Raw genomic sequence first — 72089 nt, forward strand, 5'->3', positions numbered from 1 at the left:
AAGGGTTTACCTTTTCATTTAATAATGAAGTTGGTTCTATTGATGCTTTCTTTAATAATGTTCTTTATTTTAAAGCATTACCTTGTGATGGTGTGTATGAAGCTGTATCTGTTGTTGATAACTTAGGAAATAATGTTTTGTGTATTGATTCTACTAATAATAACTTGGATAAAGCATCTTTATGGCATTGTCGTCTTGGACATATAAGTAAGAAGCGCATAGGCCAACTCCAAAAGGATGGAGTCTTGGAGTCGTTTGACCTAAAGTCAGATGATAGTTGCGAATCATGCTTACTTGGAAAAATGACAAAGTCACCCTTCACAGGTTCGTGTGAGAGGGGTGAAGGTTTGTTGGACCTTATACACACGGATGTGTGTGGACCATTCAAACATGCCACAAGGGATGCTAATCGTTATTATTTGACTTTTACTGATGATTATAGTAGATATGGATATGTCTACTTGATCAAGCATAAGTCAGAGACTTTCGAGAAGTTTAAGGAATTTAAACAGGAAGTCGAGAATCAATTGGGCAGGAACATTAAGATGCTTCGATCCGATCGTGGTGGTGAGTATCTTAGTTCAGAGTTCCTCGACTATCTAAGGGAATGTGGGATAGTCTCACAATTGACACCTCCCAGGACACCACAGTTGAATGGTGTGGCTGAGAGGCATAATCGAACCTTGCTAGATATGGTTCGTTCCATGATGAGTCGAGCTACGCTACCAATCTCATTCTGGGGGTATGCCTTAGAGACTGCCGCCCATATTCTTAATCTAGTCCCTACAAAGAAAGTTGCCAAAACTCCTCACGAGATGTGGACTGGTAAAGTACCTAAACTAGACCACATCAAGATTTGGGGTTGCGAGGCTTTCGTGAGACGCGAGACTCATGATAAGCTCGAACCTCGAAGCGAGAGGTGTATATTCATCGGTTACCCACAACGATCCTTTGGTTACCTCTTCTACAGACCTAGTGACAATGTGGTCTTTGTAGCAAGAAGAGGTGTCTTTCGAGAAAGAGAGTTTATAAGCCAAGGAGACAGTGGGAGGCAAATTGATCTTGAAGAAATTCAAGAATCAAGCGGTGAAGGAACTTCAAACTCTAGCCCTCAACTTGAGGAGGAAACTCCTGTTGAGCCAATTGACAAATCTGTACCTCTGAGACGTTCCACGAGAGTTAGGAGTGCACCTGAGCATTACTATGGATTCCATATTACTGCAGAAGGTGAGACACTTATTAGTGATGAGACACTAGTAAGTCAAGATGACCCTAACAGCTACGAGGAAGCCATGGCAGGCCCCGAGTCTGCCAAATGGAAAGAGGCTATGGATAGCGAGATACAATCCATGTATGACAATCAAGTTTGGAACTTGGTTGAAAATGTACCAGGTCGTAAGATAATAGGGTGCAAATGGGTCTTCAAGAAGAAGACCGACATGGATGGTAAAGTACACACTTATAAGGCTAGACTGGTTGCAAAGGGCTTCTCTCAAATTCCTGGAGTGGATTATGATGAGACCTTTTCTCCGGTAGCCAAGATTAAGTCTATTCGGGTTCTGTTAGCCATAGCTGCATTTCATGACTATGAAATATGGCAGATGGATGTCAAAACCGCTTTCCTTAATGGAAAGTTGGCTGAAGATGTTTACATGAGTCAGCCAAAGGGTTTTGTCAGCAACGAGTACCCTAATAGAGTGTGTAAGCTTGAGAAATCCATTTATGGATTGAAGCAAGCACCTCGCAGATGGAATCTTTGCTTTGATGAAAAGGTCAAGGAATTTGGCTTTTCTAGGAGTGAAGATGAATCTTGTGTGTATGTCAAGGCTAGTGGGAGTATAGTTAGCTTTTTGGTATTGTATGTGGATGACATACTACTCATAGGAAACGACATTCCAACCCTGCAGGAAGTAAAGTCCTGGCTTGGGAAGTGTTTCGCTATGAAGGACCTTGGTGAAGCTGCCTATATTCTAGGGATAAGAATCTTGAGAGATCGGAGTAAAAGACTAATTGGACTTAGTCAGAGTACCTACTTGGATAAGGTGCTGAAGAGATTCAGCATGCAGGATTCCAAGAAAGGAGAGTTACCCATCCAGAGTAACACCAGATTGAGTAAGACACAAAGCCCTAGCACTGAGGCTGAGATATCAGAAATGAGTCGAACACCTTACGCTTCGGCTGTAGGATCGATCATGTATGCTATGACGTGTACTCGACCCGATGTAGCTGTTGCCTTGAGCATGGTTAGCAGGTATAAGGCGAACCCTGGCAAGGCACACTGGACTGCGGTAAAGAATATCCTCAAGTACCTACGAAGGACTAAGGACTGGGTCCTTACCCTCGGTGGGAGTGATGACTTGAGAGTTGTTGGGTATAGTGATGCTAGCTTCCAGACTGATAGGGATAATTTCCGCTCTCAGTCGGGCTGGGTCTTTACCCTAAACGGAGGAGCAATTTCTTGGAAGAGTTCCAAGCAAGAGACAGTGGCAGATTCTACTTGTGAATCAGAGTATATTGCAGCTAGTGAAGCAGCAAAGGAGGCGATATGGCTGAAGAACTTCATTGGAGACCTTGGAGTTGTAGCAGCTATTAAAGAGCCAATGGAAATTTTCTGTGATAGTGAAAGTGCTGTTGCCTTAGCCAAGGAACCAAGGGATCACGGGAGATCCAGACACATCGACAGAAAATACCATTTCATCAGACATCGGATCGAAGAAGGACTCCTCGTGGCAAAGAGGGTATCATCGGATGAGAACCCAGCAGATCCCCTCACGAAGGGACTGAGTAGGGTTAAGCATCTTCAGCATGCTCGGAGCATAGGGATGAAGGATGATATAAGTTTTAGTAGTTAGATAACCCGGAAATTTGTAAAGTGTAATTGACATTTGATGATGAATAAAAGGTGTTTTATTTATGAGTAAAGTGTTGCTATCTCTTGTCAATCGGTTACTATATTTCTTTTGCATGTTTTGACTTCCAGAATAATTTTGTTTGGTATAACATATTATTCAAATCTCCACAGTCGGTCATATGTTGGAAGTAGATATGAATCAAGACTGTCATGTTTGGTTGTCGAGGTCTTGGACAAGGCTACAACAATCATGAGTGCTCATAAGTTCTGAGCATTGGACACAACCCACGCTCACTGGAATCACTTCATGGAATTTTATCTCGAGTGATCGTGAGACGGTAATATCATATAAGTCTTCAAACCTAGAGATATGATTTGTTACTTACAAGTTGGTTATGCATTGACTGTACGAAACCGCATTGGTAACTCGATGTTATAAAACGTACTTTTGTGTGTAATTCAATAAGTGGTAGAACAAACATATGAGTCGAAGTTTATATGTTCCTTCTTAGATTAGAAGCTGGTATCTGGGCCCCTCGATGATTTTGTTTTGACCCATGTACCGGGCCCGGTCAGAACTAAGTTGATGTGTTCAATTAAGTTCTATGTCAAACAAATCGATAATCGGGAAACAAATGTTGGACAATAAGCAAGACATGTTCCATGTATTTGTCCGGCTGATATCTAGAACAGAGGATTATATGATCACTTATCTTAAATGGCGTATCATCATCTTCTCAGTTCCGAGAGACCTTGAAAGAGCTACGATTGCCGGTCGGTTCCTGAAGTACTAGAGATATAGTTATTAGACTTATCCAAGTGGGAGACTGTTGGATAAGGTGTCTAAGTCCATAACTATTTTGGGCTTGTACTTGACCCGACCCGGCATGGTCCATTTGGGTTGCATGGCACCATGCAATTGGATAGACTAAATGAGAGAAATAACACTTGGAGATTATTAATATATTATAAGTTCTAATATATTAATAATATTATTTAATTAGTTGATCAAAGAATTAATTTGGAATTAATTAAGTGATCAAAGGATAACTAATTAAATATATGGGTTGATTATGTAAATCATTCATATCTTGTATAGTGGGCTAAGAGGCTCCATGGATTATCAAGTTGGGTTCTACCCATAGGATGCTCCATGGATGCTCCATGGGAGTTACAAACCCATGGGTCATGGAAATGAAGAGTCATGACACATTAGGGTTTACATGGTGTAACCCTAGATGTGTCAACACTATATAAGGATCCCATTCTCCACCAAAATTTGCTAGGACAAAGAAACTAGAGGGCTTGGCCGATTTTGAGAAGTGTGTGTTATCTTAAGAGTCTTTCCAAGAGCATTTGGTGTTGTGTGAAGCATTTGAGGCATCACACTTGGGGTGCTAGGCTCACAAGGTTTCAAGGAACACAAGCAACAACAAGGTAAGTTATTCTATCTATGATTCAAGTTAAAATTGTTCCCCATGTATGCTAGATAGGAATATAACCTTGGAATTCAACTTTGCATGATAATTAGACAAACATAGATCCAAGGTTATTAGGGTTGCATGTACACTTAGGAAGTGTTAGAATGCTCAAAACCCATCAATAACATCCCAATACTTGATGATTCTTGTATGGATGCTATTCAGATCTTCCACACCACCAACATAATCTTGATTGACACCTCCAAATTTTCATTCTTCGGATCCATCCCTGAGGCGATGCTTTGCAATAAACCGGCAGCCAGTGAAGTTATGCGAACCTATAGCAGTCTCCCAGTCTCCGGTCTTCGCCCAATGACCAATGAAGTACAAAAGATCCTTGAAGAGGCAGACAAACCGAAAAAGGGCGAAAAGAAAAAAAGGTGTGAAAGCTGGTCTATCTAACCAAGCCCAAACGCCGAAAAAGAAATTTAAGTGAGTGGCGCGCAAACCACAAGCTCCTACACCAAGTGCCACAACGATTCACAATCCAATATGGTTTCGGAGACTCCTATTCAAGAAGACGTTCACAATGAACATGATGATATTGTTGCAACTTCGCAATCCCAACTCTCGCAGCTAGTCACTTCTTTTCCTAAGGTAACTTTTCAAATACCTACATCCACTCCGATCATAGAGGAATTTTTCCATGAGTTCTCTGTTCCTTCACCCACCTCTACTGTCTCTACTCGGATTACTATTCCTCTTTGTCCACCTATATCTATGGGAGTTTCGCAGACCCAAACCTCTCTCGCTCAATCAACCCCACTGTTTACAGATTCGACAACGACAAAAACCACTACCACAAGTGAACCTCGAGTGACTGTCAACGCATTTGATGTGGGGGCAGGTGCTTCAGGTTTCACACTTGGTCATTCCACACCACCCATCTCACCTTTGCGTGAAAACAATCCAGATACCATTTAATGGTGACGATGAAGAGGACTTTGGAGGCTTCACCTACAGTCCATTCAACATCAGGACAGAAAGTGATGACGGAGCTCCAGTCACCAAAGGGTAACTCATGTACATGCTCGTAGTCAAGACTAAAAAAGTGAAGGTTCTAACTGTCAAGCTGGAACAAGCCGAGAAATGGATCAACGAACTTTTATCTGAAAAAGATGTTATGAAGAGTTGCATTGTAGATGTGAACGCCTTACTCTCTGACATAATCGAGACTCATGACTCTTTGATCATTTTCACTGTTAAGAAACATTTGGCTGAGAAACTTAGGCTTATGTTTGCAATGTTGAACAGGCTTGAGGGTGTTTCAGATTCAAGCTCACTTCCGAAACAAGGGGGACAATCTGTGAAGCAATCCAAGAAGGAAAACCCGAAACCAACTGTGAAGCCAACAGTCAAGACAAAGTCAGAAAACGAACCGATGGATAACGTAGCTTCGGATTCGAAAGGCGAAGAGAATCTCACTAATTAAAGAATCATAGATGATAGTGAAGAAGAAGAGCCCGATGAGCATGAGCTAAAAAGAAGGAAGGCTCGTGAAGCTCAAATGGATGAACAAAATCAAATTGTGAGAGAAGAAGAAGAAGAAAGAGCTGAACGCGAAGCTCAAGTCACATTGGAAAGTCGAAAGCTTTAGTTTCCATTGTGGACAAATTATGAGCGAGTATGTAGATATTCCAAGCTAGTATTGACTAGAACTAGTTGTATCTTTCGATTTATAGAACACACAAGATTCGCAACTGGATCTTCCAATCAGTCTAAAAGCCTTTGAGTTTCATAGCTTTGTTAAAGTTGCGAATGTCCCTCTGATAGACAGAGGTGCATACCATTTGCTCTTCACATTCTACTTGAAGAATATAAAGCCTCAGTAAGAAACATGGAGTACTAAGAAGATTACTTTTGTGAAGTTTTCAGGTCCAAACGAAATTTATAGCTTCCCGAATGATCTCTTTAAGGTTTCTAGAGGTTCTACGAGTCAGGTATTCGAATTTACTCTTGCTGATCTACCTCGGCTGAACCCGTATGATTGGATTCTTTTGTTCAACATGCTTCTCAAGGATGAATAGAATTACGAACATGTTGTTTCTCATCTCAAATGAATGTTAATCTCATACATTCAAGAGGTTGGCAAAATGAATGTTGAAATTGAAGTCGTACTACGAAAGAAGTCGATTGTGCTCACAAAACAAGCTCCATAAGACTTTGATAAAATGAAGCCAGGGAAGATACGAAAGGATGGATGATGTATGGCATTTCAAAAGAAAGAGCAAACTAATGCTGACTTTCACAAAGTTAGCTTCTTTCTTGCTGATAAGCGTCTCTACACCACTTCGTGCCTGCAATACATCTTGGACTTTATGGGTAAATGAAGAGGGAACAACAATGGAGATAAGAAGTGCTTCTCAGATATGATCATGTGGTATATCCAAGTTTGCAAGGCATTGCTGAAAATTGTTTCGAAACTCTTTGCAGTTCAGAAGTGAACTCCACAATGAAGGTTTCCTGCCTCAATTGACACAGAGGGGGAGATTGTTGGGTATTAAGTGTTGCGTCTTTGTGGGCTTATAGTTTAGTCCATGTTTTGCATTTGGATTGGGCCTGTCCACCTGTTATTTATTATTATGGCTTAGCTATATAAGGTGCATCCATGCACTGCATCATGTAATCGTCTAATCATCACTTTTGTAAACCCTACACAACCTTTACATTGGCAGTTCTTTATCGAGCTCTTCTAAGGCTTGTGATTTTCTAATCATTCGACATATTTGATATTCATTTTGTGTTCATAATTCTGTTACCTGTTTGAATCTAGCGATCAATCTAGATTTAATCTTAACAATTTGGAAATTTGGGGAGTACGTTGTGTGTACTCCTGAGTACGTGCAGCGTAGTTTGACTGTTCCCTGTAGCATGCTTGATCAGCTGTACGCCCAATGTTAGGAGTAGTATGCCCGGCGTACTAGCTAGGTGTTGACTTTCTGTTGACTTTTTCTGACTTTGACTTTTGGTCAAAGTTTAGTGTTATGGACCTAGGGAGGGGGGAAATGGTCATTTTCGCCCCTTGAAGGACTAACCATGCACCTTGGACTCGTGAGAGGTATGGACCTTAATTTTAATTAAGATTAATTATTTTGTTAATTAGGCAGAGTCTAGATCCGATAGTTTGGGTGCTAGGTTTTCATGGCATTAGTATTAGGTGAGTCTCCTCTCTTACTTTTACCTATATGGTAGGATAGTTGTAATATTATGACCAGCTAGGTCTAGATGTTATGCTATGTGTTGATATGATATTCATTGTGACTAGGGCTGCTGATAGTCAATCGGGGGTTGTTGATAACCTTCCAAGCATGTTGTTAGCTTACCGGAATTGGTGATAGTCCTAGGGTTGCTGTTGTTGTTTGTTTATGTTGTGTTGTATGTGGTATCTTAGGGAACTCACTAGGCTTTATGCTTACATTTGTTCATTGTACAAACATAATGGGAATTTATTAATAGGACATGATCTTTATGTACTTTGATAACTATGACACTTGTGTTTTGAAATTACTTGTAATTGATCTGGATGTGAAACTATGTTTTTCGAAGTTTTAAAAATCGAAAAGAATTTGGTCTGAAATCCGAGGTGTTACAATTTGGTATCAGAGTCTTGGTTTGTAGGATTTAGATGAACCTTTGGGTGATTCAAAACTCAAACTGAGCGTTAGAACATTTTTAAGAGCTTCACAAGGAATAAACACTTTTTACAAGAGGAAAAGCCCAGAGAAGCAGTTTGTACAATCGACTAGCGCTCGAGCAGAAGCTTCCCAAAATACCTTGTTTTTATTTTTGTATTGTAGAGCAGACATGTTATATTAAGAGCAATTAGGATTGCATGCTAGCTAGGTGTAGGCTAAGGAATCTTGTTGAAACAATATAAATGTTGCGTGATTAATGATGCCTTAGCCTAGGAATTCATTCCTTATGATATCGAATTTGCCTTAATTATTTGTTTGGTGTACGCCTTATAGTTGTACGTTAGGATTTTATAGCCTTATAATCCCTAATTTACCCTTTCTTCATGTTCCTTGTTTTGTTGTGGATTTGAAGTAGGATCATTTATTCGAATGTCTATCGAGTCTCGTACAATGTACAGTTGGCATACGCGAGGAAAATAGTGAGGGAAACAGAGATCCCGTGAAGTAGAGCAGTGCTGGGAGTGGTCTAGAACTAGTGTCTAGACGTATGTTGAGATTCTTAGGAACCTGTAAGGCGAGTCCATAACCGTTATGAGGAGGTAGAGTTCTTGGGCTCTTAAGGGTGCGACTCGAGAGATAGTACGGATTGGTGTGGAGGGTAGTGTTGGATTAGTGTCTAAGTACTTAACAAAAATTGATATGTACTTGACCCGATTTGGCATGGTCCATTTGGGTTGCACTTAACCGGAACAATTTATATCGATAGTCTTTTGAAAATAGTATGTTTATGATTTATATTTGTTGGAACCCGAAATATTGCGTCTGTGACTCGCTCCTTAGCCCAGTTTTGTTACCGGTATGGGCCTGTCCAACCGTGTTTATCTTTATTAGGGTTTTAGTATTTATGGTGCATGCATGCATCCTTTGTGTTAATTCCTTACATTTATTATTCCAAGTATTTTACTACAAACCCTAGCTCGCCTATACAGTGGAAGTTCTTGATCGAGCTCTGCTGAGGCGTGACTATTCTTGAATCATTAAGCTATATTTTGATTCTATCTTTAGTTTGTAGTGTTTATTTTTTTGTTTTACTGATTAACCTGTTGAATATCTAATCGATCTAATAGTTTTCAACTCATCAATTGGTATCAGAGCATGAGACTGTGTAATCTATACACATCTCTTCTGTTGAAGAAGATCTTAGGGGTTTCCACTTTGATTGATATTGTTAGAGTCGTCATTTGCTTTTGACATAGTTCTTTAATTGTAGACCTTTAATTGTAGTTCTTAAGCAGGTTTTTGAACAAACATCATCATGTTCATGGAAGATTCTCAAGCAAACCCAATCAATATCTCCAACAGTATAAGATCGACGACAAGGATTCCTATATTATACACTCAAGATTATGAAGTATGGACGCACCACTTCGAAGACTACGTGATAAGTTCAGAAGACAATGGATACTTGATCTGGGATGCGATTACTGTAGGTCCATTCTCTCACTCAAGCACTTCAATGCAACATCAAAGATTTAAGGATGATAAGGTTCGCTTTACAATCGGACACATTTCGTTTGGTAAGCTCATGCGCAACGGCGAAAGAAATATAGGACAAGTTGAAGGAACTGTATTCTACGGATGAAGATCCTGAGCATTCAATCCAAACACTATTGCTCTCAAAGTTTGGTGACTTCAAGCAGATGCTCGAAGAGAAGCTTATCCAAGCCTCCAATCGCTTTAATCATCTTCTTAGTAAGATGATAAAGCATGGGATTGAATGGAAAGTTATTGAATAGAAGGTCACACTTATAAATGGCCTTAGACCCGAATGGATGGTTGTGGTATCTACCGTGAAGGCACACGAACAATTCAAGGCTTATTCTCTGGCATAGTGGTTGGAATATTAAAGTCACATGAAAGTGCAGTGACTAAAGAAACAAATGTTGTTTCTAGCATGGGGTCCTTGGCTCTAATCTCCAAAGGAAAGAATGTTGCTGAAGAAGAAGAAGAATTAGATCTCTCTGAATTTGATCATACGAGTGAAAATTACGCTTTGATGGTCTTAAATCCAAAGAAGTTCATCAGAAGAAGGTTCCCAACTAATAAGAACCGAAACTGGCGGAGAAGCTATAGCGCCGAGAAAGCAAAGGAGGAACCAAAGAGTGTCTCAGATCGAAGAACCAAAGAAGGAAGCAAAACTTGGTGGTGACTCATGTTTTAATTCTCACTACTGTGGAGGCAAAAATCACTTTGCCAAAGATTGTATGTTGAGAAAGACATCATAAAAGAATCACGATGATGACGAGGAAGCGAACCTCATACGACGATTGGAGGAAATCAAGAAGAAGAAAGTTGGATCTAATAACGCTATGAATTCTCTTATTGTGCATGGAAATACAATTGATGATGAGTTCGGAGGTGTTGAAGTTTCGTCTACAGATTCTAAAGATGAAGAAGTGAGGAAGTCCATCCATGGCAGGGCTTTGTTGGTGAAAGAAGAGAACGTTGCAGGAAAGTGTATGATGGTGACCTCTGAGGTGTCAAAAATGAGAGGATATACCCTTGATAGGGGACTAGACGAAGCGAAAGAGCGAGAAGACAGGTGTTTTGTAGGGAAACCTGTCAATGAGCAGATCAACGAATACGATGAGTTGATCAAGAAGGTAAAATCCATTCTTGTCTCTTTACATATCCCCATCAAAAACTATGAAAAAGAACTAAATGGACTAAAATCTAAATTTTCAAGTCTAAGTAGTAGTTTAACTCAAACTCGCGTCACAAACTATAACCTAACTGATCAAATCAGCAGGATATCATCGAAGAGTGAGGAGAGACGTATGTGGATTGAGCAAAAGGAGAAGGAGTTGATTAGGTCTAGGGATGAAACAATTTATTTGCAAAGAGATAATTTAAAGCTTTTAAAACAACATAATGCTTTTTGTTTGATTGCTAAACGATTATACTCCAACATTACTCAATTGCATCTTGATTGTGATATAGGGAAGAAGATACATCGTATGATTTTACCCTTCCTTGAGTTAAAGGAGGATGAAATCGATGTCGATGCATATAACTGTGAAAACATTGTTTCTTCTGATGATATTTCTCCTCCTTATAAAATTGTTCTCAACAAAATAAAGTCCTTCATAAATTCAAAAGACCATAAGGACATGCTCAAAAATTTCTTGGATGAAAATGACAGATTAAAAATCAAAACCGAAACTGTACAAAACTTTTACTCTTTGAATGCCAAGTTGAATTCAGAAAATAAAATTGATAATGAAAACACTACTAAATTCAATGAGGATGATGATATGAGTGTAATATCTGTAGAAGATGCGGTGGACTATTCCAAATTTGTCAAAAGCGAACCCGAAACCAACAAAAATCTAATTTTAGAAAATTATGTTGAGTTCGCTCGTTTATCCAAAAACAAGACTAAAGTCCTCAAGGAAAAAGGCAATTGTATATCAAAAGGTCCAAACAACTACAAATCAAGTTTATACAGTTAAAGGAGTTACTCAGCAACAGACAGCTGAACTAACAGCCTTAGTAGAAAAAGATAATGCTAATGGCTGTGATGAGTTTTTCTGGTCAGCACCGATTGATAACGCCGATGAAACAGAAGGTCTATCTAAGAAAACATCATGGAAAGTAAAAGGTAGGTATGTGGTAGAACCACTTAATGAACCTACACGCTTTGATGTGCCAAGCACAAGTGGTACCAAAACTCCTTCAGGCGAACCGGTCATGGTATCAACTGAAACCTCTTCACTAAAGAGTGAAACTCATGCTCAAAGACCGAAGAAAAAGGCCAACATCCACAAAAATCCAAAACAAGTGTTAGAAAGAAAGCATCAACGGAATTTGAGATACAAGAAGTATATCACTGAAGGAAAACAATTTTGGCGATCTCAAAACCCTAATTACATTCACTATGAAAAGTCCTTTAAGTCAAAGGAATAAGCAAATACAAACTCAGCTTCTCGCGCTCAACATAATGAAAACAATCGAAATAAGAGTTTCGGTCCCTAGAATCAAGACAACTGAAATAGAGTTTCAGTCCACGAAGGCATAGCAACCAAAAGAGAAGTTTCGATACTTAGACGGACAACAACCGAAAAAGAAGTTTTGGTCCTCAAGATGTGAGAAACCGAAAGGATGGTTTCGGTCCAAGATCAACCAATGAGAGGAACCGAAGGGAAAGTAGTTTCGGCTCTCAACCAAGTAAGAGCAATGACCAAAAGCTTAACTCTGCTCTTAAGTCTCACCTTTCTCATTCTCACTCTACCTCACATAATGATCGAAAGGGAAAGGAAAGCTCTTTCCAGAAAACAAAAAGAAGACGTCGTTTGAACCCAAAGTGAAGAACCAAAAGTCTGCTAACGTCAATTCAAAAGCTGAAACTAAAGCGCTCAAATCTAATAAAATCAAAGTTTTCACCATAAAAAGAAAAGATGAAACAACCTTAATAAAAAGAACCTTTTTAGTTGATGTTTCTCTTACAATTCCCTGTTCTATAAAAGGCTCACAAGGACCCAAGAAACTTTGGGTTCCTAAATCTGCTTAATTTTTGCAGGTTATATGTGACAAGCAGTTCGGTCCCTTCAAGATGGTGGAAGTGTCAAGTATCGTAATAATTCTTTTGGCACGATCAAAGGTTATAGTATGATCACCAATGGTGATTTTTCGATACGAAAATTGGCATACGTTGAAGGTTTACAACACAACCTTATCATTGTTTCTCAACTGGTGGTTGGTATCGGGTTAAAAGTTTCGTTCGATGACGATGGCTTTAGAGATTATTGAAAAGAAGATGAACCATATCTTGTTGAAATCGAAGCAAAAAGGAGAGATGTTCCCTCTGAATCTCAATCCCATTCGACGGAAACCATCAATTTGCTTGCTAATGAAGGCTCATTCATACGAAAGCTGGCATTGGCGCCAAAGACTCTCCCGTTTCAATTTCAAAGACATCAACAAGCTAGTGCTTGGGTGTCACACCCCGCTATAGCGGAAACATGAGGCATGGTAGTATAAAGGGTTTCATAGCAAAAGGTAAAAGACAACACCAACCATAGTATTAAAAATCATTACAAATTTACAATGGGTTTGAACAACATTTAAAAAAACTTACAATGAAAATTTGAATACAACACATGCGAATGCTCCTAACAGTTAAGTGTCCCTAAGTGCCACTAACTCGATGATTCCTGAAAAAGCATGTAAAACGAGCATCAACTATAAAAATAGTTGGTGAGTACTCACAGATAAATAAAATAATAATAATAATGGTTTCATGAATCGAAATCAAAGTTTTGATAAAAGTTTCCATAAATAAAAATATATTGCAAAAATGAGTATTAAGTTTGCATAAACAAAGTTCGTTGCTGTAATGAGAAATAAATTTCATTGCTATAATTAACAAACAAGTTTGTTGCCATAATAAATAACAAGTTTGTATGTGTATGAGCAAACAATGAGTTCCCAACCAAGCCTATCATTGATGCCCTATCAAGATCTATGCTTATCGTTCCATAGATTATATGGTATCATGCACTCCAGCAATCGGGCGAGTGAGGAGTTGTCAATTCCTAATAGTGCTATCCATAATGACCATTGGCTCAAAGAGTTAATGGTTGAAGAAAAGTGTAAGGGAAGGTACTTAAGACGATAAGTTCTCATGTTTCGTGTTGCATAGACATACATAGAGAGCTATAGCAAAATATAGCAATCAAGTTTGATACAAATTAATTTAAATACAACGAACAATAAATAGTTTTTCAGACATGCTTTCCCACCCCGAAACATAAAAACCGAAAATAGGGGGAGTGCGTGAATACTCACAATATGCATTAAGATGATGCTAAAGATGCCTTCAACTACGATCCACTTGTACCACTATCGATTCCTACACGATGTTACACACTAATGAGTCTCTAATAGAAAGCTAACACTAGTATATTTGCTACTACAATAGAATTATGCCAATATTGTGTCAAAATTTAATATTGATAAGTTACAAACATTTTTCTGAAATGGTGAAGTTTTATAACTCGTGTGATTAAGGCAATTTCGGATATTGATTTTCCAGATTTTTGTAATATCAATTGAGGGTATTTCAACACATTTAAATGTGTCTTTAAGCTCTCAAAAAGACAAAATATTATCAAAAAGTTTCCAAAAATTCTGAAACTTTGCATTTTGATTCTAAACACATTAGAGGTTTTCCATAAATTTTACTTTGAATTTTTGATATGATTAACTATTTTTCCAAAATTTTAAGCCTTCATAACAATATAAATTTGTGAAAAATAGCATCCAAATGATAAAAATTCCCTAACTTTTTGCGATACTGCCATTAGACACACTTAAGCTGTGAAAAATATAAGAATGGATTTATAAACTGTTTAACCCAATTTTATGATTTTTGTACATTTATTCTAATAAAACTTCAAATAAATAGAAAAAAGTTTTCAAAATTACCCAAACTTTTAGTGTTACTGTTATTAAACATTATTAGGCTGGAAAATATATAAAAATGTATTTCTAAACTGTTTAACCCAATTTTATGATTTTTGTTCATTTATTATAATAAAGAATCAAAGTAAATAGAAAACAATTTCCAAAATTTACCACACTTTTTTTATTACTGTTATTAAACAATTTTAAGTTGGGAAAAATATAAAAATGGATTTCTAAACTGTTTAACCCGATTTCATGATGTTTGTTCATTTATTCTAATAAAAATTGAAATAAATAGAAAAATGTTTCTAAATTTGCCCAAACTTTTTGTACCACTGTTATTATACATTTAGAAGCTGTGAAAAAATAGAAAAAATATTTTGAAATTAGTCTTTCTATTTTTCTTTGTTTTATTCTCTTAAATAATAATTAATCCGAGAATAATTATTAAAAAGTTATAGTAAATTACCAAAATTTTTGTAAACTTTGTTTACAGTGTAATTAATCTGTAAAAAATCTCAATGGTGATTTTTATATAGTGTAATCCAATTTGGTGGATTTAAGTGTATTTAATCTTATAAAATAGAAGAAAAATAGCATACTGAATAGAAAAGTCATCCAAAATTTCACTTAGAGTTAAAACATACTATAAGGTCGTCTGGCAACTTGTCATGAATTTTGGATGAGTATAAATATTTTTCCCATTATTGGTCCTTTATAAATACAAAAAAAAGGGGAAAACTAGTAATGCATTATGCAAAATTCTAAAAATAGTTTTTTGTATACTACACATTAGTTAAGATCTGCGAAAAATCTTATATAGCCTTTTCACATTTCTTAAAGTGGTTTTATGATTTATTTTCATTAAATAAAAAGAAAACTCAAAACCACAAAAAACAGTAACAAAAATCGATGAAACTCACTGAGATGTCATCATTTGCCTTAGGGGTGATCCGCAAATTTACCTAGGATTTATAGACCTCATAAAGTATTTTATATGAATTATTGCCCTAATTTACTGAAATAACAATAATAATTCGTGAAAATGAATTATTTTCTGAAATTTTGTAGGACATCTCATTTTGTTGGTGGAATTCTGGGAAAAATCGAATTTGATCAGAAAAGTTGTTTTAGATATTTATTTGGGAATAAATTATATATGAACATATTTGAAAGCTTTTAACAACAAACTTTGATCATCAACCATCTAAGCTAGAAGATCATCACATACATTTTGTTTTGAAGACCATTAATGAGTTTGAAATGTTCAAAAATCATTTTTGAAAGAAAAATTAGAGTGCATGTGGTGATTTTCCACAAAAACATGTAGAAAAGTGCATTTTCATGATCTTGACTTAAGTTTAGCTCCTTGAATTTCACCATTTACAACATGCATGTTGTTTTTGGATGAAATCCTACCACCATCATTATAAAAATCATGAGTGTGTGTGTGTATGTTTATGTGTTCATGATCTTTCATTAGATTGGAGTAGAAGATGGAGAAAGTGCAAGAAAACACAAAGTTATGAAGGAAAAAGTGAAGGGATAATGAAAGTTTTGTGATTACCTCAAGAACAACACTTGATGATGAAGGTTTTGAGTGTTATGAGATTATATTTTCTGGAAATTTTCGTGGTTGATGGAGAGAGGAAGAGAAAATAGTGGTGGTGGAGTGTGAGAGAGAGGAGAGTGAAAGAGAAATGAAGAGGTGGAGTGAAGAGTGAGTGAAAATGAGTAGTGTGTGCCTTTTGAGTCTGATAGAGAGATATGGGGAGAGAGTGATCCGAATTTTTGAGGTATGAAACCCTCTTTCTCTTTTACTTTTATAAAAATTTCAATTCTTTTATAATAATATTAAACTTTTTTATAAATATACACCCTAACCTATTTTTTGTTCATGAAACCTTGATTTTTGACTTATAAATTAAGGGTGAATGTTAATGACTTCAATTTTATTTTCCTTGATTATATTTCCCTGAATTTAATTATTTTAAGATAATATTATTAGTTTCATAACTATTTTTATAGAATTCTTGATGTTAAAGTTTATAAAATTTAGGTTTTAGGGCTTTTAGGGTTTTGAGATTTAATAAATCTTTGGTTATCAAAATCCATAGAATCTTTGAGACTTCAATTTATCTTATGGCATTGTAACTCTTTTTATAGTTATAAATAACGTTTGTAACTTATTTTATCGGTTTATTGGTATTCTCTGTAGTGATTTCGAGATTCAAGCGAAATTGAGGAATCAAGTATACTAGTCCTAGTTTTCAACTCTGACTCAAGTTCCAACGAGACTAGGACCTAATTTCTACCACTAGGTGAAGTGCATGATGTGTGTATATGATTCATGAAAAGGTGTTCGATTCAAAAAATGACCAAAATATGGATATTCACTACAGTTAAGTAGTTGTAGAATTCACATATCAATGTGAAATCGAAGTATACTATCCATTGATTCTAATTGTTTCCAAGTTTCTAGTAGGTTATAACTTAGTTTCTATTTACTAAGTATAGTATGTTTCGTGCCTACACGTACAACTAAGTTTATCAAATCTAGAACCGAATCGAATTTTGACGGTTGTCACATTGGGGATCATGTTCGAGGTCTTTCTGTTCTGAAGTTTGATAAAGAACACTTGTGTACTACGTGTGAAATGGGAAAACAAAGTCGATAGATTCATCCTTCTCGGGTTAATACAAAAATTATTGAACCACTAGAATTACTTCACATTGATCTATGTGGTACAACTTCAATCTAGAGCATTGGTGGTAACAGTTATATACTTGTAATAGTGGATGACTTCTCTCGGTTTACCTGGGTGTTCTTTTTGAGGCAGAAATCGAAGGCCACTCCCAAGCTTAGACTTTTTATCAAGTAGGTAGAAGTTCAACTACGAACGGTAGTTCGAAATATCAAAAGCGATAATGGGTTGGAGTTTAAGAACAAAGATATTGAAGATTTTCTTGCAGAGAAGGGGACAACTCACAACTTTTTGGCTTCATATACTCCACAACATAATGAAATTGTTGAAAGGAAAAACTGATCTTTATGTGAAGCAGCCCAAACCTTTCTTAGCTTCGCTTCTCTACCTTTATATTTTTGGCTTGATACCATTGCTGCTGCTTGCTACACGTAGAACAGATATTATCTCAACAAACGTTTCTCTATCACTCCTTATGAGATCTTGAACAACCGAAAGCCTAATGTAAAGTTTTTTCATGTGTTCGGTTCAAGATGCTTCATCTTCAATTCAAAAGAACACCAAAACAAGTTTGACGTCAAAGAAGATGAAGGAATCTTTCTGGGTTAATCGTTACACTCCAAAGCATAAAGGGTCATGAACAAGCGTTTAAAGAAAATTGAAGAGACTTATTATGTCACCTTCGATGATAACTATGTCAAGAAACTGAAGACAACCGAAGGTTCTGTGGAGGAAATATTTCCTAAATCTGGTCAAGCTACGGTACCAATCTCAAACCTATTTGAGCAATACATGTTGTTGTTTGATGAACCAGAAAAGGCTATTTACTCTGAATCCAAAGCTGCAGATAACAAGGTAGACAACCTGAATAAGATAATCGATGATGCTGCAAAGAAAATGGCAGATGAACAACCACCAAGATTCAAGCGAACCTCCAAGAGATAGTTCTTATATTTAGGGGGAGGGTTTGTCTTCTCCAAATAACCAAGATTCACCATTCCAGTGGGAGAGTCCATCATCATCAATTCCAAATGAAAGTCAAGTCTAGAGAGAGAATTATGAGCCTCATTCATAACTCGAAGAAGAAGTGAATGCTGAACTAGATCCTTCATATGATCCTAATTACCCTCCTCTCACCAAATGGACCAAAGATAATCCATAAACACAAATTATCGGTGATTCTGTTGGGTTTTGAGAATTCTAACACGCCTAAGTGTACATGCAACCCTAAATACCTTGGATCTATGTTTTCTCTATTATACATGCAAATATGAATATTCCAAGGTATTACCCTATCTAGCATACAATCTTTTGATACTTGGGTAATATAACAAGTTAGAATAGATACCTTGTTGATGTAGCTTGTCTTCATGAAGCTTGAGTGCCTAGTGCCCCAAGTGTGACACCTCAAACGCTTCACACAACACCATGAACACTTGGAATAACCTTGAGAATAAGGATACTTTGGTTCTCTCTAGTGAAATCGGCCTTGCCCTTTTGTGTACACACACTAGTACCAATTTCACCAACCAAGGACATCTTTATATAATGTGGAGACTAGGGTTAAACCCATGACCTTTTCATTTCATATGATCCATGGGTTAAACACTCCATGGACTATCCATGAAAGCTTAGCCCAGCCTAAATGAACTTGGCCCACCACACACACACACACATACATACACATACACACACACACACACACACACACATATATATATATATATATATATATATATATATATATATATATATATATAAGAGTCCATATTTAATTATTTCCTTTTGATCACTTAATATAATTATAAATTAATTCTTGATCAATACAATTTAAATAATATGATGATATATTAATATATTAAAACTTATAATATATTAATATATATCACTAGTATCCTTTTTCCTCGTCTTGTCTATCCAATTGTCCCGATGCCATGCAACCCAAATGGACCATGTCGGGTCAGGTCAAGTCTTACCAATTATAGTTATGGACTTAGACACTAATCCAATAGTCTCCCACTTGGATAAGTCTAAAACTATTATTGTGTATGACTTCAGGAACTGATCAGCAATCGTAGCTCTCAAAAGCTCTTGTCGAACTCTGACGTGTTAACTGAACTCTGATCTTGTCAATGACTTGTCCATTAGATAAGGTATCATATATTCCTCCATTCTAGATACCATATGGACTGAGACATGGATTATAAATCATTCTCTCTATCCATTTGTTGTTTCCTGATTTCCGATTCATGACGGCTGACTGATTAAACAAATCACACCAGTCCTGGCTTGGCCAAGCACTCACATGTGTCATCACTAAATCATCGAGGGGCCCACAGATATCGCGTTTATCCCGAAGGTAAAAGTAATGGATAAACTTCGACTCATATGGCTTGTTCTACTACTTGTTGATTCATACACAAAGGCACGTTTTATAACATCGAGTTACCAATGCGTTTTTGTGCAATCAATGTACAACCAAATCATAGTAACAACTCATATCTCTAGGTTTGAAGAATATAAGATGTTATCGTCTCATGATCACTCGTGATAAAATCCATGAAGTGATTCCAATGAGCGCGGGTTGAATCCATTACTCATAACTTATGAGCACTCATGAGTGTTGTAGCACCACTTTGTCCAACATCTTAGACCTCTACAAGCCAACCCATGATAGTGTTGATTCATATCTACTTCCAACATATGTCCGACTATGGATGGTTTGAATAACTTAGTCATTCGGGAAGAATGACCTAGTTTATTCTGGAAGTCAAAACATGCAAAGTGAAACACAAGAATAGTTGAATCCAATATAATCTCAGAACTTATGAATATAAATAAAACACCTTTTATTTATCACCATATGATTACACATTATTCATTGCATACTGTTTCAGTTATCAACTTTATTGTTGAGTTAAAACAATAGTTGTCCCATGCTCCAAGCATGTACACTATGTTTTCTAAACACTAGTCATGCCATACACCAAGTATGCACATTATGTTTGTCTATGATCTTTACATTGTGAAATAAACCAAATGACCAAACTTTCAATGATTCTAATTTCACACTCCCAAATAGAAATTTGTTAGTTTTTTAAACTTAAATGCATTACCCTCTTGCAATGAATGTGTACAAAGTCACAAAGACTTGTCAACAGCCATTACATGGTATTCAAATGAAGACCTACTCCATGGACAAAAGCCTTATGTCCAAAGTATGCATTGCTTTAAACATGCTTCTTGCACTAAGTTCTTCTAATCTTACACAGATTCTTTCTATCTATGGAGACACCTCCATATTCCCATTTTGACTATCATTTCTAAACAAGAGTTGCCTCTTTTCAGAATATGTCAATATGGTCCTTCCAAAAATTAAAAATATACTTCCAACTATCCCTAAGCAACCAATCTTTGGTAAACCTTAGATTCTCCTCGACAATTGCTTAATCATTTTATTCATATCCAATTCTAGACCTTTTCCCTCTTAATGCCCCAGGCATTTGTAAAATTTAGAAATGATGAATATGCAATCGATCCTATATCCGAAGCATATGGGACACGATTCATGTTGTCTCACATAAAGACATGATTCTAGACCAGTCTTTTGCTACAATATTTCTATTTTCCAAGTTCTCATAATTCAGATTATGAAAAGGGATGCCATAATCATAATCAAATTTTAGAACGCAAATAATAGACCCATATATAGAATTTCCTTATGTTGAGCCATTTCAACACAAAATTCATATATATCCTTGACTAAATATGATTAAAACCTCAATCTAAGCTTTTAGAATTGAAATGAAGTATAATTTCCTCTCCCTTAGTTATAGCAAAACAACTTTTCAACCCCTGCAACTTTACGAATTGAAACTTTTGTTTTCTATAATTAACATTGCTAACTTGCAAACTTTATCATAATTATCATGCTCCCACTAACATGATGATTATTAGCATAACACTTATGCTCCCACTAGCTTTGACATGTATCCAGAAATTAGTTGGACTTCTAGAAGTCAATACTTTATTGACTTTCTTACCAAAGTTCAAATTTCTGATATTAGATTGCTTTGATAAGACTTTATCAAAATCATACACCTCTCTTAGATAGCTGACAGGTGTGTCTAAACAATTTCATAACTATGAAAAGGGATGACATAATCATAGTCTCAATTGTTTAGACCTTTGATATCTGCTTCAAATCTACTTTGTGGAAGTGTTTTCTCACCATCATTTTCAAGAATCGGAGAGAAACCTTATGAGCCTTAGATTTTATGGTGTATGTGTTCTTATCCACATGAATTTGTCAAAACCATAATAAAAAGACAAGGATAATGAAAAATCCAAACTCATATGGACTGAACTCAATCTTAATTTCTTCCCACCTGGCAGCTCAAGGGCCTGTCATTGCTTCCACGATGTTATGAAACCAATTGAGAACCCTAAGAACTCATATGCAAAGTCAACTTTAATTGGAATGGGCACAGAAATAGAAATATGTCGACACGATAGGCTATAAACCTCACGTCGTGTGCTAGTGTTAAACTACAGGTTTTTTATTCTTGATTAGATTCTTTTCAGGATCTTTAACACTCCCATTGTCCTCTTGACATATAAGACTATCTTGCCAAATATTCAAGCGATAGTGCAAATTCTTTAACAAGACAAACACTTCACACAATTGGTCTTAGTTGGTCTTTGTTTTATCCAAAACATCACAAATTACCAATTACAAATGTACAAGTGTAGGATACTTTTACTCTTACATTTGACTAGTGTTAATAAGCCTTCTTTCAGATGTGTCACTCAAGTTACAATCTTGGAGTATGACTCTAAGATTTGTTTTTGAACGAAGTATGAATCATCTTCTTGATTTAACCACTTCAACAATTCATAGATCCTCTTCTTAGCTATCAGAATGCACTTAGAGGATGAATTGTGATAAGGTATCTTAATCATTAAGATGATTATATTACATGATACTAAAGTACTCTCCCTTCTTTTCAGATTTGAGAAACTTTTATCCTTTTGCCTAATTTGATTCTTCTTATTTGTTTTGTTGTACATTGAAACTTTTCCAATGTTTCAGAATTATACTTAAACTTGTAAGTATAACCATCTTTACTAAACTTTAGTAAAACATGACGAATAGTCTTATTGATCTTTTGTGGTGAACTTTGACCGATGCACAGGGATGTGTACTTGATCCCTTAGACCTTCACTTGATTCACTTAAACATGTAAACAAGGAATTAGTCTTAATTTTGCACAGATGAAAATTATCATTCATCATACAACTTGCATGATTCCAAGTTTCTATGCAACTGAAACTTGGGTGATGAGAATCTTTCCTTGTTTAGTAAATTTAGACACTACCACAAATGAAAGAATCAAATCCACTTTCCAATATTGCTATCAATGGAATCATATAAACAACAATTTTTCACAAATGTCATTGTAAGGATACTTAAAATAAAACCAAAATTTTTATTTTAAAACTTTGCAGAAAACTTATCCTTACAATGCAAAATCATATGAAAAACTTGTTGTTATCTATTCCTAAGCAATATTACATAACTCCTAAGTAATAGCTCAAAATTCTGATCAATGAACCATGCGATCGAAATCCATCTTCACGATCAGAATCAGCATATACTTCCTTCTTCACCTTTTCATTGATTCTTAAAACATCTATATGTGACCCAGTCACATCATATAATGAGAATCTCATAATAGAAACATAACAGAGTTTAATAGTGGACTTTACCTGAAGATCTTTCAGGTAAATTTGGCAGCTTCGTAACTAATGCCCTTTCCTTTTGGCAATAGAACCATATGGACCCTTTGGAATGGTACATGGGAAAATCTCAGACTTAGCCTTTCTCTTTACCATTTGGTCAACCGAGTTGACTATGGCTAATCCCTTTCAATTGGGAAGAGACTGCTTTTACTGGGTATCCAATGCAACCATTGTCAATGTCCATTACAGGTTTGGGAAGTTGATCTACTAATAAAATTTTCTTTACCAAAGCTTCAAACCATTGCTGATTCAGCAGAAACAAGCAAATATATAAGATCATTTAGGGTCATGTCATAGTCTATTTCATAGTAGTCCCAAAGGTAACTCACTATGTGATTTAGAAAGTGATTGAGCATCCAACTTTCTTAAGACTTTGACACCCAACTCTCCCGGCTTGTCAATATGTGACTTCATCTCCAAGATGTGAACACACATAGACTTTGCTTGCCAGTAGGTCTTGAGTGACCTTGAACTTGTGGGTTAGGGAGAATAATTGGAGGAGATGGAGGAAGTGAAGTTTCAAGAGATTTGGGACGATCATAGATGTCTGAACTAGGCATCTTTTTGGGAGAAATTCAAGATAGTTTATCTAAAGTCCTTAATATAACACCCAATATGAAATATTAAGGCTAGGACCCAATACAATATTTTATGACTTGGAAGAGGGATGTCGTAATCCAAGCTATAAAATATTTGAAGGTAGGTGAATGACGATTCACCAATTTCCACCATGAAAAACGAAATAATTTATTAGGTCTTTAATTGGATTTGACACTCCTAGATCTTTTGAGATTCATTGAAATGTTCAATGGCATGCTTCAATCTCGAGTGTGCCCTTCAGGTTTTGTGACTGGGATGCCGAGGATCACAAAACAAGGTGTGAAGTAACCATGCAAATTTCTTGGTACCCTTAAGTGTTTAGCCCTCAATCGGCATGCCGGTTAACCACACATGCTACATCGATACTATGATAAACATTAAGTTACCCTTTGCCTACCTTGTTAAATACGAGTTAGTATGCCGGTTAACCACACACGCTCGACTAACCGACTTAAACAAAGTGCAAAGTGAAATTTCATGGATTAGCACCGAATTCACATTTTCCTAAGTAACTAATATTGGATATTACTAAGAGTTTAGTTACTTAGTATTTATCATTAATACTTTTAATGAAGGGAGAATTATAGCCCTTGTCCTATCCGTTCGGCTAACGACCCTCCATCAGTCAAGGAAGCGGTGGGTGAGAGTGGACACCCATTAAACTGTCATTTTATAGGCAGTAAGCTTATACCCCCCTTATAGACCGGCTTCGTGAATGAGGCCTAATAATGGTAAGACGACTTGTTCTTATACATATATATAAATATTATTAACTTATAGTATTATAAAGTAAAAGGGTTGAATTTTAACTTTTAAAATTCTAAGGGCTTAAATTGGAATTAAAGTATTCATGGGAAAACTTTACAACTTCAAAAACTTGAGGGCAAGTTTTGAAACTATTAAAAACTATTTAATTCCAAAACTTATGTGTTTAAAGTAGTTTTAATTAAGAAAACTCTTCAAGTTCCGTAACATGAGGACAAATTATGGAAGACTTTAAACCATTAAAGAATGTGACTCTTCCTTATTCATAACTTATGGATTAAAATAAGGTTAAACATTTTTTTTATTATTTAATGAAGAGACTCTTGAACCTCCATAACTTGAGGACAAGTTATGGAGTCATAAAATGTGACAACCCGAAATTTCCATTCTGTACAAACTATATCACTTCAAAAGAAGTTATAGCAGTCACAGTTAATTTTCAGATTTTTCGCGTAAGTTTGAGAAATTCAGGGTTTACACTTCAGGAAATATCAGGAGAGTGGGTGCACTAGGGTTTTGTGCAACACTGTTATTCCAACACTATATTATATTAGAGATCATTACAGGAATAAAAATATTTTCCGCCAAAAATATCTCAGGACTATAAATAGAATTCTAAACCAAATTCATTCATTATTCACATTTCCAACTAGAGAAAAGCCATTTTCTCTCTCACGGATCTTCAGGTTTTTATCCCAAATCGTGAGTACCTCTTTCTAGTAGTGTTAGAAAGCTTTATATGTGTTAATAACATGATTTAGAAGGCAAAATCACTAGATCTAGGAGTTTACTCCCCAAGGTGTTCTTGGGCGGTAAACTCCCGAAACAAAGCCGAGACCGACCCTTGTGTTATGCAACTGCCTTAGACTCATATGTATGTGTGTTAGGGACAAGAAAACAACCTAGAATCACCTAAGTTTGGGAGTTCACGGCCCATCAGTTTCTTAGGCCGTAAACTCCCTTTTCAAACACAAAATGGTGCTTTTAAGGCACCTAAAGCTTACGACTTTTATCTAGACTTGTTCCCATTTAATCTAAGGCCTTAAGCACATCAAAATCACTTATAAAGTGAGTTTACGGCCAAGACTTTGTTCTTGGGCCGTAAACATGAAAGAAGGGCACCAAAGTGTGCCTAATGTCTTCATATGCTTGGAATAAAAGCCTAGAACTTATACCACCTATGCTTGAGGCTTGAAATCAACAAGAACACCATTCCAAGGGAGTTTATGTGACAACCTGAAATTTCCAATTGTATAAACCTCATCTATTCAATAGAAGCTAGTTCAGTTTCAGTGATTTTCAAGCTTTTCCGAACAAATTTGTGTACATTAGGGTTTATGTTTTAGATGATATCAGGAGAGTGGATACTCTTGGTATTGTGAAACTTGGGCATTTCAAGTTTCATAATGTTACAGTCCAATATCAGGAATAAAAATATTTTCTACCAAAATATTCCAGGACTATAAATAGTTTTCTGAATTAAATTAATTCATTATTCACAATTCCAAATAGAGAAAAGCCATATTCTCTCTGACGGATCTTCGGGTTTTCATCCCATATTGTGAGTTTACTTTTCTAAGTGTGTTTCAATACTTGTTAGATGCTCCTTAACACAAATTACATGTCCAGATATCAAGATCCGGGAGTTTACCGCCCAAGAACGTTCTTGGGGAGTAAACTCCAAAATGGAACATAAATGCTTCCTAGTCTCGATTCCTTGTTAGAAGACTTGTTTAGGAGATAGGGTATGATCTTTATAGGCCAAGAAACATAAGTTCTAGGAGTTTACGGCCAAGGAACTCCCTTGGGCCGTAAACCCCTTTTCAAGGGCTTAAATGCCCTAAAACTTTCCCCAAATGCTTAAGGACTTTAACTACTAGTACTTGTGCTTGTTTAGAACACCAAAAGCTCATCAAAATCACAAGTTAGTAGGAGTTTACGGCCAAGAACTCCTCTTGGGCCGTAAACCCCTTTTTGTGGGACAAAAATCATTCCAAGCAACCCTTAAGCCTTTAGACAATTTACCTTGAACCCTTGGAACTAGAATGGAGAGTAGAAAACATAAAAACCACTCCTTGAAAGGAGTTTACGGCCAAGGAACATGTCTTGGGCCGTAAACTCCAAGTGAAGGCTCCAAAGTGTGCCTCTTGTCCCCATAAGCCTTAGATAAATTCATGAAAGCAATCCTTGTTGTTTAAGTGCTTCAAATCAATTAAAATCCAAGAGTTTACGGCCGTAAACTCTAGGATGAAGGAATTTAGGCTGTAAACTCCCTTATGGAGTGTTCTAGAGCCTTAAAACTACTTCATGTATTATTCCATCAAAGCTAGGAGTGTTCTAGAAGCAAGATAACACCACAAAACACCCAAAACAACCCTTTGAGGAGTTCACGGCCATAAACCTATGAGTTTACGGCCGTAAACTCCAAGGTGTGGGGTTTTTTGTGTGGTGAACTCCTATACAAGGCTCTTTGATGTTTCAAACCCTTTTGCCTTGTCCCATAGCAACTTAGATGCAACCATTTGGACCATAAACACTCATAAAAGTGTTTAAATGTTTCCTATGTGTATTAACTTATTTACTAAGTTATTATTTGTCTAATTAGTTATATATATGCTTATTATATGATAACTAGGCTCGTGCGTGTAAACCAGTCTCCGTTTGTCACCTAGCACGGTAGCCGACACTACAATTCAAACGACTCACCACAAGTGATTTCATACCCCTTGAATCAACCTTTGAAATGATTTTAAATGTTTTATAACACTTTATGGGGGGGAATACAAGTGAAATACTTATAAGTTATTACTTCAATCACATGTGATTGTGTTTAATCACATGTGATTAATAACTAGGAAAACAACGATTTTCGCACTGTTCAAACTGTTTTTCAACTGCTTTACTATTGAAATGTTTTACAAACTGTTTTACTATCCAAACTTACTTATAGACTGTGATTCAATCAAATGCCTCTTATACTTAAACTGTTTTATCAACTTATGCTTTCAAAATGATTTATAGATCGACATCAAGTCAATCTTCTCTTGAAATTATATTTATGCTTCAAAATGTTCTATAGATCGACATCAAGTCAATCTTCCCTTGAAATTATAATTATGCTTCAAATGTTTTATGAAAACTTATTTATGCTTTTATATATCCAATTGCATGCCCATATATGTATAGGTATATAAATAATGTTCAAAAGGCTTAGGAATGCCATCCGCCCTATTTCCTTTTCCTCGATTTGGATGTGGTCTGGTGGGATTTCGGGTGACCATCCGAAGGTCATTTCCCTATTACTTATATATCATATATACATGTATAGACATAAAAGTACTTCCAAATTCGTAATCATCAGTACATCATTACCTGGTTACCATCGGGGTAACGCAGAACAATACATATACAGATATACTAGAAACAATACACATACAGATATACTAGAAACAATACATATACAGATATACTAGAAACAATACATATACCGATATACTAGAAACAATACATATACAGATATATTAGAAACAATACATATACAGATATACTAGAAACAATACATATACATATATACGAGAAAAATGAACATATACAGATACACGAGAAACATTACATATACATGAATACTTAACAATTGTGATCCACTGTATCGGGCATGCCTTAAGTGTCATGGCCAGAGTTGTAGCCAGAATTCTCCTGGAGGGAGAGCATGAGTTTGCGTATAGATCTATACTAGATTGACTATCCTACACCTTGCTGCTAGCTACAGCCGGACCTGCAGGTCTGCGGGTGCCAAACGTCATTATTTTATTTCGACCGTTCATTATGTCGTTGTTACCAGTCGATAGCATGGTGCAATTTATCACAATATACCTTAATATAAATCCGGTTTAAGGTAGTAGTAATAATTAGTACAGCAGTAGTCTTAATATACAAAGCTACAGTACTATAATGAATTACCCATTACATATTTTAGTGATAACCTCACTTAAGCATTAATGTACAAACTATATTTTTATCAGATGATAGTTATACTTGGGTAATTACATGCTCTTACAACAGACAAGTTCACAAAACAGTGTAGCCTTGGTAGAAGGTTACTTTTATAGAAAATATAGGATTTTCTGAGGGATTCAAACTTTTACAAACACTTTCAAACATTTGCTTACATTTTTACAAACTTATACATTGAGACAGGTTCAAACGTTTTTACAAGAAACATTGACACTAAAATACTTATGAACTCACCAGCTTTATGCTGATAAACTCTTTCAAAATAACTTGTATTCTCAGGTCATCAGTAGACAGGTACCGAGGCCAGCTTTTGAGAAGATGGAGTGCATTCAAGACTCATCTCATATTATTTTGTGTTTCATTATTTTTGGTGTCTATAACTGTACAGAACACACTTGTATTAAAATTATTTATTTAATGCAATGGATGATGTTGTTTGCTTATTTACATTTACTGTGTTGTGATACTATACATGACGTCCTCTGCCCCAGAACGTTTCCGCCGTTCTTGGTTTTGGGGTGTGACAGATTGGTATCAGAGCATTGTTTATAGTGAATCAAGTATATCAACCCATAAAAGATATACTAATCTATAAACCCAAAAGGGACTAAAACACTCTGACAAAGAGTCTATACTTTAAATAATAAAATATTTAATTAAGTATACTAATCTGCATTCATACTAAAATCAGTGTCACAATGACAAGAACAAAAGTATTGCGATTGTTGAATATCACAAGTAAGCTCGGGGATGTATGGTCAGTCCTGGGAATGGCATAGCCTGATCAACTATGCTGGTCCTAGGAGCGATTAGCATATGCCCTAGAATGGTTGTGATATATTAACAAGTCTAAAAACTTACCAACAATACCACAAGAAGATCAGTAGAACTTAAAACTTAAAGTACTATAGGAGTATTTTGTGCTATTAGTTACACGTATACTATATTCTTATACCTCTCTTCTCGCGTAGATCTAGATGGTTGGATTTCATCATGACGACCCATACTTTCCCAATGAAGGCAATGCCGGGTGGATCGATGAAGAGCCTGAAGATGAGCATCCAATCCCTTTGGATGATCACCTCGCAGAAGGCTTTTCGGATGGATCCGACTCCGAGCCTGAAGTCAACAACCTACCGCTAGTAGGTCAAGCCCCGAACAACAACCCTCGACCAGCGTTTCTAGGTCCTACACCCATGTGGGCAAACAATCTGAATCGCTGGAGTGATGAGCAGGGTCAGCCCTTACCATATTTTGGGGACCGAACCTTTTACAATGTTAGCGATGGTGGCTCTACTGACAGAGTTCTGCCGGTAATCATCCGCAGAATAGCTCGTAATGTCGAGCAAGGTCGAGCAGCCATCGACCGGGTCATGGAGGTTGATGCCAACTCAGGTGTCAATACAGTTCGCATCCGCCGTATTGAAGAATACATGGAACGGACCCGGAGAACCAACGAAACTCTGCAGCAACAGCTGGATGCCTCTCGTGCTGAAGTCTTAGAACTTCGAGCTCGTCAGAGAGCTCAGGACTGACACCTTCAAGAGGTGTCTCGCCAAGTGTCCGACCTCAGGGATCGCCCGAGGAATTCCCATCGCCATTAGATGATGTCTAGTACATCTCTGTCTTTTGATTTAGGGATAGCCTTGAACTTATGTGCTCTAAGTGGCACTTGTCTGTAAAATATTCCTAACTTTCGGTACTCTAATTAGGAATCTAGGACTGTCAGTATTGTCCTTATGGTATGATGTAAGACCTACTGTTAGGTTGATTTTTTTCCTTGAACTTATTACATCAGTAATACCCGTACTATTGAAATCTATCTAATCGGTGAAAAAAAAAATTGTACACTTGTGTATTCTTACTAATATTTCTTATTGTGATTTCAAACACTCATTCAACTGTTGGGCTATGGTTAGTTAGTCCATGGGTCACTCTCACGTTTCTTACCAATTGATTCTTATCATCCTTCTTGTGGTTATAAGTTTATAGCTGAAGGATGCCTCCTCGCAAGACTCCCAGGAATAGGAATAATCCTGTACCTCCACCGCCTCCACCACCTGCAGTCATCGATACTGCAGCTCTAAATGTTGCCGTAGCTGCAGCAGTGGCAACTGCCATGGCTCAGTATCACTCATCAGATGCTAGCAGAGGTGGAACCCCTGTGGAATCTATTCCGGTTGAAATCCCGGTGCGCTCCAGGGAGTGCTCTTACAAGGATTTCACAAACTGCAAGCCGAAGCCTTTCTATGGCACCGGCGGAGTCATTGCTCTCTCGCAATGGTTCGAGAAGACTGAATCAGTCTTCGAAATATGTTCGTGCCCGGCTGCATTTAAAGTGAAATATGTTGCGTGCACCTTCGAGGATAAAGCCCTAACGTGGTGGAACGGCCACGTCAAAGCCCTGACTCTCGTTGTGGCTAACGCCATGGGCTGGGAAACGATGAAGGACCTGATGACGGAGGAATACTGCCCTAGGGGCAAAGTCCAGAAGTTGGAACATGAACTCTGGAATCTGACTATGAAAGGCACCAACGTGATCGCTTACACTGCCCGCTTTAGCGAACTGGTGGCCCTATGCCCCAACATGGTTCCCACTGAGGGGAAAAAGATTGAATGGTATATATGGGGGCTAGTGCCTCCGTACCAGGGGAACGTCTTAGCATCCAACCCTGCTACTTTCGACAGTGCCAAGCAATTGGCACAAAGATTTATTGACCATGGAGTCAAGACCCCTGCAACTACAACCACCCTAACCATCCCAGAACCCTCTAAACCCGCTGGCAACAAGCGGAAGTTTTGGGACGAGAAGAAGAAGCAGCGTGCTTCAAGGAAACAGCAAATCGTAGCAGTACATGCTGCGGTAGCCCCTACTGCTGTCACTGCTCCGGGGAAGCAGTATGCTGGAAGTTTGCCGAAGTGCAACAAATGCAACTTCCACCACAATGGCGCCTGCCGTGAAATGCAGTGTAACAACTGCCACAGAAAAGGACACACCGTCCGATTCTGTAAGTTCCCGGCGCAACCGATCTCCCAAGTTCCTGGCTCAGGCACGAGCCCAACTTGCTATGGATGTGGCGAAACAGGCCACTTTAAAAGGGACTGCCCTAAGGCGAGGAATACTGGAGGAGCAGGGAAGGTACTAGCAATAGGCCACGGGGAAGCAATCGCTGACCCGACAGTGGTGACTGGTACGTTCCTCCTTGATAACTCCTATGCATGCATTCTATTCGATAGTGGAGCGGAGCGAAGCTTCGTAAACCACAAATTTGCTTGCATGCTTAAGCAACAACCACACGCACTTAATGAACAATTCACAGTAGAAATGGCCAATGGGAAAACAGAAAGTACTAATAGCATATACTTAGGTTGTCTTCTAACCTTAGATAACCATTCATTCCCAATCGACCTTATGCCGGTTTCAATAAAAAGTTTCGACGTTATTATCGGCATGGATTGGTTAAGTCTTCATCGCGCCAAAATCCTATGCTACGAGAAAGCAGTCCGTCTAAACGTCCCGTCTAACGAAACGCTTATAGTCTACGGCGACAAACCTGGTGTGAGTCTTCGCATTATATCTAGTATTCAAGCACAAAAATATCTGCGCAAGGAATACCACGCATTCCTTGCTCACGTCGTCGACACGAACCTAGAAACGAAAGAACTAAAGAACCTCCCAGTAGTGAGCGACTTTCCCGACATTTTCCCAGAAGAACTACCCGGGTTACCTCCACAACGACAGGTCGAGTTCAGAATCGACTTAGTCCCAGGAGCTACCCCAGTAGCCAAGTCGCCCTACCGTTTAGCACCAGCCGAGATGCAAGAACTCTCTGGTCAACTTAACGAACTGCTCAGCAAGGGCTTTATAAGACCAAGTTTCTTACCTTGGGGAGCACCGGTCTTGTTCGTTAAGAAGAAAGACGGATCATTCCGTATGTGTATTGACTACAGGGAACTCAACAAATTAACGATAAAGAATCGTTATCCTCTGCCACGCATAGATGATCTATTCGACCAACTGCAAGGGGCGAGCTATTTTTCCAAAATTGATCTGAGATCCGGATATCACCAGTTACGAGTGTTAGAGGAGGATGTGCCAAAGACAGCCTTCCGAACTCGTTACGGACACTACGAGTTCGTGGTGATACCATTCGGATTGACCAATGCGCCCGCAGTCTTCATGGATCTGATGAATAGAGTATGCCGACCCTACTTAGATCAGTTCGTCATCGTTTTCATTGACGACATTCTGATCTACTCCAGAGGTAAGAAGGAGCATAGCGATCATCTGCGACAAGTTCTAGAGACACTACGGAAAGAGAAACTTTATGCGAAGTTCTCGAAATGTGAATTTTGGATCCGCAGAGTCGAATTCTTAGGACACGTGGTGAGCGAAGAAGGAATCCACGTGGACCCATCCAAAATAAAAGCCATTGAGAACTGGTCAGCACCAAAGACGCCTACAGAAATTCGTCAATTTCTAGGTCTTGCTGGCTACTACCGCAGGTTCATTCAGAACTTCTCACGAATAGCAAAGCCTCTTACGACCCTGACCCAGAAAGGCGTGGCCTTTGACTGGGAAGAGAAGCAAGAAAGAGCGTTCCAAACGCTCAAACGAGCCTTGTGCACCGCACCAATACTATCCCTTCCGGAAGGAATAGAAGACTTTGTAGTCTATTGCGATGCATCCAATCAAGGACTTGGATGTGTTCTGATGCAGCGAGGTAAGGTCATCGCCTACGCCTCGAGACAGTTGAAGACACACGAGGTTAACTACACGACCCACGATCTTGAATTAGGAGCAGTAGTGTTTGCTCTGAAGATCTGGAGACATTACTTGTATGGAACGAAGAGCACTATCTTTACCGACCATAAGAGTTTACAACACATTTTCGATCAGAAGGAGCTCAACATGAGACAACGACGGTGGGTCGAACTACTCAGTGACTACGAATGCGATATTCGTTATCATCCGGCTAAAGCCAACGTAGTAGCAGACACTCTAAGTCTGAAAGAATATTCTGGTCGCAAGGTCAAGTCATTATCCATAAACATCCATTCACACTTGACTAAGCAAATTCAGGCGGCTCAACTAGAGTCCATGAAACCTGAAAATGTGTCGAGTGAATCCCTTAGGGGAATGGACAAGAACTTCGAAGCCAAGGGTGACGGAGCTTTATATTTCATGAACCGGATCTGGACACCGAAACACGGTGGTTTCCGAGACTTGGTCATGACCGAGGCGCACAACACTCGGTATTCCGTCCACCCAGGTTCAGATAAGATGTATCTGGATCTTAAAAAGCTTTACTGGTGGCCTAATATGAAAGCAGAGATTGCTACCTTCGTGAGTAAATGCCTTACTTGCGCAAAGGTAAAGGTCGAGTACCAGAAGCCCTCTGGTTTACTGCAACAACCAGAAATCCCGGAATGGAAGTGGGAGCGGATCACTATGGATTTCATAACCAAGTTGCCCAAGACGACGGGTGGACTTGACACCATATGGGTCATCGTTGATAGATTGACCAAGTCTGCACACTTCCTACCTATCAAAGAAACTGACAAGATAGAGAAACTTACAAGAACATACATTAGGGAAATTGTACGGTTGCATGGTGTACCTATTTCCATTATCTCCGATAGAGATAGTAGGTTCACTTCAAGATTTTGGCAATCCCTACAACGTTCCCTAGGAACAAGGCTGGACATGAGCACAGCCTACCATCCACAGACCGACGGACAGAGTGAGAGAACCATTCAAACATTGGAAGACATGTTGCGAGCCTGTGTGATTGATTTTGGGAAGGCATGGGATACTCATTTACCCCTTGTCAAATTTTCCTATAATAACAGTTATCACACGAGCATCAAGGCTGCTCCATTTGAAGCTCTCTACGGCCGAAAGTGCAGATCCCCTCTGTGCTGGGCTGAGATGGGTGATACCCAATTAGCCAGGGGGCAAGCTTCCGACAGTACTCTCACCAGTCCGAAGATCATTCGGGAAATGACAGAGAAAATCGTTCAGATCCGTGAACGATTGAAAGCCTCTAGAGACCGACAGAAGAGCTACGCTGATAAACGAAGAAAACCTTAGGAATTTCAGGTGGGAGACCGAGTCCTTCTCACAGTCTCACCCTGGAAGGGCTTGATACGCTTCGGCAAGCGTGGGAAGCTTAATCCAAGGTACATAGGGCCTTTCGAGATTCTTGCAAGAGTCGGCCCTGTAGCTTACAAACTCGACCTACCAGACGCACTTCGTAATGTACATTCTACATTCCACGTATCTAACTTGAAAAAGTGTCTATCCGACGAGACTCTTGTAATCCCACTCGATGAGATCGAGATCAACGAGAGCCTCAACTTCGTGGAAGAACCTATAGAGATCATGGACCGTGAGGTCAAGCAGACAAAGCAAAGCCATATCCCTATCGTGAAGGTTCGCTGGAACGCCAAGCGAGGACCGGAATTCACTTGGGAATGTGAGGATCAGATGAAACTAAAATACCCTCACCTTTTTGCTTAGTTATTTGTAATTTCTTACTTGCTTAAATTCTAATTTCGGGAAGAAATTCCTTCTAATGGGGGGATGATGTGACAACCTTATAAACTTCATCTATTGAATAGAAGCTAGTTCAGTTTCAGTGAGTTTCAAGCTTTTCCGAACAAATTTGTGTACATTAGGGTTTATGTTTTAGATGATATCAGGAGAGTGGATACTCCTGGCATTGTGAAACTTGGGCATTTCAAGTTTCATAATGTTACAGTCCAATATCAGGAATAAAAATATTTTCTACCAAAATATTCCAGGACTATAAATAGTATTCTGAATTAAATTAATTCATTATTCACAATTCCAAATAGAGAAAAGCCATATTCTCTCTGACGGATCTTCGGGTTTTCATCCCATATTGTGAGTTTACTTTTCTAAGTGTGTTTCAATACTTGTTAGATGCTCATTAACACAAATTACATGTCTAGATATCAAGATCCGGGAGTTTACCGCCCAAGAACGTTCTTGGGGAGTAAACTCCAAAATGGAACATAAATGCTTCCTAGTCCCGATTCCTTGTTAGAAGACTTGTTTAGGAGATAGGGTATGATCTTTATAGGCCAAGAAACATCCAAGAAACATAAGTTCTAGGAGTTTACGGCCAAGGAACTCCCTTGGGCCGTAAACCCCTTTTCAAGGGCTTAAATGCCCTAAAAATTTCCCCAAATGCTTAAGGACTTTAACTACTAGTACTTGTGCTTGTTTAGAACACCAAAAGCTCATCAAAATCACAAGTTAGTAGGAGTTTACGGCCAAGAACTCCTCTTGGGCCGTAAACCCCTTTTTGTGGGACAAAAATCATTCCAAGCAACCCTTAAGCCTTTAGACAATTTACCTTGAACCCTTGGGACTAGAATGGAGAGTAGAAAACATAAAAACCACTCCTTGAAAGGAGTTTACGGCCAAGGAACATGTCTTGGGCCGTAAACTCCAAGTGAAGGCACCAAAGTGTGCCTCTTGTCCCCATAAGCCTTAGATAAATTCATGAAAGCAATCCTTGTTGTTTAAGTGCTTCAAATCAATTAAAATCCAAGAGTTTACGGCCGTAAACTCTAGGATGAAGGACTTTAGGCCGTAAACTCCCTTATGGAGTGTTCTAGAGCCTTAAAACTACTTCATGTATTATTCCAACAAAGCTAGGAGTGTTCTAGAAGCCAGATAACACCACAAAACACCCAAAACAACCCTTTGAGGAGTTCACGGCCATAAACCTATGAGTTTATGGCCGTAAACTCCAAGGTGTGGGGTTTGTTGGGTAGTGAACTCCTATACAAGGCTCTTTAATGTTTCAAACCCTTTTGCCTTGTCCCATAGCAACTTAGATGCAACCATTTGGACCATAAACACTCATAAAAGTGTTTAAATGTTTCCTATGTGTATTAACTTATTTACTAAGTTATTATTTGTCTAATTAGTTATATATATGCTTATTATATGATAACTAGGCTCGTGCGTGTAAACCAGTCTCCGTTTGTCACCTAGCACGGTAGCCGACACTGCAATTCAAACGACTCACCACAAGTGAGTTCATACCCCTTGAATCAACCTTTGAAATGATTTTAAATGTTTTATAACACTTTATGGGGGGGGGGGAATACAAGTCAAATACTTATAAGTTATTACTTCAATCACATGTGATTGTGTTTAATCACATGTGATTAATAACTAGGAAAACAACGATTTTCGCACTGTTCAAACTGTTTTTCAACTGCTTTACTATTGAAATGTTTTACAAACTGTTTTACTATCCAAACTTACTTATAGACTGTGATTCAATCAAATGCCTCTTATACTTAAACTGTTTTATCAACTTATGCTTTCAAAATGATTTATAGATCGACATCAAGTCAATCTTCTCTTGAAATTATATTTATGCTTCAAAATGTTCTATAGATCGACATCAAGTCAGTCTTCCCTTGAAATTATAATTATGCTTCAAATGTTTTATGAAAACTTATTTATGCTTTTATATATCCAATTGCATGCCCATATATGTATAGGTATATAAATAATGTTCAAAAGGCTTAGGAATGTCATCCGCCCTATTTCCTTTTCCTCGATTTGGATGTGGTCTGGTGGGATTTCGGGTGACCATCCGAAGGTCATTTCCATATTACTTATATATCATATATACATGTATAGACATAAAAGTACTTCCAAATTCGTAATCATCAGTACATCATTAGCTGGTTACCATCGGGGTAACGCAGAACAATACATATACAGATATACTAGAAACAATACATATACAGATATACTAGAAACAATACATATACAGATATACTAGAAACAATACATATACCGATATACTAGAAACAATACATATACAGATATACTAGAAACAATACATATACATATATACTAGAAACAATACATATACAGATATACTAGAAACAATACATATACAGATATACGAGAAACATGAACATATACAGATATACGAGAAACATTACATATACATGAATACTTAACAATTGCGATCCACTGTATCGGGCATGCCTTAAGTGTCATGGCCCGAGTTGTAGCCAGAATTCTCCTGGAGGGAGAGCATGAGTTTGCGTATAGATCTATACTGGATTGACTATCCTACACCTTGCTGCTAGCTACAGCCGGACCTGCAGGTCTGCGAGTGCCAAACGTCATTATTTTATTTCGACCGTTCATTATGTCGTTGTTACCAGTCGATAGCATGGTGCAATTTATCACAATATACCTTAATATAAATCCGGTTTAAGGTAGTAGTAATAATTAGTACAGCAGTAGTCTTAATATACAAAGCTACAGTACTATAATGAATTACCCATTACATATTTTAGTGATAACCTCACTTAAGCATTAATGTACAAACTATATTTTTATCAGATGATAGTTATACTTGGGTAATTACATGCTCTTACAACAGACAAGTTCACAAAACAGTGTAGCCTTGGTAGAAGGTTACTTTTATAGAAAATATAGGATTTTCTGAGGGATTCAAACTTTTACAAACACTTTCAAACATTTGCTTACATTTTTACAAACTTATACATTGAGACAGGTTCAAACGTTTTTACAAGAAACATTGACACTAAAATACTTATGAACTCACCAGCTTTATGCTGATAAACTCTTTCAAAATAACTTGTATTCTCAGGTCATCAGTAGACAGGTACCGAGGCCAGCTTTTGAGAAGATGGAGTGCATTCAAGACTCATCTCATATTATTTTGTGTTTCATTATTTTTGGTGTCTATAACTGTACAGAACACACTTGTATTAAAATTATTTATTTAATGCAATGGATGATGTTGTTTGCTTATTTACATTTACTGTGTTGTGATACTATACATGACGTCCTCCGCCCCAGAACGTTTCCGCCGTTCTTGGTTTTGGGGTGTGACAGTTTACGGCCGTAAACTCCAAAGGAAATGGCCTTAGGGCCGTAAACTCCTAAATGGAGTGTTTCTAGACCTTAAACCCTTCCAAGAATTTAACCACCAAGTTGGAATAATTCTGGGAATCATTTGGAACTTCAACACACAAAAAACACCCATGGTTGGGAGTTTACGGCCGTCAACTCAAGAGTTTACAACCGTAAACTCCATGTGTGTTAGTATATGAGGAGTAAACTCATATATGGGGTCCTTTGGAACCCTAAACACAAGTACATTACCTGATATATGAGTACATTTACAGTTGATTACATGATACCTGAGTACGTTTACATATACTTACATGATACATGATCACGCTTACCTGAACACATTACACGAATACCATACAGGAACATTGTTACTTAGGTGCATTATCCTGTATTTACTTACCTGGATACTTGTACTTAGGACTACGAGGATGATTTATTAGTACTTACTGTGTAAATTATCTTTCCTATCCCAGTTCAATGGGATAATTCTGCGGGACTTACCATTCCGAACCCCACTGATTAGCACTAGTGGTTGATGAATGTCTACGGATGTTTAAGGTTGTTACTTACTTAGTAGTCAGTGACGGGACTAACCATCCCTCTGTCCAACTGTTGCAACAGTGGATGGGATGTGAATCTTCGGAGGATCATTAGGTTAACGATCGATATTAGGAGATCGATGTTGGGACTAACCCTCCCTCCACCCTGCTGCCACTACAGAGGATGAGGGGACACTCTTCGGATGTCCATAGGGTCTATCTTTCGCTTCGGCGATGTCGTGTTTGTCCTGGTTACCCAAGACAATAACACTTACATGATTATATTTTTCCTGTTTACTTTATTTTGTGATACTTTCACATAAACGAGGAGTTAGACTAAGTACTCTAGTACTAGTCAATAGAAAGGAAAAGCTATCATATTACTTACAAAACATTCGGGTCTTGGTAGAAGACTACACTTCATACTTATAGAACATTCGGGTCTTGGTAGAAGACTACCTAGTCATAACAAAACATTCGGGTCTTGGTAGAAGACTACACTTCATACTTATAGAACATTTGGGTCTTGGTAGAAGACTACCTAGTCATAACAAAACATTCGGGTCTTGGTAGAAGACTACACTTCATACTTATAGGAAATAAGGGATTTTCTAGGGTTTTTCATACGTACATCCACATTTTCATTTAAAGGTTTACATGGCCTTCATGATAGACTTTCATAAGCAAGACAATGACACTTAATTACTTATGAATTCACCAGCTTTAAAGCTGATACTCTCTTTCAAAATAACTTGTATTCTCAGGTCAACAGTAGACAGGTACGATGGCCAGGTTTTGAGAAGACGGAGCAGACAAGTCTCGTCTTTTATTTTGATTGTATATTGTGACAATCCAAGTTGTCCCGTTACATTTCCCCGTTACCGTTAACGGAATATTCCACTGTATAAAAGTTTCGTTAATTAGAGGGCATCAATTTAATAAACATTCCATTTGATTACCTTTAACATGTTGTTAAGTCGTGATAAAAGGAAACAAAAACACAGGACACACATTTTCATTCATTTGGAAAATGTCAAGTTTTATTATTACGACCACTTAATCGGGTGCGACCAAAAGCCCCGTTTAACGGCAATATCGGGAAAAATTCCACTGAGCCCCGACTGTGAAACCTATATATGGGTGAGTGGAGTCAAATGGGAGACTTTTTACACTCTCTCTCTAGACCCGTTTTCACCCCGAATTCGCAACCAAACGCTTCCAAATTGTAAGTCCGCCTACCCTAGCTTATTCTAAACATAGTGATTCATGTTTATAGCCCAAAAATCATCCAAGAAGGCATGGTATAAGGAGTTTACGGCCCAAGAACATTCTAGGGCCGTAAACCCCTAAAATGGTGCCAAACATGCCTCTAAACTTGTCCATAAGCTTGGAAATAATTAGGGGATATAGCCTAGGGGTGTTTAAACATTAAAATGCATGATTTTAGGACTTAAACAAGAGTTTACGGCCCAAGCACAAGCTTAGGCCGTAAACTCCTCAAAATCATGTCAAAAGTGCCCCAAAACACTCCCAAATTCATCCTAGGGCTTATTACATAATTTAGGGACTTAGCCTCTTGATTTTAGACCCTTGAAACACTCCAAAATGATTTAATGAAAGGAGTTTACGGCCCAGACATGGTCAAGGCCGTAAACACCCTAATTCATGCCCAAAATTGTAGTTTTTGCCCCCCAAATGACCATAGGCTATTTCTATAAAATGCTAGAAAGGAATTAAGGGCTTAAACACAAGGAAAATGAGGGATTTCTTGGAGTTTACGGCCCAAGCATTATCTAGGCCGTAAACTCCCCAAAACCCCCTCAAATGTTGGTTTTAATCACCCAAAATGGCATAACACTTCATTAGAAATCACTAGAAAGGCATTAGGGGCTTGAAACATCACAAAACTCAATGATTTAGAGTTTACGGCCATAAACTCCTTTAGGAGTTGTTCTTAGGCCATAAACTCCATTATAAGGCCCTTAGAAACCTCAAACCCACTCATGCCTTTGAGGAAAAGTGCTTAGAATAATTCTATGAACAAGCTAGAAGCATCAAACACACAAGAAATTGACCTTGGAAGTTTACGGCCGTAAACTCCCTTAGGTTGGGCCGTAAACTCCTTGTTTGGTCCATGTTGATGTTTTAAATCCATTTACACACTAGATATGTGAGTATAGCAAAGTCCCACAGCTGATAGGAGACCCTTAGCACCCTTAAACGCTACCCGGGACCCCAAACACTCAACCAAAAGTGTTTTCCACTCCTTTGAGTGTGTATAATTGTTTAATTAGTATATTATATGCTAATTGTATGTGAGCATATGTTATCATATGTTAAAATAGGTCCTTGTGTGTGTTCAAGTCCTTGCGTGACCCCGAAGGCCCAATCGGCACTTTCGTCGGACCTACTTACACCAGGTGAGTTCATACCCCTGAATGAACCTTTTAAATGCTTTTAAATGTTTTTATAGGGGGGATTACAAGTTAAACATGCTAGTTATCATATCAATCACATGTGATTGATAACCCGCATGCACAAGATTTTACCATTGTACACTGTTTTACCGAGTAGGACACTGTAAATGGCTTTCAAAAAGGGTTTTTAAATTGTTCAAGTTCTTACTTTCATAGCTTATCAAAGATTCATTTTCAAACTGATTTATAAAAGATTCCCAAAGATTTCTAAAGGCTTTCACACCTATTTTATCAAAGAATACAAATGCGATTTTTCTGAGTAACAAAGTCTTCAAAGGTTTTCATGAATAGTTTTAATTGTTAGATACCGCTGCTTCGCTTATACTTATTTTATAATCCTACTCTATAAGGCTTTCGCTTATACCTGGAGTCACTTATACCTGTTGACGCTTATACTTATTCACCCTCTCACTTAGTGATATGAGTCTACTTCACTTATACTTGATACGCTCTTACTTCACCTGTGGTCATCTCCACTTCGCGATGCGCTTATACTTATTCAACACTTATACTTCACTTGCGACCGCTCTTACTTTACTTATTGCCGTCTCCACTTCGCGATGCGCTTATACTTATTCAACACTTATACTTCACTTGCGACCGCTCTTATTTTACTTATTGCCGTCTCCACTTCGCGATACGCTTATACTTATTCAACACTTATACTTCACTTGCGACCGCTCCTACTTCACTTGTTAGACACTCCTACTTCACGAGAATCACTTTTACTCGATACCCACTCAAGCATAGTTAGATGTATGTCTGTGCTTGTGTAGACGCATATAAATAATGGTTGAAGGACTTAGGAAGGTTGTTCGCCCTATTTCCTTTTCTTCGTTGAGATGTGGTCTGGTGGGATCGGATGTCCATCCGAAGGTCGTTTGATTCATTAGTTATATACTATGTATACAAGCTTAGACATATGGGTCACTTCAGTCAATTCAGTTAAGAGTCTCTACCTCTATTTTACACTTTCATTAGAAACCCACTATTTGGGATGCATCTTCAGGACACGGCCTTCTCCGTCGTCTAGTTGGTAACCAGAGTCTCCTGTAGGGAGAGCGCACATTGTGTGTATAGATCTATACGGGATTGACATCCCCGCACCCTGACTGCTAGCTACAGTCCACGGCTCACCAAGCCAAGGGGTGACAAATGTCACATTATAAAGATGCTTGTAGGGCGTCTGGAACTCTAGTCAGTATGGTTACGAGTATCCTGGGGTTACCTTATAATTCATGGCTTTAAGGTAACGCTATTTTCATCAGCAATTTACACTGTATGCTAATGTCACTTTCCGAGTAACATTGTTTCGACCTTGCTAGCTGTATCTTTCATTTGATACTGTCTGGGGTCTGTAGTCTCTGTTTCGACTTTGCTAGCTGTATCTTTCATTTGATACTGTCTGGGGTCTGTAGTCTCTGTTTTGGCCTTACTAGACGTATCTTTCATTTGATACTGACTGAGGCCTGTAGTCTTTGTTTTGACCTTGCGAGATGTACCTTTCATTTGGTATCGTCGTCGGTCTATATTCACTGTTTTAGACCTTACTAGTTGTACCTTGCAATTGGTACCTTCTGGGGTCTGTGTCTCCACTTTGTTAGACTGAACCAGGCGTGTTGTTAATTCGATACCCTCCTAAAGTCTATGATTCTTTGCCTTAGTCAGCAGTCCTCACTGCTGAGGCATATGTTATTCCCTGATGTCTCTTGCTTTCTTTAATAATCAAATTCAGTATTTTGATAATAATAGCAATTAAGGGAAAACTACCTCTTACCTCAATACACTGAACAGTCTTGGTAGAAGGCTGCTTTATTTAAAGAAAATATAGGATTTTCTGGAAAGAACACTGATGCACTGAAAACACTTAAACTACTAATTATTAAAGTTATTTGACTAAATGACACTAAATATTTATGAACTCAATAGCATTTGTAAAAATGCTGATACTCGCTTTTCAAATAACTTGTAATCTCAGGTCAGCAATTAGACAGGTACATCCCCAGAGCTGCTGATGAAGATGGCTTAAGTACCTTGCTGCACTTTATATATTTTGCTTGTATTACTTTGATACTATGTAATGTAACCATGTAAAATTATTTTATTAATGCAATGTTTTGTTGTACTTTGATTACTATATGCATGTGTTGTGATACTTGACATGACGTCATCCACCCCAGAATGTTTCCGCCGTTCCGGTTTTGGGGTGTGACAGATTGGTATCAGAGCATTGTTTATAGTGAGCTAAGTATATCAATTCATAAAAGATATACAGCCTATAAATATAATGGGATAAAACACTCTGACCAAGAATTATACTTTAAAATATAACCATATTTTACCAAAGTATAATAACATCCAGAATCTAAACACTCGAACAAAAGTATCACAAGAAGAACAATAATAAAAGTCTTCAGATGTTGAGCACTACAGTCAAACCTGGGTAGTTATGTAATCGTAAGCTGGGATAAATGTAACCTGATCAACTACATTTATCTGAGATGCGATGAACGTGTGCTCGGGAGTGATAGTGGTGTGCAGCAGGTCTGAAACTTACTAACTAGGAATGGTAGAGCCAAACATAAAGTTAAAATACTATAGGAGTATTTTAGAACGCTAAAAGATCCACACTAATCCCAGAATCATAATCAGAAGATAAGACTCAATCAAGAATTAAAATACCATGGGGGTATTTTAGAATCTAAAAACAACCTTGCGTGAATAACTAAAAAGATCCTTGTTGATATACCTATAACTACAGAGGGTATACTTCCAAGATTTTATATAATAAGGATCCCATAGGCTAAGAATGTGTGGTTTCGCTCTGTTTCCTTTTCCTCGTTGGGATGTGGTCCTAGAGTAGTATCACATATTCGAAGGCCTATCGGATCTAAGCTATATAGGATTTGTATACCCTGTGTAATCGTAGCAGGACTCGATATGGATCATACAGTGAAATGTTAATAATCCCTTAGGATTCTTTAGACATTTCCATTCTCGCGCGAACCCTATAGAAAACCCTACCCACTTCAGTGCTTGACAGAAGAGTTGATTCCGACCCCGAGGAGATTCATTGAGAAGATTTCCTGTTCGGAAATAAATGAACTGGGTCGAGACTATTGAATGCACCAAGTGCCCATATTCTCTTAGGGACAGTGGTGAGAGATTCGCCTAAACTTCGGAGATTCCAAGTCATCCATCATGAAGTGATGACACCCACAGTTGGAATCAGAAGGAAGGCTGAGTAGAAATTCGATATGTCCATATGAGAAGAGAACCCTAGGAAACTACCCCAAAGGAAGCCAACGCCGATTCCAGTCAAAGATACGAGGCAGACCGAGGGAGCTAGTACATGGAACCCGGGAATTTTCTTTTCCTCGTATTCGTCACGATAATTCACCCTTAAAATGATGCAATTTAGTGAGTTAGTGGTTACACTACTCACGCTATGTGATAGGTAAATCGTCGTTTCCCGTTGCCAGATACATGATTAGGGCGGATCCCCGCATCTCTATTGAGAGAATTTTAGCCATCTGCCCTTGTGAGCCTCTCTTTCCACGATTTCGTTCCGAACTGTTCTCAATTCTCTCCAGGCCGGAGAGTGAAACCTTTCCCAGTATAAAGGTAACTTAGTAGGAACGACTCGCATCTTATGGCCTTTTTCCGATACTCATACTCTTACCTTGATTACCAGGACTACATCATAGGGATGTAGGTCGACACTCAGACAACCAGTACCCGAGGCACGGGAGAAATTTATGCCTAATATGTTTAGGACAGAAATGTCCAGGGTTAACCATCGTCTCTCATTACCTTGTATTCCTTTCCGTGTAGGAAAAACCATGCCACCGAAGAAGCGTAACCAATCCGCAAGCAAGAAACCTGCCCTCTTATTCGATGAAGCTACGTTCCAAGCTGCAGTCTTAGCAGCCGTAGCAGCTGTCATGGCTCACCTGAATGCTAACAACGCCAATGTTAGCAAGGGCCCTGTCGGGATTTCCATTCCTGGCAATGGACGGCAGCAACCCACTCTTCCACACTCAGCCACCCAAGAACCTCCACTTAACCCACTAAAGAGAAAACTCAAGATAGAGGAGGGAAGTACCTCGGTTCCAGGACCTTCCGAAGGGCAACGAGCTGAGGCAGTCGATACCCCTGTAAATCCTTCCCTCCCGACCTCAAGAAGATCATACCTAGGAGACCTTCCCCATTGCAGCAAGTGCAGCTACCATCATCATGGTACCTGCCGGGAACTCTATTGTGCTAGGTGCCACATGCTGGGGCATACTGCTCGTGTCTGCAGAACCCCGATTGAGTTCATTACACCAACCACCAATGTGGCGACCCGTATAGTTTGCCACCTATGTGGTAAAATGGGACACTTTAAGAGGGACTGCCCAACCAAAGAGAAAGATAAAGACATAGAAGGAGCCTGACACTACTGATTAGGGAGAAGCAGCAAGGAAACTCGTTAGATTTTTGGTACGTCTCTCGATCCCGGATAACTAAGCTAAGAACAATAAAAGAGTAATTCAAATATAAATTCTTTCCAGTAAGGAGAAACTCGCAGCACTGTTAAAGAAATTTAAATTCATTCGGTAAAACTATAATGGCTAAACATATACGTTACGGCCATGTATATTTAGGATGGACAAACCTAGAGTGAGCGAATGCCGCCTCATTTCCTGTTCCTCGTTTGGTTGTGGATTTAGGTCGGGGTCGCTCAGTCAACAGTCCTCCCCACCTTAAATATACATGACTAGTATATGTGAGGCGATTATAGAAATGCCTCGTGAGAATCCATTCAAGAAAAGATACTCTAATCGGAAGCACCTAGAACTCTCTATAGTTCCGCATCGACTCTAATCGGTCCAAGTATCCGCAGTAGTGATACATAGGACGAAACCCTGAGACGCCTAGAACTTGTGTGCCTATTCGGCACATGACTCTATCGATCTTCACTTTATATCATGTCGAAGTGTGCCAACTTCGACGACTCTATTGAGCACGGTTTGACTTCGTGCAACCATGTGTACATTCTTAGTGCTGTGAGCTTTCTCCATGGCCATATCGGCAAATAAAGGTTCCTCCGAACCCGAACCCAACACAAATAATCACATCTAATGCAATTCGTCAATCGTCCCTCTTATCTCAAACCTTCCGAAGTACTCAAGTGAGGGTAACCCACGCCGTCGACCGACCCCTCGTAGTCAAATGAACACCGAAGTGAAAGGCACTGCAGATACCTCAGAAAACGACAACCATCCGAGGCATACTCCGTTGAGTCCCCTGGGAGACCCTTCTCACCTCGCACATCAGGTTCGTGAACCCAGAGAATAGAACTCATGAGGCTGGCCACTATGACCAGGTATGTTGTTGGCATCCATCAAGTATTGGCGGTTAAGCCAAGCATGAGTTCTACCATGAACCTCTTCGCAAAACACTTTCACCCCATTCGATAACATAGGAGCAGAAATCAAGGGAACTACTGCGGATTGAGCTAGTAAAGTTCCGAGTGAAGAGACCCTATACCCACTAGATTTGACTTAGACCGAGAAAAACTCAGAACCTTCGGGAGAGTAGTTGCGGTAGGTGCTCGCACTACTCCTTCACCTTGTCCACCCAGTTATAGACCAGTGGTGCTTATCATTCTCCACCCTCTCGCAAGGAGGAAATCGCCGTCGCCCTGTAGAAGATAGACTTCATTCTCCGAAGTGAACACTAGGATACCGAGAACCACAGCGTAACCTTCGCAGCCAAGAATACTTGGTCAAGTGCGAAGGTAGTTGCGTTAAAGCTCATGACCCGGATCCCGAAGAGATTATAGACTCGACACCAGCCTTGGTGTTAGTCGAGGGATTATGCAGGAGCACGCACTTTCCACACTAGAATAAACCACAGTCTTAGAGATTCCTTGGACTATTAGGTGTTCCACGAATACTATCTCGGGCAGAGATAGTAGAACCACCTCCCGAGATAGTCCAACACTCGTCTGGTGAAACCCTATCTCCCCGACCCTCAGGGTTTCCGTATCTCAAGGTTCGTTAGTGCAGGTCCATGTTGCACAAGCTTGAGATAGACACTCTATGGCAAACTGATGACCATAGTCGCGCAACCCACTTGACGATCTAGGAAGTCTCTATCAGCCAGTTGACAGAAAACACGAAACTGAAGACCACTTGAGATTCCTAAGAACCAACCCGAAGGACTACACTACCCGTACGGGAGAGAGAACGTTAGGAACTTCGGAATGGAGATCACGCCAATGATGATCTTGCCATAGAAGTACACTATGTTCTAAGTACTGAAAGGCTCTAACCTTCCGAGAGCGTAGGACCATCCGAGAATACTCATGGAGACATGGTCCAACCCTTTTCAGGGCGCTACTACCTTCGGATATGCCACAAGATTCACACTCGATCGATCCACTTATTAGACTTGATATGTGATTTCCCGACAACACTCTTCGTGTCTCACTCATCTTGATAGAATCCATCGAGAACCCTGACTTCATAGATACACCAGTCGGAACCCGCTAGCTACACTAGGCGGAATCCGCATCCCGTATGTGAAGGTCTGTGAGAGTGACAAACATAGACTAGAGATCACTTGGGATTGCGAGGACAACCGCATAGGAAGTACCCTCTTACCTCTACTTGGCCATTCATACCTACTTCCTTGCCTAGACTTGAATTTCGGGACGAAATTCCCTCTAACGGGGGGATGATGTGACAATCCAAGTTGTCCCGTTACATTTCCCCGTTACCGTTAACGGAATATTCCACTGTATAAAAGTTTCGTTAATTAGAGGGCATCAATTTAATAAACATTCCATTTGATTACCTTTAACATGTCGTTAAGTCGTGATAAAAGGAAATAAAAACACAGGACACACATTTTCATTCATTTGGAAAATGTCAAGTTTTATTATTACTACCACTAAATCGGGTGCGACCAAAAGCCCCGTTTAACGGCAGTATCGGGAAAAATTCCACTGAGCCCCGACTGTGAAACCTATATATGGGTGAGTGGAGTCAACTCGGAGACTTTTTACACTCTCTCTCTATACTCTCTCTCTAGACCCGTTTTCGCCCCGAATTCGCAACCAAACGCTTCCAAATTGTAAGTCCGCCTACCCTAGCTTATTCTAAACATAGTGATTCATGTTTATAGCCCAAAAATCATCCAAGAAGGCATGGTATAAGGAGTTTACGGCCCAAGAACATTCTTGGGCCGTAAACCCCTAAAATGGTGCCAAACATGCCTCTAAACTTGTCCATAGGCTTGGAAATAATTAGGGGATATAGCCTAGGGGTGTTTAAACATTAAAATGCATGATTTTAGGACTCAAACAAGAGTTTACGGCCCAAGCACAAGCTTAGGCCGTAAACTCCTCAAAATAATGTCAAAAGTGCCCCAAAACACTCCCAAATTCATCCTAGGGCTTATTACATAATTTAGGGACTTAGCCTCTTGAGTTTAGACCCTTGAAACACTCCAAAATGATTTAATGAAAGGAGTTTACGGCCCAGACATGGTCAAGGCCGTAAACACACTAATTCGTGCCCAAAATTGTAGTTTTTGCCCCCCAAATGACCATAGGCTATTTCTATAAAATGCTAGAAAGGAATTAAGGGCTTAAACACAAGGAAAATGAGGGATTTCTTGGAGTTTACGGCCCAAGCATTATCTAGGCTGTAAACTCCCCAAAACCCCCTCAAATGTTTGTTTTAATCACCCAAAATGGCATCACACTTCATTAGAAATCACTAGAAAGGCATTAGGGGCTTGAAACATCACAAAACTCAATGATTTAGAGTTTACGGACGTAAACTCCTTTAGGAGTTGTTCTTAGGCCATAAACTCCATTATAAGGCCCTTAGAAACCTCAAACCCACTCATGCCTTTGAGGAAAAGTGCTTAGAAATTGACCTTGGGAGTTTACGGCCGTAAACTCCCTTAGGTTGGGCCGTAAACTCCTTGTTTGGTCCATGTTGATGTTTTAAATCCATTTACACACTAGATATGTGAGTATAGCAAAGTCCCACAGCTGATAGGAGACCCTTAGCACCCTTAAACGCTACCCGGGACCCCAAACACTCAACCAAAAGTGTTTTCCACTCCTTTGAGTGTGTATAATTGTTTAATTAGTATATTATATGCTAATTGTATGTGAGCATATGTTATCATATGTTAAAATAGGTCCTTGTGTGTGTTCAAGTCCTTGCGTGACCCCGAAGGCCCAATCGGCACTTTCGTCGGACCTACTTACACCAGGTGAGTTCATACCCCTGAATGAACCTTTTAAATGCTTTTAAATGTTTTTATAGGGGGGATTACAAGTTAAACATGCCAGTTATCATATCAATCACATGTGATTGATAACCCGCATGCACAAGATTTTACCACTTTACACTGTTTTACCGAGTAGGACACTGTAAATGGCTTTCAAAAAGGGTTTTTAAATTGTTCAAGTTATTACTTTCATAGCTTATCAAAGATTCATTTTCAAACTGATTTATAAAAGATTCCCAAATATTTCTAAAGGCTTTCACACCTATTTTATCAAAGAATACAAATGCGATTTTTCTGAGTAATAAAGTCTTCAAAGGTTTTCATGAATACTTTTAATTGTTAGATACCGCTGCTTCGCTTATACTTATTTTATACTCCTACTCTATAAGGCTTTCGCTTATACCTGAAGTCACTTATACCTGTTGACGCTTATACTTATTCACCCTCTCACTTAGTGATATGAGTCTACTTCACTTATACTTGATACGCTCTTACTTCACCTGTGGTCATCTCCACTTCGCGATGCGCTTATACTTATTCAACACTTATACTTCACTTGCGACCGCTCTTACTTTACTTATTACCGTCTCCACTTCACGATGCGCTTATACTTATTCAGCACTTATACTTCACTTGCGACCGCTCCTACTTCACTTGTTAGACACTCCTACTTCACGAGAATCACTTTTACTCGATACCCACTTGAGCATAGTTAGATGTATGTATGTGCTTGTGTAGACGTATATAAATAATGGTTGAAGGACTTAGGAAGGTTGTTCGCCCTATTTCCTTTTCTTCGTTGAGATGTGGTCTGGTGGGATCGGATGTCCATCCGAAGGTCGTTTGATTCATTAGTTATATACTATGTATACAAGCTTAGACATATGGGTCACTTCAGTCAATTCAGTTAAGAGTCTCTACCTCTATTTTACACTTTCATTAGAAACCCACTATTTGGGATGCATCTTCAGGACACGGCCTTCTCCGTCGTCTAGTTGGTAACCAGAGTCTCCTGTAGGGAGAGCGGACATTGTGTGTATAGATCTATACGGGATTGACATCCCCGCACCCTGACTGCTAGCTACAGTCCACGGCTCACCAAGCCAAGGGGTGACAAATGTCACATTATAAAGATGCTTGTAGGGCGTCTGGAACTCTAGTCAGTATGGTTACGAGTATCCTGGGGTTACCTTATAATTCATGGCTTTAAGGTAACGCTATTTTCATCAGCAATTTACACTGTATGCTGATGTCACTTTCCGAGTAACACTGTTTCGACCTTGCTAGTTGTATCTTTCATTTGATATTGTCTGGGGTCTGTAGTCTCTGTTTCGACTTTGCTAGCTGTATCTTTCATTTGATACTGTCTGGGGTCTGTAGTCTCTGTTTTGGCCTTACTAGACGTATCTTTCATTTGATACTGACTGAGGCCTGTAGTCTTTGTTTTGACCTTGCGAGATGTACCTTTCATTTGGTATCGTCGTCGGTCTATATTCATTGTTTTAGACCTTACTAGTTGTACCTTGCAATTGGTACCTTCTAGGGTCTGTGTCTCCACTTTGTTAGACTGAACCAGGCGTGTCGTTAATCCGATACCCTCCTGGAGTCTATGATTCTTTGCCTTAGTCAGCAGTCCTCACTGCTGAGGCATATGTTATTCCCTGATATCTCTTGTTTTCTTTAATAATCAAATTCAGTATTTTGATAATAATAGCAATTAAGGGAAAACTACCTCTTACCTCAATACACTGAACAGTCTTGGTAGAAGGCTGCTTTATTTAAAGAAAATATAGGATTTTCTGGAAAGAACACTGATGCACTGAAAACACTTAAACTACTACTTATTAAAGTTATTTGACTAAATGACACTAAATATTTATGAACTCACCAGCATTTGTAAAAATACTGATACTCGCTTTTCAAATAACCTGTAATCTCAGGTCAGCAATTAGACAGGTACATCCCCGGAGCTGCTGATGAAGATGGCTTAAGTACCTTGCTGCACTTTATATATTTTGCTTGTATTACTTTGATACTATGTAATGTAACCATGTAAAATTATTCTATTAATGCAATGTTTTGTTGTACTTTGATTACTATATGCATGTGTTGTGATACTTGACATGACGTCATCCACCCCAGAACGTTTCCGCCGTTCCGGTTTTGGGGTGTGACATATATTTTTGGTGTCTTATTACAATGAAAGAACACACATGTATTAAACTTTACTTATAATGCAATGGATGATGTTGTTGCTTAATTATTATATTTCACTGTTGTGATACTGTACATGACGTCCTCCACCCCTGAACGTTTCCGCCGTTCGTGGTTTTGGGGTGTGACAGATTGGTATCAGGGCATTGATTATAGTGAATATAGTATATCAACCCATAAAAGATATACTAACTATAAATACATCGGGATTAAAACACTCTGTCTCAAAGTTATACTTTTAAATAATAAAATATTTAAGTAAGTATACGTGCCTGCATTCATACTAAAATCAGTGTCACAATGACAAGAACAAAAGTATTACGATTGTTGAATATCACAAGTAAGCCTGGGGATATATGGTTAGTCTTGGGAATGCCATATCCTGATCAACTATGTTGGTTCGAGGAGTGATTAGCATATGCCCAAGAATGGTTGTGATATGGCAATAGGTCTAAAAACTTACCAACACAACCATAAAGAAATACCATATGGGTATTTGATCTTACTGTAATTATCTTAGTTAGTTCGTCTATTTTAGCTATTTCTTATATCCCTTTTCTTGCATAGATTAAAATGGCTGGATTTCACCACGGCGATCCGTACTTCCCGAACCAAGGCAATGCTGGTTGGCTAAAGGCAGAACCAGAAGATGATCACCCAATCCCTTTGGATGATCACCATGCTGAGGGTTTTTCCGATAGTTCTGACTCGGAGCCGGAAGTCAACAACCTACCCCCAGGCGCTCAAAACCTAAACCTGAACCCCCGCCCTGTGTTTCAAAGACCCACACCTCTGTGGGCCACGAACTTGAATACATGGAGTCACGAACAGGGTCAGCCCATTCCCTACAATGGAGACCGAAGTTTCTACAACCTCACTGAAGGAGGTTCTACTGATAGAGTACTACCAATTATGGTGCGTAGGATTTCTCGGAACACGATAATGGCTTAGGCGACTATCAATCAAGTCTTGGAAGTTGACGCCAACTCTGGTGTGAACAATGTCCACATTCGCCAACTAGAGTCTGCTCATGAAAGGACTCTGGTCCGCAATGCAAATCTGCAGAGGGAACTTGCTGAAACCCAAACTGAAGTTAGAGAACATCGAGCTCAGCAAGCAAGGTCGGACAGGCGTATAAGGGACATTGAATGTCTACTGTCGGGATCGAGGACTCATGCAAGCAGCTCTCGTCGCTGATAGAATCTCGTCAACCCATCTTTTGGATATAACCTAGTTTATGTAAAACTGTGGTCTAATTTCATGTCTTTATAAGTCTTAGACCTGTTAGGTCTTGATCTAGTCTTAATTCTGTCAAAATTTTCCATCTTGGTTGATGTAAGGCCTACTTCTAGGCCATTTTTCCCGAACTTGTTACATCTGTAATTACAGTATTATTGACAAATATCTAATCTATGGAAATTATTATCCAAATGCTATCTTCTTCATTTAGTCATACTATTCCTTCTGTTGTTGGGCTATGCGGATTTAGTCCATGAGACACATTCATTAATCATTTATTCTTATCCATGTCATCATCTTTTAAACGTACAGTTAAAGATGCCACCACGCAGGAATCCAAGGTGAAACCCAAACAACGAAGCACCAATACCGCCACCTCCACCACCACCTGTACCTCTTCAACCACCTAATCCTTTCGATGCCAACATGTTCCAGGCAGCTTTCACAGCAGCAGTTGCAGCTGCTGTGTCAGCAATCAACGCTCCTGCACCTAGTGGATCAGGAACAGGTGCACCACTCTCGAACCACGACGAAAGCCATGGACACCCTCGGGAATGCACCTACAAGGACTTCACGAACGCCAAACCTCGCAGCTTCAATGGAACTGGGGGTGTTATGGTGTTGAGACAATGGATTGAAAAGATGGAATCCGTCTTTGAAATATGTGCTTGCCAGGAAGGCAACAAGGTCAGGTTTGCAGCTTGTACCTTCTCTGACAGAGCACTAACATGGTGGAACAGCCATGTTAACTATCTGACTTTGGTGGTGGCGTATTCCATCAGTTGGGAAAAGTTAAAGGACATGCTGATGAAAGAGTACTGTCCTCGAGGCGAAGTACAAAAACTCGAGCAGGAATTATGGGGTCTACAAATGGTTGGATCCGACATCACGACCTACACAAATAGGTTCTGTGATCGGGCAAACTTATGCCCAGACATGGTTGCTCTCCAGAGCAAAAAGATAGAGAGGTATATCTGGGGACTGTCGCCCCAAATCTAGTCAGGTGTGATATCTTCCAGGCCTATTACTTTCGATAGCGCCAAAAGGCTAGCACAATCTCTCATAGACCACAGGAAACCTCAAAACCCATCAATCCCTATACCCGTACCACAAAAGTCCAACCCCGACCACAACAGGAAGGGGTGGAATAAGAGGAAAAGAGGGGCTTCGCAAGGATCCTCCAAGAAACAACAACTTGTGGCGATCAATGCTGCCACAATTACTCCCATTGTCCCTACGAACCTCTTACCAACAAAAACATATGCTGGAACTCTCCCGAAGTGCACCAAGTGCAACTTCCACCACCACGGACCTTGCAAGGAGATGCAGTGCTCTAACTGCAACAGGAAGGGACACACAGTCTGTTTCTGCAAGACTCCAACAGCTCAGGCCGCCCAGGTTCCTAACGCCGGTATGGGCCAAGCTTGCTACGGTTGTGGCGAAGTGGTCCACTACAAGAGGAACTGCCCTAAAGCAGGAATGGCTGGCGTAGTAGGAAGAGTTATGGCCCTAGGCCATGAGGAAGCGGTAGCTGATCCTACGATAGTTACTACTACGTTCCTCCTCGATAACTCATATGCTTGCATACTTTTCGATAGTGGAGCCGAGAAAAGTTTTGTAAGTCACAAATTTGCACACCTGCTTAAACAAAAACCATGTGCATTAGATAGTTCATTCACGGTAGAAATGGCTAACGGGAAAACAGAGAGTACAAACTACATATACGTAGGTTGTACCTTAACTTTAGATGGCCATACTTTCAAGATAGATCTCATGCTAGTCCCTATTAAATGTTTCGACGTTATCATCGGTATGGATTGGTTGAGTCTTCTTCGTGCCGACATCATGTGATTTGAAAAAGCAGTCCGCCTTAAGCTCCCTAACAACGAAACTTTAGTTATCTATGGCGACAAACCTAATACGAGCCTTCGCATCATCTCGTGCATTCAAGCCTAGAAGTGCTTGCGGAAGGAGTACCATGCATTCCTCATACACCTCGTCGAAACCAGTCAAGAACTGAAGGACATTCAGAACATTCCAGAAGTACACAACTTTCCCGACATATTCCCAGAAGAACTTCCCGGTTTACCACCACAACGCCAAGTCAAGTTCAGAATCGACTTAGTGCCAGGGGCTACCCCCGTAGCCAAATCTCCTTATCGGATGGCATCAGCTGAAATGCAGGAACTTTCCAATCAACTTAACGAACTTCTCAAGAAGGGACTCATTCGACCAAGCTTCTCACTATGGGGAGCACTGGTCTTGTTCGTCAAGAAGAAAGATGGATCGTTTCGCATGTGCATTGACTATAGAGAACTCAACAAACTTACCATTAAAAATCGTTATCCCTTGCCCCGTATTGACAATTTGTTTGATCAACTTCAAGGAGCCAATTACTTCTCGAAGATAGATCTACGATCCGGATATCACCAACTATGAGTGTTAGAGGAGGATGTTCCCAAGACAGCCTTCCGAACTCGTTATGGGCACTACGAGTTTGTAGTGATGCCATTCGGATTAACTAACGCGCCTGCAGTATTCATGGATCTGATGAATAGGGTGTGTTGTCCTTACTTGGATCAGTTCGTCATCGTCTTCATTGATGACATACTCATCTACTCTCGAAGTAAGGAAGAACATAGCCAACATCTCTGTAAAATCTTAGAAACATTACGATCGGAGAAGCTCTACGCGAAGTTCTCAAAGTGTGAATTTTGGATTCGGCGAGTCGAATTTTTGGGCCATGTTGTTAGCGAAGAGGGAATACACGTGGACCCCTCTAAGATCAAAGCCATTGAGAACTGGTCAGCACCAAAGACATCTACTGAAATTCGTCAATTTCTAGGTCTAGCTGGCTACTATCGCAGGTTCATTCAGAACTTAGCGAAACCTCTTACAACCCTAACCCAGAAGGGCGTAGCCTTTGACTGGGAAGAGAAACAAGAAAGAGCGTTCCAAACGCTCAAATGAGCCTTGTGCACCGCACCAATACTGTCCCTCCCCGAAGGGATAGAAGACTTTGTGGTCTATTGCGACACATCAAACCAAGGGCTCAGATGTGTTCTGATGTGGCGAGGTAAAGTCATAGCCTATGCCTCGAGACAGCTGAAGACACATGAGGTTAACTACACAACCCACGATCTTGAACTAGGAGCAGTTGCGTTTGCTCTTAAGATCTGGCGACATTACCTGCACGGTACAAAAAGCACGATCTTTACAGACCATAAGAGTCTGCAACACATTTTCGACCAGAAGGAGCTCAACATGAGACAACGACGGTGGGTCGAGCTACTCAGTGATTACGAGTGCAAAATTCATTATCATCCGGGTAAAGCCAATGTAGTAGCTGACGCCCTAAGTCGGAAAGAATATATTGGTCGTAGAGTCAGATCTTTGACTCTAACTATCCATTCACACTTGTCCACGCAAATAAAGGAGGCTCAGCTCGACGCTTTGAAACCTGAAAACGTGGCTGGTGAATCCCTTAGAGGGATGGATAAGAACTTGGAAGTCAAGGGTGGCGGAGCCTTATACCTCATGGATCGGATCTGGACACCGAAACACGGTGGCTTCAGAGACTTGGTCATGACCGAAGCTCACAACACTCGTTATTTCGTCCACCCGGGTTCAGATAAGATGTATCTGGATCTTAAAAAGTTATACTGGTGGCCTAACATGAAAACAGATATTGCTACCTTCGTGAGTAAATGCCTTACTTGCGCAAAGTTCAAGGCCGAATACCAGAAACCCTCCGGTCATCTACAACAACCGGAGATACCAGAATGGAAGTGGGAGTGGATCACTATGGACTTCATAACCAAGTTGCCCAAGACGACGGGTGGACTTGATTCCATATGGGTCATCGTCGATAGACTGACCAAGTCTGCACACTTCCTACCGATCAAAGAAACAGACAAGATGGAGAAACTTACCAGAACTTACATTAGGGAGATTGTAAGGCTGCACGGTGTTCCTTTATCTATCATCTCGGACCGAGATAGTAGATTCACTTCGAGGTTCTGGCAATCATTACAAAGTTCCCTAGGAACTAGGCAGGACATGAGTACAGCCTACCATCCACAGACCGACGGGCAAAGTGAGAGGACTATCCAAACCTTAGAAGATATGTTGCGTGCCTGTGTGATTGACTTTGGAAAAGCTTGAGATACTCATTTACCCCTTGTTGAATTTCCCTACAACAACAGTTATCATACGAGCATAAAGGCCCATTTGAGGCCCTCTGTGGCCGAAAGTGCAGATCCCCTCTGTGCTGGGCTGAAGTGGGTGATACCCAGTTAGCTAAGGGACGAATTCCCGAAAGCACTCTCACGGGTCTGGAGATCATTCGGGAAACGACAGAGAAGATCGTTCAAATTCATGAACGTTTGAAAGCCTCTAGAGACCGACAGAAAAGCTACGTTGACAAGCGTAGGAAACCATTGGAGTTCCAGGTGGGCGACCGAGTCCTACTGAAGGTCTCACCCTGGAAGGGCTTGATACGCTTTGGAAAGCATGGAAAGCTCAATCCAAGATACATAGGGCCTTTCGAGATTCTCGCGAGAATCGGCCCTGTAGCTTACAAACTCAATCTACCGCACGAACTCAGTAACGTACATCCTTCCTTCCACGTGTCAAACTTGAAAAAGTGTCTATCCGACGAGACTCTTGTTATTCCACTCGACGAGATCGATATCAACGAGAGCCTCAACTTCATGGAGGAACCAGTAGAGATCATGGACCGAGAGGTCAAGCAAACAAAGCAGAGCCGTATCCCGATAGTGAAGGTGCGCTGGAACGCAAAGCGTGGACCAGAATTCACTTGGGAACGTGAGGATCAGATGAAACTGAAATACCCTCACCTTTTTGCTTAGTTATTTTTAATATCTTGTTTGCTTAAATTCTAATTTCGAGATGAAATTCCTTCTAACGGGGGGATGATGTGACAACCTGAAATTTCCATTCTGTACAAACTATATCACTTCAATAGAAGTTATAGCAGTCACAGTTAATTTTCAGATTTTTCGCGTAAGTTTGAGAAATTCAGGGTTTACACTTCAGGAAATATCAGGAGAGTGGGTGCACTAGGGTTTTGTGCAACACTATTATTCCAACACTCTATTATATTAGAGATCATTACAGGAATAAAAATATTTTCTGCTAAAATCTCAGGACTATAAATAGAATTCTGAACCAAATTCATTCATTATTCACATTTCCAACTAGAGAAAAGCCATTTTCTCTCTCACGGATCTTTGGGTTTTTATCCCAAATCTTGACTACCTCTTTCTAGTAGTGTTAGAAAGCTTTATATGTGTTAATAACATGATTTAGAAGGCTAAATCACTAGATCTAGGAGTTTACTCCCCAAGGTGTTCTTGGGCGGTAAACTCCCGAAACAAAGCCGAGACCGACCCTTGTGTTATGCAACTGCCTTAGACTCATATGTATGTGTGTTAGGGACAAGAAAACAACCTAGAATCACCCAAGTTTGGGAGTTCACGACCCAAGAGTTTCTTAGGCCGTAAACTCCCTTTTCAAACACAAAATGGTGCTTTTAAGGCACCTAAAGCTTAGGACTGTTATCTAGACTAGTTCCCATTTAATATAAGGCCTTAAGCACATCAAAATCACTTATCAAAGTGATTTTATGGCCAAGACTTTGTTCTTGGGCCGTAAACATGAAAGAAGGGCACCAAAGTGTGACTAATGTCTTCATATGCTTGGAATAAAAGCCTAGAACTTATACCACCTATGCTTGAGGCTTGAAATCAACAAGAACACCATTCCAAGGGATTTTACGGCCGTAAACTCCAAAGGAAATGGCCTTAGGGCCGTAAACTCCTAAATGGAGTGTTTCTAGACCTTAAACCCTTCCAAGAATTTAACCACCAACTTGGAATAATTCTAGGAATCATTTGGAACTTCAAAACACACAAAACACCCATGGTTGGGAGTTTACGGCCGTAAACTCAAGAGTTTACAACCGTAAACTCCATGTGTGTCAGTATATGAGGAGTAAACTCATATATGGGGTCCTTTGGAACCCTAAACACAAGTACCTTGTCCCACAATAGCTTAGATGCAATCCTTAGGGCTTAAAACACTTATATAAAGTGTTTATTATGTCTAGGATGTCTTAGCTTTATCAATTAGTAACTTAAGACTAATTGAGTGCATATATGTGTGATTATATGTTCATTAGGATCGTAGTGTGTGTACAAGTCCTCGCTTGACACCTAGCAATCCTATACCGTTCAGTTCATCCCAATCACCATCTACAGGTGAGTTCATACCCCTTAATCAATGTTTTAAATTATTTTAAATGCTTTAATGGGGGAATAAAACTAGAAAACAGTATGTTATTAAATCAATCTTATGTATTTTATAACTGTGTTTTCACTCAGTAGATTTCACATATTTCAAAAGGTGTCACATGAAATGGTTTTCTATCTTAAAATACTTTGATAACAAAAGTATTAGTTTTGAAATGTTTATTAAAATGACATGAAGTCACTCTTAATTATTGTTCAAAACTCCTAGATATCTTGCAAAACCATTATTTTACCTTCTTGAATCAAACTATACTTATGCGCATATGTTCATTTATATGTTAGAGATTATAGTTTTCATCCTTCGTTCAGTTTCCCACACCCTGGTGTATCGAGGGTGCATAAATCTACTTGAACAACCACTTACTTTCCAGTTAATTATCATAGGGATAGTTAGAAGAAACAAAACATTATTCCAATTACAAGGAATCACACAAGAGTCAGTTCATTCATGAGTCTATACCAGTACATTACCTGATACATGAGTACATTTACAGTTGATTACATGATACCTGAGTACGTTTACATATACTTACATGATACATGATCATGCTTACCTGAACACATTACACGAATACCATACAGGAACACTGTTACTTAGGTGCATTATCTTGTATTTACTTACCTGGATACTTGTACTTAGGACTACGAGGATGACTTATTAGTACTTACTGTGTAAATTATCTTTCCTATCCTAGTTCAATGGGATAATTCGGCGGGACTTACCATTCCGAACCCCGCTGATTAGCACCAGTGGTCGATGAATGTCTACGGATGTTTAAGGTTGTTACTTACTTACTAGTCAGTGACGGGACTAACCATCCCTCTGTCCAACTGTTGCAACGATTGATATTAGGAGATCAATGTTGGGACTAACCCTCCCTCCACCCTGTTGCCGCTACAGAGGATGATGGGACACTCTTCGGATGTCCATAGGGTCTATCTTTCGCTTCAGCGATGTCGTGTTTGTCATGTTAACCCAAGACAATAACACTTACATGATTATATTTTTCCTGTTTACTTTATTTTGTGATACTTTCACATAAACGAGGAGTTAGACTAAGTATTCTAGTACTAGTCAATAGAGAGGAAAAGCTATCATATTACTTACAAAACATTCGGGTCTTGGTAGAAGACTACACTTCATACTTATAGAACATTCGGGTCTTGGTAGAAGACTACACTTCATACTTATAGAACATTCGGGTCTTGGTAGAAGACTACACTTCATACTTATAGAACATTCGGGTCTTGGTAGAAGACTACCTAGTCATAACAAAACATTCGGGTCTTGGTAGAAGACTACAATTCATACTTATAGAACATTCGGGTCTTGGTAGATGACTACACTTCATACTTATAGGAAATAAGGGATTTTCTAGGGTTTTTCATACTTACATCCACATTTTCATTTAAAGGTTTACATGGCCTTCATGATATATTTTCATAAGCAAGACAATGACACTTAATTACTTATGAATTCACCAGCTTTAAAGCTGATACTCTCTTTCAAAATAACTTGTATTCTCAGGTCAACCGTAGATAGGTACGATGGCCAGGTTTTGAGAAGACGGAGCAGACAAGTCTCGTCTTTTATTTTGATTGTATATATTTTTGGTGTTTTATTACAATGAAAGAACACACATGTATTAAACTTTACTTATAATGCAATGGATGATGTTGTTGCTTGTTTATTATATTACACTGTTGTGATACTGTACATGACGTCCTCCACCCCTGAACGTTTCCACCGTTCGTGGTTTTGGGGTGTGACATAAAACCATTTAATGAGGACAAGACTCTTCATTTTGTAACCTATGACAACTTTTATAAGTTTTAAGAAACTTAAATGTGACTTTTCATGTAACTTGAGGACAAGTTACAAAAACACATTTTAGAATCAACTCTTAGATTAAAATGGATTGAAAACATATTATCACATAATTTTCTATTAATCTAAATCAACTCATAAGATCAAGATAATTAAAAAAACCTTTGGATTCCATAACCTATGGAGTTTAATGTTTGTTTAATGATGACACTTTTCATGTTCCATAACTTAAGAACAAGTTATGGAATTCTTTAAAATATTAACACCAATTTTTGTAACTCCATAAAAAAAACTTGGAATCAATTTTTTTTAAACCTTTTCATATCCATAACTTATGGAGATTTCAAAAAACTCTTTCGATCAAACTTTTAAAACTAATAAAATAATCATATCATTTTATCTTTTACTAAATTTGACCTAATTTAACTCATATACCAAATGATTCAAATTTTACAAATAATTAGTTTTTCACAAAAACAAGTAATTATCTTAAAATTTAACAAACGTCATGTTTTTTTTTCCAACTTTGAAAATAAAACATTTGCATCAATATAGCAGAAAACAACCTAGCTCTGGTACCACTGTTGGGTTTTGAGAATTCTCACACTCCTAAGTGTACATGCAACCCTAAATACCTTGGACCTATGTTTTCTCCATTATACATGCAAATATGAATATTCCAAGGTATTACCCTATCTAGCATACAATCTTTTGATACTTGAGTAATATAACAAGTTAGAATACATACCTTGTTGATGTAGTTTGTCTTCATGAAGCTTGAGAGCCTAGTGCCCCAAGTGTGACACCTCAAATGGTTCACACAACACCATGAACACTTAGAATAACCTTGAGAATAAGGATACTTTGGTTCTCTCTAGTAAAATCGGCCTTGCCCTTTTGTGTACACACACTAGTACCAATTTCACCAACCAAGGACATCTTTATATAGTGTGGAGACTAGGGTTAAACCCATGACCTTTCATTTCATATGATCCATGGGTTAAACACTCCATGGACTATCCATGAAAGCTTAGCCCAACCTAAATGAACTTGGCCCACCACACATATATATATCTAAGAGTCCATATTTAATTAGTTCCTTTTGATCACTTAATTAATTATAAATTAATTCTTGATCAATACTAATTAAATAATATGATTATATATTAATATATTAAAACTTATAATATATTAATATGTATCACTAGCATCCTTTTTCCTCATCTTGTCTATCCAATTGTCCCGATGCCGTGCACCCCAAATGGACCATGTCGGGTCGGGTCAAGTCTTACCCATTATAGTTATGGACTTAGACACTAATCCAACAGATTCAACAGAAAAAGTACTCACGCGATCTCAACTGAAAGCGAATCAAACTGCACTATTCTCTAAATTGGAATTTTGCATGCTTAATTCGTTCGTCTCCAAGGTTGAACCGAAGACGATCAACACTACACTCGATCATTCTGATTGGGTACAGGCGATGCAGGACGAACTCAATGAGTTCGAGCGAAATAAAGTGTGGAGACTGATTCTAACACCAAAGGATGCTTCTGTGGTTGGACTAAAATGGTTTTTCACGAACAAGATGGATAAGGAAGGGAATATGATTCGCAACAAGGCAAGATTGGTTGTGAAAGGTTAGTGTCAAGAAGAAGGAATAGATTACGAAGAGACCTTTTCTCCAGTAGCTAGAATCAGTTCATATTATTGTCGCCTATGCTGCACACAAGAACTTTGAAGTATACCAAATGGATGTGAAGTGCGCCTTCTTAAATGGAGAACTAGAAGAGACGGTATATATAGAGCAACCACCGGGCTTCATGAACGAGAAGTATCCAAATCACTGTTACATTATGGACAAGGCAGTCTATGGTCTCAAGCAAGCACCAAGGGCATGGTATGAAACGTTAACAAGATTTCTAAAAATGTCAAAGTTTAAACAAGGTTCGGTTGACCCAACCTTCTTTCGTAAGAGAGAAGGTGACCACCTTACGATTGTTCAAATTTACGTTGATGATATCAACTCCGGGTCCACAAATCCTGGATTACTAGCTGAATTTAGGAAGTTGATGGAAACTATATTTGAAATGAGCTCAATAGGTCCTATTAACTTTTTCCTTGGCTTGAATATTAGACAGGGACCCGAAGGCATTTTCATTAATCAAGAAGCTTACATGAAGACTTTGTTGGATTAATGTATAAGTCCATAACTATAATTGGTAAGACTTGACCCGACCTGGCATGGTCCATTTGGGTTGCATGGCATCATGCATTTGGATAGACTATAATGAGAGAAATAACACTTAAGGTTGGTTAATATATTATAAGTTCTAATATATTAATAAGGTTATTTAATTAGTATTGATCAAGAATTAATTTGGAATTAATTAAGTGATCAAAAGGGGACTAATTAAATATATGGGTTGATTGTGTAAATCATTCATTCTTATATATGTGGGCTTGTGATCCAAGATTCCTTATGTTGGACTAAGTCTATGGGGTGACCCATGGATACTCCATGGAGGTTAAAATCCATGGAGCATAAGGAATGGGTAAAGTTATGAGTTACATAGTGTAACCCTAATAGCCATCATATAAAAGAATCCCATGGCTCAAGAAATCGTGCACTAGTGTGTGAATATGAGGGCTACGCGATTTCAAGGAGTGTTCCATTTTTCTCTCAAGTCATTCCATGTGCATTTGGTGTCGTGTGAACCATTTGAGGTGTCACACTTGGGGCACTAGCCACTCAAGCTTCATGAAGACAAGCTTCATGAAACAAAGGTATGTATTCTATCCATTTGATTACCCAAGTATCAAGTATTGTATGCTAGATAGGTTAATACCTTGGAAAGTTCATATTTGGATGTATAATAGAGAAAACATAGATGCAAAGTATTTAGGGTGGCATGTACACTTAGGAGTGTCAGAATGCTCAAAACCCAACAATGGTATCAGAGCCTGGGCTTGTTTTCTTGTTATACTTGCAAAATTGGCTGAAAAATCGAGTTTTTATGATGTCTGCTCAGCAGTCTCGCCGATTCCAAGACAAAATGCATCCAACTCGCCGAGTTGGTTCGTGCACTCGACGAGTTGGACCCCCAGACAGCATATATTCAATTGTTTTGGCTGTAATTGGACTAGGAACATTACCCTAAGATTTTTTTGGACTTATAAACTTGTTTTTGATGTGGTAATGTTCATGCTAATACAATTTCGAAGATAATTGCCAATAGATTCATGTTTTGTTAATTACATGAAAAAGTTTGATTTTAATTATCTTGTTCTTATGAGTTGCTTAGATTAATAGAAAGGTTAATTGATTATGTGTTTTCAATCCATTTTAATCTAAGAGTTGATTCTAAAATGTGTTTTTGTAATTTGTCCTCAAGTTATATGAAAAGTCACATTTAAGTTTCATAAAACTCATAAAAGTTGGCAATGGTTACAAAAAATGAAGAGTCTTGTCCTCAAGTTATGGAGGTTCAAGAGTCACATCATTAAGTAATAAAATGTAACCTTAATTAATTTCATAAGTTACAAAATAAAGAAAAGTTACATTCTTTCATTAGTTTAAAGTCTTCCATAACTTGTCCTCAAGTTATGGAACTTGAAGAGTTTTTTAATTAAAACTACTTTAAACACATAAGTTTTGGAATTAATTAGTTTTAAATAGTTTCAAAACTTGCCCTCAAGTTTTGGAATTTGAAAAGGCTCACTCATTGTACGATGACAATTGACCTTGTTGTTTAATATGTGTAATATTTTTTTCAAAAAAAAAATATATTATAAGTTAATAATATTTATATATATGTATAAGAGTAAAGTCACTCTTACCGTTAGTAGGCCTCATTCACGAAGCCGGACTATAAGGGGGGTATAAGGTTACTGCCTATAAAATGGTAGTTTAATGGGTGTCCACTCTCACTCACCGCTTCCTTGACCGGTGGTGGGTCGTTAGCCGAATGGGTAGGACAAGGACTAGAATTCTTCCTTCATTAAAAGTATTAATGATAAATACTAAGTAACTAAACCTTTTATAAATACCCAATTTTAGTTACTTAGGAAAATGTGAATTTGGTGCTAACCCATGAAATTACACTTTGCACTTTGCTTAAGTCGTTAGTGGAGCGTGTCTGGTTAACCGGCACACTAACCTTGACTTAACAAGGTAGGCAAAGCGTAACATAATATTTATCATTGTATCGGCGGAGCGTGTGTGGTTAACCAGCACATCGATTAAGGGGTAAATAATTAAGGGTACCAAGTATATTTGCATGGTTACTTCACACCTTGTTTTGTGATCCTCGGCATCCTAGTCACAAAACCTGAAGGGCACACTCGATATTGAAACATGTCATTGAACAGTTCAATGAATATCAAAAAGAATCTAGGAGTTTCAAAAACCAATTAAAACCTAATAATACATTTCGTTTATCTTGGTCGAAATTGGTGAATCGTCATTCACCTACCTTCAAATATTTTATATCTTGGATTACGGCATCCCCCTTCCGAGTTATAAAATATTTTGTAGGGTCCTAGCCTTAATATTTCATATTGGGTGTTATATTAAGGACTTTTAATCAACTATCTTGAATGTCTCCCAAAAGATTTCTAGTTCAGACATCTATGATCCTCCCAAATCTCTTGGAACTTCACTTCCTCCACCTCCTCCAATTATTTTCACTAACCCATAAAGTTCAAGGTCACTCAAGCTCTATTGGTAAGGCAAGGTCTAGGTGTGATCACATCTTGGAGATGAAGTCACATGTTGACAAGCCGGGAGAGTTGGGTGTCAAAGTCTTGAGAAAGTTGGATGTTCAATCACTTTCTAAGTCACATAGTGAGTTCCTTTGGGAACCCTATGAAACAGACTATGACAAGACCCTTAATGATCTTATCTATTTGCTAAGATCAACTTCCTAAAAACTTTATGGACATTGACAATGAAGACACTGGAAATCCAGAAAAAGCATTCTCTTCCCAATGGAAAAGGATCGGCCATAGTCAACTCAGTTGACAAATTGGTAAAGAGAAAAGCTAAGTCTGTGATAGTACCGGTACCATTACCAAAGGGTCCATATGTTTATATTGCCAAAGGAAGGGGCATTAGTTGCAAAGCTACCAATTTTACCTAAGGTCAATAAGTTTGACCCTACTTCAGGTAAAATTCACTATCTAACTCTGCTAAGTTTCTATACTGAGATTCTTGATACATGATGTGACTGGGTCACATGTTGATGTTTGTAAGAATCAAAGAAAAGTGAAGAAACTTAAAGAAAGAATATGTTGAATCTGATCGCGTAGATGGATTTCTATCGCATAGTTTGAAGATCGGATTCTTGAGCTACTTCTTAGGAGTTATGATATATTGCTTAGGAATAGATAACAACAAAGTTTTCATGCTGTTTTGCATTGTAAGGATAGTTTTTCCGCAAAGTTTTTAAAATAAAAGGAAAAATGATGATTTTATTTATTTTAAAATATCCTTACAATGGCATCTGAGGAAAAAAAATTGTTGCTTATATGATTCCATTAATATCAAGAGTGGAAATATGAAATTGATCCTTTCATTTGTGGTAATCTCTAAATTTACCAAATAAGGAAAGATTCTCATCACCCAAGTTTCAATTGGACTGAAACTTGGAATCATGCAAGTTGCATAGCATGATGAATGAGTCAAGTGAAGGACTAAGGGATCGAGTACACATTCTTGTGCACTGGTCAGGTCCACCACAAAAGATCGAGAAGATTATTCGTCATAATTTACTAAGGTTTAGTAAATATGGTTATACTTACAAGCTTAAGTGTAATTCTGAGACATTGGAAACTGTTGAAATGTATGGTAGAGCGAATAAGAAAGAATCAAATTAGGCAGAAAGATAAAAGTTTCTCAAATATGAAAAGATGGGAGAGTACTTTAGTATCATGTCATATGATCATCTTAACGATTAAGAGACCTTATCGCAATTCATCCTCTAAGTGCATTCTGATAGCTAAGAAGAGGAGCTATGAATTGTTGAAGTGGTTATATCAAGAAGATGAGTCATATTTCATTCCAAAACAATTCTTAGAGTCATACTCCAAGATTGTAACTTGAGTGACATGTCTTAAAGAAGGTTTAAAACACTTTTCAAATGTAAGAGTAAAAGTTTCTACTCTTGTACATTTGAAATTGGTAAATTGTAATGTTTTGGATAAAACAAAGACCAACTAAGGCCAATTGTGTAAAGTGTTTGTCTTGATAAAGAATCCAAACTATCTCTTGAATATTTGGCAAGTGAGTCATATGTGTCAAGAGGATAGTGGGAGTCTTAAAGATCCTGAAAGGATAATCAAGAATAAAAACCTGTAAGTTTATCACTAGCACACGACTTGAGGTTTACAACCTATCGTGTTGACATATTCTGTGCTCATTCCAGTTAAAGTTGGCTTTGCATATGAGTTGCTAGAGTTCTCAATTGGTTACATAACAACTTGGAAGCAATGGCAGGCCCTTTCACTGCCAGATGGCAAGAAATTAAGATTGAGTTCAGTCCATATGAGTTTGGATTTGTCATTATCCTTGTCTTGTGACTATGGTTTTGAAAATTCACATGGATAAGAACACATACACCATTAAATCTAAGTGTCACAAGGTTTCTCTCCGATTCATGAAAATGATGGTGAGGAAACACTTTCACTAAGTAGCTTCTAACTAGATAGCAATTGTGATATTTGCATTCTCAAAGTCGTTAGTGGAGCATGTGTGGTTAACCGACACACTAACCTGGACTTGTGAGAAGTGGCAAAGGTCTAAACAATTGAGACTATGATTACAGCATCCTTTTTCATAGTTCTTAAATTGTTTAGGCACACCTGTGAGCTATCTAATGAAAGGTGTATGATTTTGATAAAAGTCTTATCAAAGTAATCTAGTATCAGAAATCTGAACTTTGGTATGAAAGTCAATAAAGTATTAATTTCTAGAAGTCCAGCTAATTTCTGAGTACATGTCAAAGCTAGTGGGAGCATAAGTGTTATGCTAATAATCATCATGTTAGTGGGAGCATGATAATTATGATAAGTATTGCAAGTTAGCAATGTTAATTATAGAAAACAAAAGTTTCAATTCGTGAGACTGCAGGGGTTGAAAAAGTTTTTTTGCTATCATTAAGGGAGAGGAAATTATACTTCATTTCAATTCTAAAAGCTTAGATTGAGATTTTAATCAAATTTAGTCAAGAATATATATGAATTTCATGTTGGAATGGATCGACATAAGGAAATTCTATATATGGGTTCATTATTTGTGTTTTAAAATTCAATTATGATTATGGCATCCCTTTTCATAATCTGAATTATGAGAACTTGGCAAATAGAAATAAAAATATTATAGCAAAAGACTGGTTTAGTCTTTATGTGAGACATCATGAATCATGTCCCATATGCTTCGGATATAGGATCGATTACATGTGTTATATTTATCCTTTCTAAAATTTTCCAAATGTCTGGGGCATTAAGAAGGGAAAAGGTCTAGAACTGGATATGACTAAAATGATTAAGCAATTATCGAGGACAATCTAAGGTTTACCAAATATTGTTTGCTCAGGGACAATTGGAAGTATGGTGTTAATTGTTGGAAGGACCATATTGACATATTATGAAAAGAGGCAACTCTTGTTCAGAAGTAATAGTCAAAAAGGGAATGTGGAAATGATCCCATTGGTGGAAGTTGTTCAAAAAATATGTGTAAGATTAGGGAACTTAATGCAAGAAGGATGTTTACAAGGAGTTGATCTCCTTTGGAATGCTTTGTAATGCTTGTTGTCAAGTCTTTGTGACTTACTGCATAATCATTACAAGATAATCATTGCATATAAGTTTAGAATCTAACAGATTTCGGTAAAAGGGCATGAATTTGGAATTCCTGCATTTGCCATAAGAATTCGGGAGTGTGAAATTAGAATCATTGAAGGTTTGGTCAATTGGTTATTTCACAAAGTAAGGATCATAGACAAATATAGAGTGCATACTTGGTGTATGGCAAAGCTATTGTTTAGAAAAACATAGTGTACATGCTCGGAGCATGGGACAATTATTGTTTTTGTAAGTCCCCAAATTGCTTGTGTATCAATCAGATCCAATTGATGGTGCGGAATCCCAATCAATTGGATGATGTCAGATCAATATAGAAGAGAATGAGAAGAAGAAGAAGATGAATCTATGATATATTGAATTAAATTGAGTGATGCTCCATATACATAGATTCTCTCACACACACTCTTCTCTATAACTTTCTCTCTCTTCTCTTCTAGCCTACTAACCGTACACTCCCACATGCACTCCTCAATTTATATGAGACATGGGCCACCAACAGCACACCAGTATACAGCTGCACACGCATGTGCGGCCGTACACAGGGTGTGCGGCCACACACACAAGTGCAGCCAAACACAGCCACAATATTACATATTATATTATAGAAAAAATATATTTTCCTAGAAAAGCAAAGTATAAACCATATTTTTGACCCAAAAATCTCCCCCTTGGTTTATAGCTTTCTTTTCTAATTGACCCAACAAGCTCCCCCTAAAAAGTAGTTGGCTTTTTCTTGTTAATCTTCATTGGGAGCTTGGCTTCAGCATTAATCTTCAAATTTCTTCGCAGCATCAAGATGAACATATGAATCTTCAATAAATGACTTCATCTTGAGCAATTGGGATTTCTTCGGTACCCATATGTAGTTGGGTTTAACCCATTTCTTTTTCGAGCGGATGGGTGCCTCGGCACTTGATTTTGAATTTGATGTCGGCCATTGATATGACTTTGATTTTGACTTCATGGGGGCATCTCTTGGATTTGGCTTCTTGGCCGACATTCCCTTCTTGCCCTTGGTATTTTGATTCTTGGCCTTGTGGGATGGATTATTGGCCTTCTGCGCGTTCCAGTCATCATGGTCTGAACGCGACCTTGAGGGGTTTCTTTTGAAATATCTCCCTCTTGGCGCGTTTTGCCACCCTTGTGCGTAGTAGGGAACGTATGCGCGATTTGGACAATTTCGGGCAATGTGTCCAGGTGTTCCATAGTGAAAACATGTCTTTTTCTTCACTGTGAAGTTGTTTCTTCCTGCCCCTGGTGGTGTGTCCTTGCCTTGTTTCTGGTTGTTCCTACAAGCACAATTGCAACAAGTCGACCATTTCACTTGATTTGGTGGCCTGTACTTCTCAACAGCTGATTGATCAGAAGCAACTGAGTTCGAAGCAATAGATTCAGAGTTCAAGGAATCATTGTTTTGTTCAATAGTTTTCTCCTTGTTCTCATCATCTACTACTTTACCTGGACAAGGAGTAGAATCATTAATATCTTCAACTTGAATACCTCCTGACACAAATCCAGCTGGTTTGCCATATCGTGCCTCCCTGTCAATTTCGTCCTGTGTCATAAGGATGGATGTGTAGTTATGATTGAAAGGTGGAGGAACACTATCATACCCTAGACCCTTGTTTTGATTTTCTTTGAATTTTAATTGGGTTTCATTTAAGGACTCGACTGTCTTACTTGACGCAGTGTAATTTTTGAAACTACCATCTGTTTTTCCACACTTTATTTTCAAAGCGTCAAGTTCTTCAGTTACAGCAGCAAGTTTGCGTTTAATGTGATCGTAATTTTCACACTTGTTGTTGTACTCTTCCTGAAGCTTTCTAAAGTCTTTGGTTTTTGCTTCTAGTTGTGCCTTTAACGGTTTCTGACCTTTCCTTAGAGTATAGCCTTCGTATTTTAGGTCCTCATTATCTCTTTTTAATAAATCGATTTGATCTCGGAGAAATTTAATAGTAGTTTCACAAGATGGAGTACATGAAACTTTATTTACCGGAATTGATGTGGAACTCATTTTTATTTTTTATTTTTATTTTTTTTGTTTTTGTTTTTGTTTTTGTTTTGTTTTTTTTTAATGGATGAAAATGGAATTTAAAAATAAAAAGAAATACATTTTGGGGTTAAAAGTGTCAAATTGGGAAATAAGGAACCGAAAGGTGCACTTTATGAATTAATTTCAGAAGGAGTATAACATCAACCAAGTTGGTCGAGATGGTAAGGCGCCGGTTGTGTAGGGGGAAGACCCGGGTTCGAATCCTTGTAGCTTCAATCCGTTTGCCTTTTTTTAAATGTGAAGGCTTCTGTGCGAGGATGGCTGCGAAGCGAGGACGAAGCCGCGAAGCCGATACCGATACTGTTGAGCCGTGAACCAGATGTGAGACCGAGGCGAAGGAGCTGGACTGTACACGAGATTAAGCCGCACACACCGAGCCGGCCGCACACCGAACCGAGCCGCACACTCCGAGCCGTATACCGAGGCCGCACACTGAGGTGCACACGTCCGAGTCGCACACACTGAGCCGCACACCTTCAACCAGCAGCACACCTTCAACAGATTCGCGAAAAAAACGACGTTTTTCACCCTTTTTTGCTCCAAAACTCGATCAAAAACTCGTTTTTATGAAAAATGCAAAGAAGTAACCCCCATTATTTTTGCGAGATCTATCCAAAAACGTTATTCTCTTTTCAAAATAAGATCAAATAAGCTCCAGATCTGACAAAATTGATTGATACAACCAAGCTCTGATACCAATTGTAAGTCCCCAAATTGCTTGTGTATCAATCAGATCCAATTGATGGTGCGGAATCCCAATCAATTGGATGATGTCAGATCAATATAGAAGAGAATGAGAAGAAGAAGAAGATGAATCTATGATATATTGAATTAAATTGAGTGATGCTCCATATACATAGATTCTCTCACACACACACTCTTCTCTATAACTTTCTCTCTCTTCTCTTCTAGCCTACTAACCGTACACTCCCACATGCACTCCTCAATTTATATGAGACATGGGCCACCAGCAACACAC

This window comes from Lactuca serriola, chromosome 3, assembly GCF_051521515.1.
Source record: "Lactuca serriola cultivar US96UC23 chromosome 3, Lser_US96UC23_V15, whole genome shotgun sequence".
NCBI lineage: Eukaryota > Viridiplantae > Streptophyta > Magnoliopsida > Asterales > Asteraceae > Lactuca > Lactuca serriola.